The sequence below is a fragment of the Erigeron canadensis genome, chromosome 8, assembly GCF_010389155.1.
Source record: "Erigeron canadensis isolate Cc75 chromosome 8, C_canadensis_v1, whole genome shotgun sequence".
NCBI lineage: Eukaryota > Viridiplantae > Streptophyta > Magnoliopsida > Asterales > Asteraceae > Erigeron > Erigeron canadensis.
The window spans coordinates 33,109,860-33,181,948 of record NC_057768.1 but is presented as its reverse complement, the minus strand read 5'-3'; the positions used below and the strand labels follow the sequence as shown (position 1 = coordinate 33,181,948).

The window sequence follows — 72,089 nt, the reverse complement described above, 5'->3', positions numbered from 1 at the left end:
GATTTTCGTAACTTACACACCATCATCATCATCTACTACGATATACAAGACTTTTTGTAAAAACACTAAGACTTTCCAGCGACGGACCCACATCTAAATCATGTGTAAGTTAATTTACACATGATTTTCTGGTGGGCCCATTTCCGGAAAGTCTTAGTGTTTTTACAAAAAAGTCTTGTATATCATAGTAGATGATGATGGTGTACAAAAATCAATGGTCCTAGTTGGTCCTAAAATAAGAGGTGGTCTCAAAATATCTCACCCCTATATATATATATATATAATGGTCTAACAAAATGATATTATATGATTCTAGCCCTTTGATTATTAATTTAAACATGGTACTCGTGCAATGCAGTGTAATGGTGAAAGTGACTATTGGTGGTGAAAGCAGCGTCGAATGATATAGATAATTGATGTAAAAGTTTTTGATTTAAAATGTTAATGAAAATATTTAAAAGATAAATGAGTGATAATGTAATTTAATGGATATTTTAGACAAATCATTCCTCTCTAAATCTAAACATGTAACTTTTAATAAAGGTTGTTCAATCTACCAATAAACTAAAAGAGGATTGATGTGTTATTGAAACGATATGTGGCATAATTTTTTATTGACACGTGTCTTTTTAATATTTATCTATTTTATTAAATCAAATTTTACACTTGTATATGGCTTTAATATTCTTATTAGACTTAGAATAAAACTATAACTATTACCTTATAGATATAAAACAAATTATAATCTTATTTGATTGATCGTTTATCATAAATAAAATTGTCTCTTTTTCTTTCTCAATTTTTCAACTTCTATTACATATATTACTCATAATAAGTTAATAACATGAAGACTTTAAAAAATTGAGTTTACGATTCGAAATCACGATGTTATTTGCTGTTATCCTCTATGCTTACAATTTTCAATTTTGATGTGATTTTAAAAATTAAGGTAAATCCAAAACTTTAATTAAACATATATATTATACTTATCATTATTGTTTATTATAACTTAGTTTCGATCATCGGTTTACATTAACCACCATTCATTTTATATTCACAAATCTTGCATGAGGCACATATTCAAATTTCTTTATGATATAATTTATATAGTCACCGTATATCGTACAGGTATTAGTACTAGTAATATGAATTTATAAGGAATATTTGGTAACTCTCGGCTCCAATATATTAATGGTCTTTACCGAGTCTTGTACCAAAATTAGAGAATATATTATCAATTCAAGGCTTATTCTAGAGGGACCCGGCGCGTGGTATAGTAGATCGAATTTGGTTTTGAGAGTAGAATTTCTTGGATAAAAACACTACATCATCATATAAAAATTCTAGGGAGCTAGCTAGAGTGGAACCCGCAAGGTTTTACATTTGTCGACTATACATAAAAGAGATTCAAAATAAGAATAATCATCAAATAAATAACAGAAAGTTAGTATTTTGTTTTGATGAGACGTACGTGAATATATAGTTAAGAGCGCTATATGGATCGAAGCCCTATCTAATTCACCACATAAGAAAAAGAAAATATATATATAGAGGTGTTATGGTGAGAAGACTATTTAAGATCTGTTTAGTGTGGAACTCTTTCGTTGTGCGATTAGCACACATTATACGCGTCTGTGATAAAATTCACGTGTCAACAAAATATAACATTGAATAACAACAAACCCTAATTGAAACAAAATTAGAAACAGAAATGTGAAATGTTGAAATTAACTAATTAAGTAGATCATGAACAAACTGCCAGCAATTCACGTACGTGTAGTACCGGTTTCTCATATTTCTATTAACATATATATTTAACTAAAAACATATCTTAATTAAGCAACCTAAAACAATCTTATAGATCACAATTCACAAAACCAATTCTCACAAGTGTATAGCAGAAACTGATCGAATGATCACTATATATATAGTCTATATATATGTATTTAACTTTTCGTTAGTGAGAAATTATAATTCGTGTTGTCATCTATCTATTGACATCCTATATTAATAATATTAAGTCGTGAAATTAAAATAAGAGATTTGGAGCCCAATATACTTGGACATTACGTACCATTTATTGTATGAAAAGGATATATAATACGCACATTTTCTTTTTCTTGAATTTTGATTTCTTGGAAGAAGACTTGAAACACTATTTGATAATTAATTAGGGTTTAAGCACACAAAAAAAAATGAACCAAGAATAAAAAGAGCATCATCCATCCACGTACACAAGGAGCATATAATATGTTGTTTGCCCTAGCTAACAAACATTAATCGGACCGAGTCGCTTGATTCCCCGGAGTAAGAGACATTTAGAGATCGAGACTTGAGAAAGAGAGAGACCTTTGAAGATTTCTAACGTTTCTTCCTCGATCGATATGATCTCATCCTAATTCAAAATATATAGCATCTTGTTGCTGATGACAGGCCGGAGGGTTTTTGTTTTGGTTGGTGAATGATAAATAATAGACTGGGAGTGAAATGAATGATTATTGTTGAAAGTGTAAATTGTGGTGGTGGAGGAGGGAGGAGATATTGTGTGGAGATGGAGGAGTGGGAGGAAGAAGAAGTCATTATGAGTGTTGTTTGAAAGCACGACCATAATATTCGAATGTCTATAGCTTGGTCTCTTATCGTCTCTTTTTCTTTCTTTTATACTACTACTATACGTACATTTCATTTTAGTTTAATTGCAAAATTATAGGTTATGTCACTCGTATGTTAACACCGAGTTCGATAAAATTATTACGAGTAATATTTATGATTACGTAGAAGACAATATGAACTAAACAATGAATACTAATTAAGGTTTTGACTAAAAATGAATATCATATTGTAAAAATATATAACATATAACGCATTGTTGCATAAAAGTTATGATACGAGGTTCTGATCATTTGAAAACTAAAATTTTCGTAAAATCTAGAAAGCTGATAAAAAACACTGTGATTTAAACCTAACAAAATGTATTTGACCAATTTTCTGGTTTTCACGCGCTATCAACAATACATTGTGATTTGAAACTTAACACAATGTGTCTTAAAAACACATTATATTGTGTTAAAACACAATGTGTTAAATTCAGATCACAATGTATTTTGGTCAGTTTTTTAGTTTTTATTTAAATTTTAGTTTTTAAATAAACATTTCTCATGGTTCAAAGTTGTTTACAATTTTGCTTAGTTAAATTATTGATATAATCATCCAAAATATAATTTGTAAGTCATATTATTTCCTAATTATAATAATTTGGGTTAATGGTATATTTTAAGGCTTCACTAAATTTTAGTTTTCTAAACTTTTGCTTTCTACAATATTTTTGCCATCAAACATTTCTTTTAGGCTTTTATATTTTGGATACTAATAAATTTGGTATTCACTATTTGAATATTTTATTTTTTTACATAACCCTTTTAATTTCTTTATAATTACTCGTATTAGCTTTTTATCATTTATAGTAAAGCTAAAATTAAATTTATTTTTTTAGTGTCAAATTTTACAAGTTATTATATATGTCAACAACAAAACTTCTAACAAATTGACCAGCCTCATACTGACATCCTCTAATTTTCTACGGCGACGACAATGTTGTCGCGAATGACGTCACAACTTTTTTTTAAATGAGTTTTTACCCAAAATGGTGTAGTTTGAAAAAGTATTTACCAAAATGGTGTAGTTGTAAAAATATTTCCCTTTTAAGTGTAGTATCCTTATATTCTTCTTAAAAATTAAGAAGAAAACACATGTCAAAAGTCTTAAACCTACGTCTATCGGAAAAGAAGTAGACATAATACCACTTCTACCAACATTCACTTTTATGTTTTGATATTTCATTTAATAAAAATATATGATATCTACCAACTTAAATAAAAAGATCTAACTAAAACCCGCAATTTATAACCATTATTAGCAAACACTGTAACCCTATATTTCATCGGATCGAATGGAAAGTTTATTCCTCCCCATTAATGGCTTGATGATGTTGCTATCCAACACACTTCCCAATTCGTTCAACAAGGTTACGAAATGGAATGGACATTAAAGAAGGTAAAAATGCCAATCTTTGTGGAATTTGCAGAAAAAGTGGCCATAATAAAAAAACATGTCCTTCTATACCTAGGAGAATGGATACTAATCTCTAAAAAGTGCCAAGGTGATAAATTAGTTCTTTTGAGTATCTTTCTATTACTCCTTTATTATTCTTTTATAAATCGCTAAATGATTAGTTAGATGGCATGATGATGTTTTTTTATAAACCGAGTTTGATGGATTTTTAAATGTTTCAGATGTGCACTATATGTCTAGAATGAATCGAGGATTAAAAGAGCTTGGATTGATATTTTTTGACAGCTTAAGTGCTTGAATTCAATGCATTATATATCCTTTTGGTACCTTCAGGAAATATAAGTCAATATGGATATCATGTGCTTGCTCCAGTAACATGTTCCATTTGCTTTAAATTTTGTAAATGTTTATGTCAATGTTACATTTTGCTTGAATCAAGCAGCGTAATCCTCATTCATGGTTATATATATGTTGTGATCTATGAACACCTATTTGGTAATTACTTTTGAACACACAACTCTTGTTTGGTAAATACTTTTAGAACTACACCTATTTAGTAAATATTTTTTTAAAATATCACAGTATGGTAATTAACTCTTTTTAAATTTTTTCCGTTTTATTTTTCTTGGTCGTGGGTTCCACTTCCCGTCATCATGAAGGTCGTCGCCGAAAATTTTAGGAGACGAATAAACAGTGACACTTTTGACCTAGTAATCTTTTATTACTCATAATAAAATAATAGCTCCATTTGTTTTTTAAGTTCAAAGAAGTAAAAGAAGACTTCATACATCAAGTTTATTTCTTTTCCTTATAAAAAGGATAGAGCAAATCTTTTCTAAGATTCAAAGAACATGTTTTGGGTAACACCAAACAACAACCAAAGCCGAGTAAAACAAAAGTCTAGGCTTCATTTATCACTTTATGTCTCTTAGTCCATTGTCATATTTGCAAGTCTCGTACTCTTTTATTCCTTTTCTTTCAATTCTTTTGACTCATTTTCTGAAGGTATAATTAAAAAGGATGTCCCATAGGTGATGTACGTTGTGGCAACGACAGAGATAAGGTGCAAGGTGCAATCCCCGCCTCCTCTCTAGTGGTTTGTTAATTTATTTCAGGCTGTCGACCTTCTCTTTCGACCATGCACCTCGTTCCTCGCTAGCTTCATCTTTTTCTTTTTTTCCCTTTTCTAGGCTTTGACCAATCTTATTCAAGATTTTAATAGTTAACTTTTTTTTATGTAATCTTTTTCTTACGTGTCGCATCCATATCGCAGAGCTCTAGGAGCTTGACGCCTTATCTACACATAGCACTACCAAAAAAAATGCATTTATTCACACTTTTTCTAAAAAAGTGTGAAAAAATTTCTTAATTTATTCACGCTTAAAAATGTTTAAAAAGTATACACACATAAAAGTGTGAAAAATTTTAAAAATTTATAATTTTTCACACTTATGTATGTGTAAAGAAAAAATTCACACCTAAAAGTGTGAACAAATGTCAAATATATTCACACTTTAAAGTGTGAATTGAAAGTCAAATTGTAACACCTAATTTCTCCACACCTTCCTTGTGTGAAGAAATTTGGTGTTACAAATTATTCCTTACACTTCTAAATGTAAACAATTGATATAGTGTTACACACTTGGAAGTGTGAACTTTTTTTTCCTCACATATATAAGTGTAAAAAATTTATGATTTTTCAAATTTTTTCACACTTTTAAATATGAATACTTTTTAAACATTTTTAAGTGTGAACAAATTAATAAATTTCTTTACACTTTTTTAAAATAAGTGTAAATAAATGACATTTTTGTTGTAGTGATAGAAATAGATATACCTTCACTTTTAAAAATAAAAGAAATTCCATACTCGTGGAACTCGAACCTTAGAATCACACGATGTAATAAAATCTCATTGCCAAATTTACTAGCCTTAATTTTGTTAATTTGTTTCCTCTTCTAAATATATATATTAGAATAATAAATTGATACATAACATATTGCCACCGCCTCCACATATCTAGAACTAAAAAAGAATAATATAAATTTAATTTATCCTAAATTGTAAGACATTTATAAGATTTTTGTGTTACTATGAGCATAGTATCCGTATGTTGCAGCGCGCGGAATTTTATAACTACTTTTTGGATGAATACATTAGTTACAGGGTGTATCAAAAATTATATATAAGATCTTATTTTATATATATATATATATATATAACATCTTGTTACATCCTACCACTTCCATTCCATCATTTTGTAAGCAAAACATGTTATTATGTGTAAATAATCAAGATGATAGTTGTTGGTGGTCTTTTTATTGTTCTTTCTATAGTCGTCGTCTTTGTTACCATCTGATTCAAGTTATTACATGTTACATAAGATAAGATTGATTATCTAGAAAAAAGATATAGAGTGTATGTAAACACATAGAAGTGTGTACCCTCTCAAACAACTTTAATATATAAAAGAGTAAGATGGTTAAAATTATTTATAAATGTATACAAAACATGTAACTTATAATGTATTTTTTTTGGCTACTACTATTACTTTTAACGCATGAAGTGTAATCTAGTATAAATTATATAGAAAGAAAAGATGAGTACTTGTATGGATTGGAAGAGGGGAATACTGGAATAGTGTGTGATATAACTCTTTTCGAAGAATATGTAGAAAAAGTATAATATATAAAATTTAATTGGTTTGCGTAAAGTATATTTTTCAAATATTTAAATCTAGGATTTTCTTAATAGCCGACCTAAAGGATGTCCATATAAAACATATAAATAAAAACCCCATACCGTGAATTTAGTGTCAAAAGTTCTAACTTTTTATACGTATATTTATTAACTAGATTAAACTCATGCAACTTAAAAAATTGTTGTAAAAGTCTCTGAAAAATAAATAAATGTATCTTTCAAACTTAAAGTATTAATTATAATATAGAGGAAAATTATTTTTAGTACAAGGGTTTGAAAAAATACATAAAGTACAAGGTATTTGATAACGCTCAAATTATACATATTTATTTGAGCGTTTTCGTGCCATTTACGTATAAATATGACCCATTTGAATGTAAATTAATGTATTTTAGCTACTTATTACTTGCATAAGTGTTTTTGTAAGTTGCATTGGAAATTGATGGGGAAATGCACTAAAAAAGACAATAAAAATGTTGCTGAACTGTTTTGGCCATAAAATATTCATTCAGTCTCCGATTGAGATGATTCAACTTTCTACGGATTCAAAAGATTATTATTTACAAGTTTCATGTTGATCACTTTCGATGAATTAGCTACCATGATCACGTTTTAGAAGTTTGAAGCATAAAGATAAAACATGAAAGCGACATTATTCACCTCGACCTCATCTATTAAACATTTGCAGCCAATGAATTGAAGATTTCTTTTGAATTGGCACGTTTATGATATTATTTTGGCTCAGTAGTTTCCTATTCATGTACTATGGTTGCAGCCTATGTCCCTGCAATAATGATCGTAATTGACACTTTTGGCTATAAATGGGGATTGCAGGAGATCAATTGAGGGGTGCCTCCTAGTGAGAGCTACCATCTCACATATTACTTCAAAGTCACCAACACCAATTCAGTTCTCAAAACACTTATTCGTAGTTTGTAATAAATCATTTAGTTTTTAAGTTACTATTGTTGATCATAAAAGCTCTAATTACATTTAAATTACCATTGTCATTTAGAAAATCTTCTGTTACAATTTGTCTCCTAAGTTCTCGATTAATAAACTTTCAAATTAAGTTAGCACTTGAAATTATTCATAGTTACTAGTTCTGAAGTCTCTAAAAAGTTTGCTTTATTACTAGAATACTCTAGTTCTCAAATTGTCCATAAAACTTCGATGGCAATTTGCATAAAAATCTGTACGTCGAAATTTCGTTTTATAAGTCGTTACCAGTTACCGTTGTAGCTAGTTTAAGTGAGACGAAGTAGCTCCTTGGTGCAAACTCATTTGGTGTTCTTCCACTTTGAAGTCATCCTTTAGGTAAAAATAACGTTACATTCAAGTCTTATTACAATTGGAGGTTAAGTTTTCACATTGTTACTTTAATCGTTTAAGGTTAGTCATTTCCACTTATTAGTTTAATAATCGGATAGTGACAGTCCAATTATAAACTAGGGGTTGAAACAATTTCTGGTTACAAATATAAAGCAAACTCTTTTTCGTGAGAAATAGTTAAATAACTATTTTTCGGTCGTAACGACCTTAAAATTTATCTTTCGCTCCTCTTACGCCAAAAATTTACTTTTCAGTCATTTAAAAGTTTTCAAAAAGATCACTTGTAGTTTGTTAAGCGACGTGACAACTCGGTCACAACCCCCTAATTTTACACTTTCTTTTTAGATTAGATTTAATATTGTTATTAACAACTAAACTAATTCTCTTGGACGATCCTGGACTTACTACTAGCTATACTATACTCGACCGGGTACACTGCCCGTGTGTGTAATATAATTATTAGTATATCCTTGTTTTATAAATTTAAAACTTGGGTGATTTTTACGACCAAATGATTTAATAAAATATGCACTAAAATACACGCATCAGTATTTCCTCCTTCTTCTTCCTTCTTCCTTCCATCTCCGACCACCACCACCACCACCATGATCATCTCCGACCACCACCATGATCCTCCGGCGACGGCGACCATCTCCGGCGAGACTTACACATGTGTAAGTAACTTACACATGTGTAAGTACAACTTTTTTTAACATTTTAGGGTTTAAGATTTCTAGGTTTTTTCCTTCGCGAGACAACCACCAGCAGCCACCATCATCTCCGACCACCCCAATCACGGCGCCGAAGCCGGCATCAAGGGCTTCGCCTGTACCGTAGCAAACCGTCACCATCTCTTGGATCGCCGCCCATCAAATCCATACAACTCCCATATGCGTCCCTTGACGGTCAGCTTAGAATGAATGAGGGCCTCTGGCCCGTACCTTATCCACCCTAAAACGAACCTGATTCTCGTCGTAAAGTTAACTTATACATGTGTAAGTTGTACTTACACATGTACAAGTCTCACCGGAGATGGTCGCCGTTGCCGGAGGGTTATGGTGGTGGTCGGAGATAATCATGGTGGTGGTGGAGGTGGTCGGAGATGGAAGGAACAAGCATGTGTAAGTTAACTTACGCATGTACTTTTTGTACTTTTTTAAATGCTTGTACTATAAATAACCCACCTATATATATATATATATGTATAAGTTTTAGGTAATATAAAAAGTATTAAAGTAAAACAAATAAAACAATAGGTTTCTCTTTAATGAAAATCACCGTGCATCATAAAAATCATCGTGCATAAATTGTTTCATAAATCTTCGTCCATCAATTTAATCATGATCTAAAGGTCAAGATCTTGTCCTATTTGTTTTACTTTAATACTTGTTTTACAATACACAACCCTTATATATATATATATATATATATATATATATATTATCAAATGAGAACAAATGAGAACACTTCAAAATTACATTTTGATGCATTAAAAGTCTATAAAACTGACATAGTGCATAACTAATTATCATTATTTAAGTATTTAACAACACATTGATCCGTTAAAATCGAAAAAATCACGTTTTTTGTTGGATGCATCATTTTGATGAATATGCATCCAAGATGGGTGTACGAAACAAAAAGCGTGATTTTTTTGATTTTGACGAATCAATGTGTTGTTAAACACTTAAATAATGATAATTAGTTATGCACTATGTTAGTTTTATGGACTTTTAATGCATCAAAATGATGTTTTTAAGTGTTCTTACCGTTCTTATTTTAAAAATGTTCTCACCAGAGTGTTACCCTATATATATATATATATATATATATATAGTGAAAAATTAATTTGAGAACCCTTTTTTTGTGAGAACCTTTGAGAACTGTTCAAATCAAGCCCAACCGATTATTATTCTTTACATGAAAACTGTTTTTTGATTGTTTATAGAATAACTTATGTGTAATTTTGAAGTTTATAATTGTGTGGAGGCATGGATTATCATCCATTATACAATTATGTGGAGATTTGGATTCTTGATCACATGTGCACGAATATTGCTATGATTACATGTGATCGACTTGCATACATGTGATCATAGCAATATTCGTGCACTTGTGATCAAGAATGCAAATCTCCATATAATTGTATAACGGATGATAATCCATTATCCACACAATTATAAACTTCAAAATTACACATAAGTTATTCAGAAAACAATCAAAAAACAATTTTCATATAAAGAACAATCATCGGTTGGGCTTGATTTGAAAAGTTCTCAAAGGTTCTCGCAAAAAAAGAGGTTCTCAAAATAACTTTACCCTATATATATATATATATATATATATATATATATATATATATATATTTAAATTTATACCCCCTTCAAAATAATGTTCTGATCAGGAATCGGGTTTGCCCCTCTTTAGGCCTCCCAGACCAAAACGATTGATTGAATAATGTTGTATCATTTGTGGTACCGGGCTAGGTTCCCTCCATTATTTTTTTTAATTTTTTTTATCATTTCTAGTTTCTTGGTTGTGCAAATGTTATGTATACATTTGAAGATGGTTTTAGAAAACACATTCTCGTTCTATAAAAATCTAAACCCATATGATTCGTACCTGTGTACCAAACACCCCTAATTTTAGGTATTAACAACCATAGTGGTTCATGTAATGTAATGATTACAAGATAGAAAGTTTGGGGTTGACAAGGCCCTTTGCCCACCTCATCCTTTGCCTAGACCAAAAGCAACTAAATCACCTCATCACCCCTTTTGTTTTTGTAGGAAATCAACATTAGTTCCTTTCTTTCTATACACTTTATATCATGTTACAACCCAGATAAGGATTACATCTATGGGCCACTATATTTCTCTTTTATACATAATTCGAGTAAATTTTGGAATTTGTTTGCAAATCAAACTGTGTCAATTTTCAGTTCAGGTGTTACGCTTAACATATATGTCCGCTAAACGACAATAGTTCATTTAAACTCATGATAATTAATAATGTACTATTGGATAAAACATAGATTACTTAATGTTCCATCCCATGTAGGTAGATGCATGATGGCTTAAAAAACATGTAAATGGCAGATTTTCTCGATTTTAGTTACTCGAAGTAATTAATTAGTTAGTCACGTCTTTGACTAAGATATTGGGTCTAATTCAGGTATCTCAGGTCATCCTAAAACGTTTACCTAGTGAGGTTCAAACTGGACCATGAACTCTTATGAGAAAATCATGTCAAAGTACCCAGGGGCGGTTCTCTTTAGGGGCCCGTGGGGGCCTAGGCCATCACCGTTTTTTCGTTTAGTAATACTAATATATCTGTATTTCGTTAAAAATAATTTATATCTATTAAGTCACCCTCAAGAATTATTTTTTTAAAAACTTTTGATACGTTTAATAAATTTAGAGTTAATTGCAGGATTCGTCCCTGTGATTTACCAATTTTCGTGGTTTACATCCCTGTTAAGTTTTTTCAAACAAAATCGTCCAAACTTGTCATATTCTTTACAAGTTATGTCTCTGTGCCAAACGACGTTATTATTTGGGCGTTAAGTCGACGCACGTGAGGGCAGTTTTGTAATCTGCCACCCACAAACAACTTTGTAATTGCACAATTCGTCCCTGTGGTTTGTCCATTATAGTGCTTTACATCCCTAGTCAAGAATTTTTGTGGAATAGATCCAAAGTACGCAAATTTGTTGCATGTTACATCCATGTGGTTGATGTGGTCAATTTTTTTCCGTTAAATGGAATCATGTGCCACACATGTGAAGGTATTTTCGTACATTCTCCCCAATCCTACACCTATTCTTTTTCTTTTTCTTACTTCTTACGACTCCATCAAAATCAATTCGGTTTTTCTTTCCTTGTTATTTTCACCTATCTTTCACATATCATCAAATTCCTTTTTATTCAGTTTTCTTCTCATCCAATTATTTTTGAAATTAATTCTTGTGATATTTAGGTTGTTAAGGCTCGAACAAAAAGAAACTGCATATTAATACACATCCACGTATAAAGCCAAAAGGCCCATAATCCTATATATATATATAACATACAAAGTAGTTGTTGGGGTAATAGAGACGCATCAATCAGTGGCGGTCCACGATTGGGTTTCAAAACAACATGGTTTGTGGTTTGTATTGGTTAATGGTGAGAGCTTGGTGGTGGTTGGTTCCAACGGGGAAGCTCACCAATGCGGATTTTGCATTTTTAACCAACCCATCAACAGGTTTGCTTAGTTGTATACCCCAAACATTGTTTAATTCCACCGTCAAAAAATCAATGACGGTTTGCAAATTTTCGAAAAACTCATCAAACTTTTTATGGCACGTGATCCCATTTAATGTAAAAAATTTGACGACATCAACCACAGGGATGGAACATGCAACAAATTTGCGTACTTTGGATCTATTCCACAAAAATTATTGAGTAGGGATGTAAACCACTAAAATGGACAAACCACAGGGACGAATCGTGCAATTACAAAGTTGTTTGTGGGTGACAGATTACAAAACTGCCCTCACGTGCAGCTCACGTGCGTCGACTTCACGGCTAAATAATAACGTCGTTAGCCACAAGGACGTAACTTGAAAAGAATGACAAGTTTGGACGGATTTATTTAAAAAAACTTAACAGGGATGTAAACCACGGAAATGGGTAAACCACAGGGATGAATCCTGCAATTAACTCATAAATTTAATATTCCAATAAAAATTACCTTTTTGGTTTTTATAACCCACAATTAACTTAGTCCATTCATAATTCTATATTTTAGCCTACAATTCACAATCCACGTAACAAGGTCTTCCTCATTTTTGGAGTTTTAGGCTCCAGAAAAAAATAAAATTTATCTTTTTATTTTTTATAACCCACAATTCACTTAGTCCATTCAAAATTCTATGTTTTAGCTAACAATCCACAATCCACGTAACAAGGCATTTCTCCCACAATACATAATCCAACGCCTTTTCTCTAGGTATATTCATAATTCTTTGTAGTTTTTTGTTGGTTAGAAACTATGTATTGGTTATTTGAATGGAAAACTTAGATTATTAGTGTTATTTTTGTTTGACCCGACCCGATTAAGTGTATTGCATGACTATAATATAATACCCGGAACATAGCGATGGTGAAAAAATTTGACCCCTACCGTTAAAAATAAAAAAAATTTAAATCCGCCACTGAACGTACCCACGGTTTTTAAATTGTTTCTCTTTTCATTTCAAGACATTTAGGATTTTGAATCCAAAACCTCTTATGAGCTAATATGATGACTTACCATAGACCATTATGGTTGGCTTAAATAAACATGTGCCTTTGAGTATCCTAGTCCATTTAGAAAATATGTCACCTGTGGGCTTAATTATCATACAAGTTATGAAATAAAAAAATAATTATTTTATGTGCAAGGTCGTCTTAAAAAATAACAATAAAAAATTAGGCTCAAGGCAAAATGAGACATAGGCCCTCAAAATCATAGAATTTTAACTTGACCTTTATTGATTTATCAACTACATATTTTTTGTTGATCAAATTCTCACTTGTTGTGCTATTAAATTTTTATTTAGACTTAAAATGATAAAACATAATGTAACCTAAAATTACAAAACCTAATTTTTTGGCCCCTATGGATGTTGGCCCTAGGCTTGTGCCCTTCTTGCCCCATTCAAAGACGTCCCTACTTATGTGGCAAACGAATGAGAATGTTTTATGATTTACTGTATACAGATAACATTAAGAGACTCTACAGAAACTACAAAACAAAAGAGATAAAATATCATTAATTTGAAAGAAAAAGGGCAAGTTAAATCTGATTATATTAATTTATATAAACAAACATAACAACATATCGGGGGTGTAGCTCATATGGTAGAGCGCTCGCTTCGCATGCGAGAGGCACGGGGTTCGATTCCCCGCACCTCCAATTCTTTTTTATTTATCTAACAACTATTACAACATTATATTATTCGGGTAGTCAAAGTCAATCAGTAGTTCAGATCTTTGACAATTATGGAATGTTCAAAATAGTCCAAGCTGCTAAGGAGCAGACGATGTGGAAGTTCATCAGAGAGCTTAGGGGGTATACTCGTGTGTCAGCTTCACTCCAAACTGTCGATATCAATTTAAGTGTGTTCTTTCACTTTTGACCTTTGATGATATCACAAGTCAAATGTGGAACAGCAGTTTGTTTGGATCGAATTTGATTGTTTAATTGTTTTGAGTGTTGTTATAGCTGATTTGTGGCTCATCATATAGACTTGACATTTAACGATCTCGCCTCTTGACATAACTATTCTGCAGTAACATGGTTACATTATGGTTTTAAATCTTTGATTTGTCACTATTGAAGATTTGGGTGTGTTTCTTGAGAGAAATTATTATTATTATTTTTTTGGGTGTGGGTATTTGCAAGGATGATGATCAGAGGTGTTTGGATGTTGCAATGGTAGCAGGATGTCTTGAAAGGGTTTAAGCTTAAGGTATTTAAGAAAAGAATAAAATGGATACAAGGTTATTTTCTAATCGCTATAAATGGTGTCAAACGGTATGTTAGGGACAAAAGATTAGCATAATTTATGCGTAACTATAATATATATGACTATTTAAGGTGTAAAACCACTTTAAGGTTGTCTGTTGAATTGTAAATTTCATCTAGTTTTAGTTACTTGTGTTGATAATTTCAATCAAAAATGAGAAATAAAAAAAGGACACTTTAATGGACATTTATATATAAAATGGATCAGATAATCAATACAATTGTTTGGGTAAGAAAGCCCGGATCCTATTATGATCAGCAGGTAAGGCTAGCTATCCTATCAACTCCCGAGGATGGCCGTTTCTAGCCATCACTTCCTGGCCCTGCACTCTAAATTGTTTGAATCGGATCCATTTCCGCAACCTCTGAATACCATGATTTCCATGCATCCATGTAATGAACAAACAGGTCTCTCAAAGCTGCAATTCAACCAAAAATCAAAATGTCATTTATATGTAACTACAAACTATAAGTATTCAATTATGTTCATCTCAATGTATTGTTCCGATAAACAACAGAATGAATAATAAACCAACTAAATTTCAAAAGATACCTTGATTGTGATATTGTGGACGATAAGTTGAGGCTAGGCTTTCCCAATCACGGGGCCTATTAACTTTGTTACTCTCACCATGACAAGACTTTGTCACATTTTTAGGAGCTGAGCGACCAACTGGTTCAAGACCGTGAACTGAACCACATCTGTTAGTGTTGGATTTAACAAGCTGACATTCACCTAGACGGGGCAATGGTTTTGCATTCTGGGCTGCAGCCACGGGAATAGGTGAACCAGTCTTGCTTCTTTTGAAAGTAACATTTGTAAGATCAGTCCCAAACACCCTTTTCTTGGATTCGTTATGAACTACAACATTGGCAGTTCCTGTTTGACCAACTAATTGACTCATTTGACTAACTGTTTTACCGGCTGTTTGACTATCTGTTTGACCAACAGATTGACCTGCCATCCCCAACCACTTAAAGGCAGGCTTTCGGGTTTCTGGGTGTTGGATCTGCTCATCAGCAACATCATACAAATAAAAAGTCAAGGTCAAAATGAATGTAAGAAGATATATCTAATCATAACAAAACATCAGTTAATGGAGTTTACCTTCTCAATAAGGTTCATAGAAGACAAAACATTAGCAATATCATATAGCCGCCTGACTTTTGCTGCAGCAATATTTCCAAAATAAATTAGCTAGACATTTACATTATATTGTGATATAATACAAAGCAATGTCAAGAGTTGTTACTTCTTGTAAGTGACGGATTGTGTGCGTCGCCAAGGAATATTTTAGCAGCATCCTCAAGAGAGAGCATATCCGACTAAAAGAGTTTAAACAGATAATTAATGTGGACCTTGTCATTACAAACATCTTGCTAATCCAAACAGTATTAGAGAATGATAGAGAAACCCGGAAATTTCACTCACACTGGTGCATAAGAAAAGCTTGAGAAAGTTCTTTGTAAGAAGCCCCAGAGACTTTTCTTTCCGGTTATCTACTATACCTGTAGACAACCAAATGTCACCAACGTATGTCTAATAATTGTTCACCATAACATATATATATTTACTGGATAAGTAATCAAGGTTCAAATTTTACAAACGGAAAGTTTTCCATCGTACCTAGATACATACTAAAATTTGCAACTGGCAACATTGACCAGACACATAACTTAAGAGTCACAAGCAAATTGTTGTTTTTTATATACAACAGGACTATGTAACTAATTTCATTTTGAAAAATATAAACATGTTGCTAAAGAAATGAATTACATTATACAACTAATGGTTTAAGGTTAAGTGTGTAGAAATGTATGCATCGATAACACAAGATATACGTATCCAACTTACAATATAAACTTTCTACTCTAAATACCTACAATGCTAAAATACACATTAGACTAAAGCTAGATACATTCGCAAATAAAATTAATTGATAATCATCCAAAATCCCAAAATGGTAACATTAATTTTCTGTAACAAATACCTGATGAAATCGACCCAGAAGTTTTTTGAGAAGAATCTAAATCTACTTTGTTGTTCAAAGAAGCACTTGCATTGGAGCATCTTTCATCTTTGTCGTCATCATCGGAACCCTACAAAAAATTAAATGAAGGGGAACCTTAACTTCACTTTTCAAATCAAACATTTATATCGAAACAATGTAAAAAAGTAACAAATTAAACACATAAAAGCCTAAAACTCATATCTAAATTACCTTTCCAGATTTACCATCAACTGATTCATCATTATTCCTAAATCCTTCTTGCTGTTATACACCATTTTAAAAATTTTACAATAAGCAAACAAATTAAACACCTATAAGCCTAAAAACTTTTTAAAAAAAATAACAAATTATTTAATAAAACAGTAAATAATATCACCTTTAGCTGCTCTAAAGCTATAGGTATAGCTCCAAGTCCTTTCCAATAATAAGTATTTTTCGCCTTTCTTACGAGCACCTATTCATTTAAACAAAAACATAATTTCAGATCCAAAAAATAATCAAAAAAATCACATTAAAAACAAAAGGGCAAAACATACACCAACGCTCTCCAAAACATTTACGATATCGTAAATCCGCCGTCTCTCCACACCTAAAACACCAATTTTAACAATAAATAAATCAATTACAAAATATTGATATAGAAATTATCTCAAAATAAATTATTTCATAATGAATGTACCTAATCGTGACGCGGCATCATCTAATCCAACAGTTTCAATTCCGTCTCGATTATACAGGCCCAAAAAACTGTAAATCAATTCAAAAACATAATTAACAGCTAATCAAAAATAAAAAATATTTTTAAATACCACCCAGATGCTAAAACTGAAAAAAGATTATTACTTTGAGCATAAAAGGCCAAGAGATTTCTGTTTCCGGCAATAAGTTGTAGACCCAGAAGATGCCGAAATCGAAGGAGGGTATTGAGACATAGTTTATTTGATTGTTCACACAGTAAGTGTGGATCTGGAGTGTGTGTGAAAGAAAGATGTAATGTTGGTTGAGAATGGCGGTGAGGGGGGGGATTTAAAGATTTAACGTGTTTTTTGAAAAAATTTGAATTTTTTTAATAAGATTAAAAAGGGGGGTTTGGAGGGCTTTGGATTTCTGGTTTTGGCAGGCGGGAATTGTTTTAATTTCAGTTGTTTTTTGAATGTGTGTGGACGATTTTACCCTTGGGTCACATGCGTTGGTGATTGGATCACGTGTGATTTGGTAACGTATTTTGTGGGATTTTTTTTTATGATTGTCATTTAAAATTTTTGTAAAAAGTTTAAAAGATGTGTTTGGTGGTTAACGTGGGTTTAGTTTATTTGGTACAAATTTTATTAATGGGTTATTAGTTCATGGATTAATTAGTAGTATATAGGTAGTGTTTGATTAATGGATATGAATGGAAAAGAAAATCAATGATTATTATTTACTTTATTTTATTAAGATTTAAGACTAGACGGATGCCCGCATGATGCAGCGGCAATGGTGGTGACGACGACGGTGTGACGACAGCGGTAGTGGTAGCGGCGGCGGTGGTGAATGTAAATTAGTTGATGTAATAGGGGTTAATATAATTATTTAAAGGTTTGAGGATACATATTGTAAGTTATTTCATTAAATATATTATAGGTAAATAGGTAAAAAAATTTAAATTAGTGAATAACGAATAAGAGTATTATGGTCATTTCAATTTTTTAATTACTTAAAGAGAAGTGAGTAGTTTGCTTTACATAATAGTATAGATATAAATATAGAAGTATAGAAGTTTAAATGTAGCTATAGATATAGATATAGATGAGGAATAAATCAACTTTATAGGTATATACTAGATTTTAGACCCGTGTCCAACACTGAACACGGGGTTTACGATAATATATATCAATATTTGTTTTTCATACATTTAATTCATAAAAGCTTATAATTTTGAATATATATGGTTCTTAGGGTTATACCTTACAAGTTGTAGTACAATAATCATAGATTGTCACTGTCATTATTAGCTGAGACATATTGATGAAATTGTTTGTCATAGTCATTCCACAAGTCACATGATACAATAAATTATCTATTATAAATTTTTTGAAATCAATTATACTCATAATGTGATACTCCGTATTATTATGAAAGACAATTAAGAATTAAATATAAACATATTTGTGATCATGTACTTGACATTCAAGTATATATATATATATATATATATATATATTTGATCATGATGCGAGCCCATAACACAAATGAGTTTATTTTCAATCACATGTCCTGTGATAATTAGATAACAATTAAGATTATTTTCATATTCTTTGATAACAATTAGGACTCTTAATTTAAGTGACAATTGTAACTTTAAAAAATTAAATATAAATACTTTTTGTAACTTTCTAAAAAGTTCTCCTCAAGTTGATGGTTAAAAATAAATATAATTAAGTATTCAGGGCTAAAAAGTGAAAATTATTGATGAAAAATAAAAAAGTGTAAATTAATGAGATTTTTTCTACAAATTACTATAATGACTAATATAATAATGTATTTGGATAATGATTATTAAGATTTTTAATTTATAGTTAATCTAAATGATAACATAAGCGAGAGTCAATTTGATGAAATTGAACGATTTGATTGTTTAATAAGTCATTAGTTCAACCGTCTTATAGTATATATTAAGATTAGGATTTGAATTAATTTTAACTTTAAGTTAAAATTAATGGTCAAGATCTAAACTAAAAAATTTCTATCTTAACATTTAATTTTAATCTAAGATTATGATTGTTTCAACTTTAGTTATAAAGTTGATCAATTTTAGAAGGTTTATATCCATAACTTTATATACCAATACTCATACCTTATGTGTTTGATTGTTAACGTGAGGTTAATTTATTTTATAGGAGTTTTTGTTTTTGTGTGCTAGTTCAAAATTTACTCTAATTATCAGTATAGTCGTATAGGTAGCGTTTGATTAATGAATATGAATATGGATGGAAATGAGAAAATAAGTTTCATAATTGAGAGGTTATTCAAATTATTTTTTACATGATACTTAATCATATAATTAATAAAATAATACTCCGTAATATTGTAGATTTGTAGCAATGATTAGGCATGAACATGGATTTTTCTAATACTGTTTAGGTCCAATAACTGAACATATCGATCCTGAAAATCTCATAAACACGTACGATACCATTTTCAATAGAAGTCAAAATATACGTAAGCAATTGTTAATGACGTAAGCAAAGTCAAAATATATAATTATATATATAATTTCATTTTCATGCAAAGTCAAAATATACATAAGCAATTTTTAACGACACACGGTGATGTGGCATTTAACAGAGTGTTAACGTTAAAAACTAACGATATTTTATATATTGCGAAATTTTTAAAAATAAGATCATTTAAATATACGAAAACTAAATAGGTTTCCCTTATTAGAAATTTGGGGTAAAAATGTTACCTTGTTATGGATTTTTCCCTTTTATACTACATATATAATTTCAAACAATATTATTTTGTTATATAAAAATCTCAATCCGAGTACTTCCCGGGTTACTGAAAACTCATGACTTCTCACCTTGTCGAATCGATTCCAAGTTGTGAGTTTCCCAACGTTGTAAGTTCCTCATCAACCACTTTTAGGATGTACATAAATCATGCAAGGATATAATGATGTCCTGCTATAGGAACACCCCAATTCGTCATAAACACCAAACACTCATTATACAATAGTATACATTTTATACTTCCCGTATGGTACTTTGACTTTTCTGATCAAAGCGAGTATACTACTTTCCGTATAAGAACATATTGACGTATAATGGGTGTTTATGCCGAATTGGTAGGTGTGTACGTCATCTTGATTTAAACATTCGACCACCCATTTATGTTAAGTATCTATGAAAACTGATAATAAGTTATATATTTTATGGGTTTAAAATTAAAAAGTAGATTTTTACAATGAAATTAGTTTTTAGTTAAACGTAGTTGTTAGTTAGAATGACAATTAATAGATATGAAAGTTTCATTTTATAATTGCTCTAACGTTTATTCTGGCCTAAATGGAGTTGAGCAATACTTGGAGTAATAAGCGGATTCATGATGAATTTGATCAGCGACAAAATTTCCATGCACTCGTTTTTGGCATGACATTTGGGCTGGTAAGTATGCCTCCTAGATGAAGTTAATTACCCGCGCAGCTGATCCTGTTTGCCCTCGATCGATCAGCATTTGGAGGGCCATTTGCTACCAACTAATGGAACGTTCATTCGTGCAGTTAAGGGAGTTATAATATCTTCATATTTTAATTTCCATTTCTTTATATCGTCATTATTGTAAAAAATCGGTGCTTGACTAGGTGGGTGTCGTCACTCCCTTTGGCGTTTGCCCTTGTTAATTTTTATGATAAAGAATGAATTACCTGTCAAGTATTATAGAGACACGATTCTAGTAATTAGAAAGAATATATTACACAATGGAGCCATTGGGCTGGGACATGTTATGTTTCTTTATCTCGCATATATCATCAATGTTTTAGTTTGTTTAAATTTTCTTTCTGTATAATCATGTTATTTACCATTCTTTCTTTTTTGTGTATATGTGAGGGTATACTTGATATTGCTGCTTTAGTACATCTTAAAATATGTGCTTACTTGTTAATACTGGACTTGAGATTGATGAGCACATTACTAAAGGGGTTTGTTTAATCTAATTATTGTTTAAATGTATCTGTTAGTGGATGTTTGTCTATAGAGTATGATTTTAGTTTCTCATTAATCAATGTTCATAAGCTCAATTCTAAAAGCTTAGCTAGGACTATTTAAAAAGTGCCAAACCGGGTGAGTGGGTTGAAAGTCCCAAATAGTAATGCTATTTAAATATAAAGAGTAGAAACCTTAACAGAAATCAAACTACTAAATTTGTTTAAAGCTCCAAGTTACTCTGTTGTCTGATATGATACTTGGGCTCAAGGACTATTGGCATGATGCATTATTCAGACGACAAAATTCGAGTCATTGAGATTATTTTCATATTCATTCTTTTGCTTCAGATTTCTTCACCATCTCCTCCTATCTGCACCGACTCAAGTCTGACTCGATCTATCTCTATTATACGTGTTTGTTTTCATGTAAGTTGTTCTGTCTGTTCTTTAATGTTTGTTCTTGTTTTGGTGGATACAGGCCAGTCAAAACTCTCTTTCAATAACGTGACCAAGGACTCAAATGCAACCCAGCCTCCTAAGGGGATATGTTTGGAAAAAATTGGAAATAGTACCTACGTCCATATGGTTCCACATCCAGATGGGTCAAACCGAGTTTTTGTGTGTAACCAAAAAGGTAAGATATGGTTAGCTGTTGTTCCTGAAGTGGGTTCCTCACAAAGCTTGATGGTAGATGAATCTGACCCGTATCTTGATTTAAGTGATCAAGTGAAATTTGCAACAGAAATGGGTCTTATGAGTATGGCTGTCCATCCAAACTTTACAAGTAATGGAAGATTCTTTGTTGCTTTTAACTGTGATAAGTTTCAGCAGCCTGGATGTGAAGGCAGATGTTCGTGTAATACACATGTTGGTTGTGATCCTGCAAAACTTGAGTCTCTTCAAGAGAGTTATCCTTGCCAGTTTCACATTGTAATCTCAGAGTTTACTGCTAATGGCACAACAGCTTCTTCAAAACTTTCATGGGTAACTAAATATTAGTAATTCCTTTAAGTATCTAAACTTTGGTCAAATCACTAATCAAAAAATAGCATAAAAGTTTCTAAAACTTTGATTGAAGGTAATATATGTTCAAAATTTCTGTGTAAAAGACTCTATGTGGTTTACCTGGTCAAGCGATGATCGGGCTACCATGTTGATTTTTTTTTTATGTATTTTTCTACTGAAACATTAACAAAGCTGGTTATCTCTCTATGCAATTTCCCTTTCTTAGATATAGATGCTGATTCTCAAAGTCAAACGTAGTAATTGAATGGGTTTAGAATTAACATGATTTGGTTAAATTTGAACTACCAATATCTTCGGATTTATATAATTTTTGAAGAGGTTTGTTATATTTTGCATCCTAAAGTTGAAGAACTTAGACAGTTTGTTCTTGATCATATTGACAGAAGGGACATGCTAATTCAGTTGAAGTGAGGAGGATATTCACGATGGGGCTCCCGTTTGAAGCATATCATGCTGGCCAGATTATCTTTGGCCCTACTGATGGCTACTTGTACTTCATGATCGGAGACGCTTCACATGATGCCGATCTATATAACTTTGCACAAAACAAAAATTCACTGATTGGAAAGATATTAAGGCTCAACGTAGATATTATACCAAGTAAGAATCTTCACAAGAACTCATGGTGAAGTTTTGATCTTCTAAACTCTAAAGTACTTTTTAGCTTAAATAAGGCCATAGAAGCCAGCAGGAGTGGTACTCGACCCGTTAATTTGCAAATATGCTGATTTAAGCATTAGCTTGATAATAATGGGCCGAACATCGATAATGTATGAACTAACAAAAAAAAAGTCAATGCATAGCAGAACCTGACTAGTCTAAAGTTTTACCTGTTATCCAATCCCTCATTTTGCCACATATAGCAGGCCGCAGGGAGTAATGTATGATACTTACCATTTTCTTTTGTCATAAACTCAATTTAGGTGTAGAAGAAATAAGTAAGCTTGGTCTATGGGGAAACTATTCAATACCGAAAGACAATCCTTACACTGCAGATAAGGAACTTGAGCCTGAGATATGGGCTCTGGGTTTTAGTAATCCTTGGCGTTGCAGTTTTGACTCCGAAAAGCCTTCTCGCTTTGTATGTGGAGATTGTGGGAAGGTAAGTTAAACTCTACTACTCATGGGTCTACTCTGGATAATTGTGATTGGAGAATGCGAATTTGCTTGTAGCTAGAAAAGCATCGAAACTCTTTATTTTGCAAGAATAAACAGTTATCTATTCCTTGGGCATTTACATTGTTACAACTTGTCTACAATCAATATCTTGTAAGCTATATTGTTCTCTTGCATTTTCAGAAACATGATTGGCTTTCAACAAAAAGCCATGTATGCCGGAGGCGGGGGTGGATTGGGTAATAAGTCTAAACTAGAAGTTTTTCGGTATGGTTGAAATGGTTTGTGTGCTGTTGACATCCGTCATTTTTTTTCTTCGAGTTCACTCATATATGGTTCTTGTTGACACCAAAGAAAGCAATTATGGGTTATATATGTGCACTAAGATTACTCTTTGGTTTAAGAGTCTATTGACCCATTCAACCAGTTTCTTTTATTCATATTTTTTTAAGTTTCCTATTTGATCCGTTAAAAATAAAATATAACCTGATCATAACTTCTAACAAGTATGATTTTTTAAATATCAGTAGCTAGAAGAAAACATATGCACAAATGGAACCAACATTTTCCAAAAAATATACTCATATAATTTAGAAAGAATTTATTTACATCTAATTAGCTTAAAATTTCGTTTTACATTTATAGAATCGATACGAAGAGATTGATATAGTCAAGAAAGGAGGCAACTACGGGTGGCGTGTTTATGAAGGACCTTATCCCACTCATCCATTAAATGCTCCCGGAGGGTACACGCAGCCAACCTCTATAACTCCCATATTTCCTGTGACAGGATACAACCATGATATTGTTGATGCAAGCCAAGGCCCTGCCTCAGTGTCGGGTGGTTATTTTTACCGGGCTTCCACTGACCCATGCTTGTATGGCTGGTTAGTATACTAAGGGGCTAAATACTAAACATACAAACATGTTATCAATCATTTTCCACTTTGATGGAAAATGTTGTAGTTGACCAATTTAACAAATACTTGTCTTCAAATCCAAAAATTAATTAATAATCGCGTGAACAAATTTGCAGGTATGTATACACAGACTTGTATCTTTATGCCATATGGGCAGCTATTGAAACCACTGAAAACAACGGGAACTTCACTAGTTTCAGTGTCCCTTTCACATGTGCCCATGACTCACCAATGGATTGTAAATTCAAGCCAGGGGCTCACGGTGTTCCTGACCTGGGCTACGTATTGTCATTAAGTGAAGATAACAACAAGGATGTGTACTTATTAACAAGCAGTGGTGTGTATAGAGTTGCAGCCCCAAGCCGCTGCGGCTATCAGTGCTCTAAAGAAAACTATTCAAATTTGACTCGAGTTTCCTCATCACATGGAACCTTTTTGAAGGCCGCAGCTTTAGCAGCATGTTTAATCATCTCTTTTGTGACATCTGTTTTCCTTTGATTTCTTACAGAAACACTCTTTAATTTTTATAATGTGACATGTAAACTGTGTTAATAGCAAAGATCAAAGATGTAACGACTTAAGTAGTGGTCACCATGGCTTTGTGCATTTATCTTAACAAGTTAGAAGTTTTTTTTTTGTTTGGCATTTGACAATTCACATCCAGGACGATAATAATTGGTTATCCGATCTGTAATTTGCAGATTTACTATCCAGGATTAGGCTTCCAAGATGGTTGATTTCTGTTATAATGCCCTTTGCCTTTTTAGTATGAGCTTGTCGATTTGTAACAAAAAGCTCCATCATATATTCGAATTGACCTCTACTAGTTATAGTAGTGTCCCTTTTGGTTATGCCCATGACTAACCAATGGAATGTAGGTTTAAGCCAATGGGGTTTCACAATGTTCCTGACCTGGGCTAAGATAACAACAAGTATGTATGCTTATTGGCAAGCATACATACATTTTTACCAACTTAAATCATATTCAAATACTCAATAATTTATATGTACGTACTCACCCAAAATACAAAGGGCGTGAGACTTAAAAAGCATACTACAAATACTATAAATAATGGCGAACTTTGAATCATATATAAACAACGTACGGTCAACTAGCAATGTGCTAGAAGATCAATAGTACAATCAATCGTTGGAAAAATAATGATTCGTATTAATAAATATAATGAAAACATGATTAAGATTACTAACCTGAAGATCCTGAAGAACTTGTTAGTTGATTCAGCATTCTTGCCATTGAGATTGGTTCCCAAATTAAGGTGATTATGGGTTAGATGGGGAAGAAGAGAAAACACACACACAAATTAGAGAGGGGGGGGGGCGAAAATAATTATGTGATTAGTCACTAATGACTTAATTATGTTATATTTATATACATAACATTTATACTTAGCCCCCTTGGTGTTTTGTGTGATGTGAATTATAAGTCTCTTTAATTCTAATCACCTAATGGGAAACCCTATATTATGTCATTAATGGTAAATACGCCCATCGTATATTTACCGACATAAGGATTTCAATTATTTGTCAATTATCATATCGGACTGATATATGATCGGTGAAGGTCACAACTACGTGAGTCCAACATTCTCTCACTTGACCAAGCGATCATTTATCTATGAGTATCACAGTTAATCCGGCCGGGATAATACTCATTTTGTTTTAAACCGAAATCATAGCCAATAAGTACAGTCGTAGAGAAGAACGTCAACTCAGGACCCCCACTAGTCAAACTATGACTCAAAATTTAAAACTAAATAAGCAATGATCAATTGACTAAGACAAATTTTGTTACAATAATGTCTATACATCATTATGCATGCTGAATGTAAATAATAGACAAACAAAATCTGCATACAGAGGAAAATTTTATTAAATTTAATAATAATGACCATGACAAGTACAATATGCTATCAAATTAAATCTTTTGTAAGCCCCATCTTCGACACGTGCCCTATGAAGATATTAGGAGGAAGACCTTTGGTCATCGGATCCGCTAGCATATCATTTGTACTTATGTACTCAATACAAAGAACATTTTCCTCAACCCGTTCGCGTACAAATAGATACTTTGTATCGAGGTATAGTCCAGCGCCAGTCGAACTGCTACTGTTCAAGAAAGTTACGGCAGCTGAGTTATCACAGTAAAGCTTCAATGGTCTAGAAATAGAATTGACGATTTTAAGTCCACTGACAAGGTTCCTTAACAACATTCCATGACAAGTGGCATTGTAAACGGCAATATATTCAGCCATCATGGTGGACGTTGCAGTCAGTTTCTGTTTATGACTCCGCCAAGAGATAGGTCCACCAGCTAACATGAAAATATATCCAGAAGTAGATTTCTTATCTTCCTTGCTTTTAGCAAAATCGGAATCAGAATATCCTACTACTTCTAAGTCATCACTCCTTCTAAAAGTTAGTTTGTAGTCTTTGGTCCCTTGCAGATATCGTAGAACCTTTTTAGCCGCTTTCCAGTGTGCCAATCCAGGATTAGACAAATAACGTCCTAGCATACTGGCGATGTAAGCGATATCTGGTCGAGTGCAGACTTGAGCATACATAATGCTCCCAACTACAGATGCATAAGGTATCACCCTCATCTGCTCCTTTTCAATCTCAGTACTCGGGGTTTGGAAAGAACCGAATACGTCTCCTTTAACTACTGGAGCTACAATGGGCGAACAGTCCTGCATTTTATAGCGTTCCAGAATATGGTCAATATAGGCCCTTTGAGAAAGACCCAGAACACCATTACGCCTATCCCGATGTATTTCGATACCTATGACATAAGAGGCCTCACTGAGATCTTTCATGTCAAAATTCTGCGAAAGCATGCGCTTCGTTTCATGCAGCATATCCAAGTTGTTACTTGCAAGTAGGATGTCATCTACGTACAAAACGAGGATTATGAAGTTACTCCCACTGATCTTGAGATAGGTGGATTGATCCACTGGATTCTTTAAGAAATCTTGTCCTTTCATGACTTCATCGAACTTAAGGTACCATTGACGTGACGCTTGTTTCAACTTTCAACCCATATATGGACTTCTTCAACTTGCAGACCATGTGCTCTTTACCTTTTGGAATGAATCCTTCAGGCTGCTATATGTATACGTCTTCTTCCAAGTCTCCATTAAGAAAAGCGGTCTTGACATCCATCTGATGTAACTCAAGATCAAAATGAGCTACTAGTGCCATGACGATCCTTAGGGAATCTTTACGAGACACAGGAGAAAAGGTCTCTTGATAATCAATTCCAGCCTTTTGAGTATAGCCTTTTGCAACCAGTCTAGCCTTATAGCGTTCAACATTTCCATTCGGGTCTAGTTTGGTTTTGAAGACCCATTTACAACCTGTTGGTTTGGATCCTTCAGGAAGTTCAACCAAATCCCAAACGTCGTTATGTTTCATGGAATTAAGCTCCTCAATCATGGCGTCATTCCATTTAGAGGCTTGGTCACTATTAATGGCTTCTTGATAAGAGGTAGGATCAGTAAGCTTTCCAATGTCCTCATCTTCAGCTAAGAAGGTGACATAATCATCAAAATTTGTGGCCCTTCGTTGCCTGGATGATCTTCTAAGCTGAATTTCGGGTTCTGTAACGGAAGGTCCTTCATTATTCGCAGCATCAACATTATGATTAGGAGGAGGATTCTGATTAGGAGAAGGAGGATCATTGATATTAGCAGCATTGTGATTAGGAGAAGGTTGATCAGTGGTTTGAGCAGCGTTGGGTACAAGAGGAATTATCGGAGGACTAATAACCGACGAGTGGTTTCCCCCCTCATCTTGTACTTCATGCAAATCCAAGTTATGATTTGTCGTGCTCCAACTGATCTCCGAGTTCTCAAGAAAAGTAGCATGTTGCGTGTCAGTGATGGAAGTAGTATGGGTAGGACAGTAAAACCGATAACCTTTTGAGTTATCTGGATAACCAACAAAGAAACATGTAATGGTGTTAGGGTCCAATTTCTTTAGGTTTGGGTTATAGATTTTAGCTTCGGCAGGACAGCCCCATACTTTCATATATGCTAGACTTGGTTTCTTACCTGTCCAAATCTCATGAGGAGTTTTAGGGACAGATTTGGATGGAACCCTATTGAGTATATGAACGGCTGTTTTTAAGGCCTCAGTCCAAAGGAATTAGGTAAGTTGGTGTTGGCAAGCATACTTCTCACCATGTCCATTAAGGTTCGGTTTCTCTTTCAGCAACACCATTTTGTTGAGGAGAACCAGGCATGGTGTATTGGTTAATAATGCCATGGTCTTTGCAATAATTATGGAAAGGACCAGGAGCTTGACCAATGTCAGTATGTCTGCCATAATATTCACCTCCCCTATCTGATCTTACAACTTTTATTTTACGATCGAGTTGGTTTTCAACCATAGTTTTATAATCAATAAAAGTTTGTAAAGACTCAGATTTTTCCTTAATTAAATACAAGTGCATATAACGCGAATAATCGTCAATGAATGTAATAAATGATGTATGATCAATGATTGATGTGGAATAAGGGCCGGTAATGTCAGTGTGTATTATTTCCAACAAGTTGGAACTCCTAGTGGCTCCTTTCTTGTTTCCTTTAGCCATTTTGCCTTTAAGGCACTTAATACATGTTTCAAAATCACTGAAATCGAGAGAAGGTAAGATTCCATCTTTCACGAGTCGTTTCATGCGATCTTGTGAGATGTGGCCAAGACGTTTATGCCACAACATAGAGGAATTCTCCAATTTCTTAGGTGATTTTGTCTTTGTTTTAGTTACATCATCAACATTAAGAGACAACAAAGACTGGGAAAATTTATGATCTAGTTCTAATTTATACAGTAATCCATCCAAAAACCACGACCAAGCAATTCATTATTTAAAGTAATAGCAATCTTGCCGCTACCATGAATCATTACATAACCTTCAAGATCAAGTTTACCAATAGATACAAGATTCCGAGTAATTCTCGGTACATATAAGGTATCTACTAGTCTAATAGTCTTTCCAGTACTCATATGTAAAATTAAAGTTCCCATGGCTTCGACATCTAAGAGATCACCACTTCCAACTCTAAGCTTTCTTTGGCCTTTGGTAGCTTCTGGATTGTAAGGAATCCCTGCATTGAGTTGGTCACATGAACCATAGAACCAGAGTCACCCCACCATGTATTAATAGGTACATCAGTCATAAAAGAATCAAATATTGCATAAAGTACGTTACCTTTCTTAGCTAGCCATTCCTTGAATTTAGGGCAATTTTTCTGAGTGTGCCCATTTGCACGACATAATTTACAATGAAGTTTGCCACTCAAGGGATTAGAGCTAGAAACAACTGCACCAGGATTGGTCTTAGGGACTTTATTTGCATTCTTATTACCAGAATTACCAGATCTACCATTCCTTTTCTTAGAATTAGCAGTGGTGGTAAGATGAACAGACTCAGGCTGTGCCAGTTTGAGGCGTTCCTCCTCTTGCACACACATCGAAATTAGATCACTCGTTGACCACTTATCCTTCATAGCATTGTAATTCACTTTGAAGGTGTCAAAACGAGCAGGTAAGGATGTCATGATGAAGTGCACAAGAAAGTTATCCGACACTTCCATTTCAAGGCTCTTAAGCTTATTAGCCATGTCAGTCATCTTCATGATGTGTTCACGAACACCACTGCTACCATCATATTTCAGAGTAAGCATTTGCAACATCAAATTACTTGCCAGCCCCTTCGATGATCCCTTGAAATGATCCTCTACAGATTTGAGGTATTCCTTCACCTTGTCAGAATCAGGAATTGCTCCTCGGATGCTGAGGTGGATTGTATTCTTGACCAGCATAAGTGATAAGCGATTCGCCTTTTCCCATCTATCATAAGCCGCCTTCTGCTCCCTAGTGGATTGCTCAGTAATGGCAGCAGGTTCATCCTGGCGAAAGGCAAGGTCGTAATCTAACATGCCTAGAGTCAGCATTAGTTGATCCTTCCAAGAAGCATAGTTCGCGCCAGTGAGTAGCTCAATGCCAAAGTTAGGTACTGACAGTGGAGATAAAGAGGATATGAACTTACGATACGAGTTAAAGAAGGTTATTTATAGTGACGTAGTTAGCTGTGTAAAGCGGACTAAGTGAGGTCTCTTAGAGTAATGGAACTAAATTAAGTATGCCTAATGTTCCTAAAGTTATGAGACTGTGACCATTATATTAATGAAGCAAGTGATAAGTACGCTTATAGTAAACACCAAAACCATAAGCTAAAATTAGGCTCCACTTAGATGTTACATCACCTTTGGGCAGAAGTAACTAATATCTAAGCAAAAAAACATGAGCTTTAGGTTCGTGCAACACAACATTTATCTTTTGACCTTTGGGCACAAAATTAAGCATCGTGTATATTATGCATGAAAAGGAGTTCCTTTTGCCACACATAACATATTAAATCACCTTTGGGCAGAATTAATATGTTAAGTGTTTATTATGCAAAAAGAAAAGAAAACGCAACACGAGAATCATATTTGACCTTTGGGCACAAATGATGAAACCATTCTTGCATGTGATTAGTCACTAATGCCTTAATTATGTTATATTTATATACATAACATTTATACTTAGCCCCCTTGGTGTTTTGTGTGATGTGAATTATAAGTCTCTTTAATTCTAATCACCTAATGGGAAACCCTAAATGCAAGAATGGTCCCCGTGGTTTGACGCTTTTTGCAACGGTAGTCCCTCTCTTGATTTTTTAGCAACGGTGGTCCCTGAAGACATGTATCAGCTGCAACGGCAGTCCTTCTCTAACGGATCCGTTAATTAGTGCCGTTAAATTTTCCATGTAAGTAGCACGTGAGGGGTATCAATGTCCTTTTACCTACACAAACACAAGGTGTTCAAAAGTATTCGTATCCGACCTTGTAATCTAAAGATTTGATCTGAAAAGTCGGATATTCACACTTCGGATATCCCTAAATTTCAGATCCGGAAAATAATTTTTGAAAAACCTTGGGTATTCGAAAATATCCAAGAATATTCGAAAAGTTTGGATATTGAAATTCACTATGCGAAAGTTCGAATAGTTAAAAATAGGATAGTTGAAACTTGGATATCCTCCCAAAATTTCGAATAAAGGATTTCAATATCCGAACATAGTCAAAATTATATTCAAAGTTTTCGGATATCCGAAGTATCTGACTTTTAGAAAAAAATAAATATCATAGATATTTTCATATGGAGACTAAGTTTCAGATATTTTCGTAAAATTTAGCATATTTTCGGATATTGAAAATAATCTTTTTCCGATATTTTTTTACATTTTTGGATATTTCGGATATAAGAAAAAAAAATATTAAAATTCTTAAACTTTTTCAAAAGTCACTATCCGAATATAAGTCTGGAATAAAGGGTACCGACTATTCGAATAAAACAAGATCAGATTTTCGGATAACAGGTTCGGATATGCATGGATAATTTTAAATATCCCTATGTTTGTGTAGGTGGAAAGACATTAATACCCCTCACGTGCTACTCACATGGAAAACTTAACGACATTATTTGACGGTTCCGTTAGAATGGGACATCTGTTGCAACTGAAAAATGTCTTCAGGGACCATCGTTGCTAAAAAATCAAGAGAGGGACTACATTTGCAAAAACTTACAAACCACAGGGATCATTCTTGCATTTAACTCTTTTTTTTTTTACTTCTAACTTCCAAGATAATCTGGACTCCTTTTAAAACACAAAATTAAGGTGGAAGCATAAGCTAAAGCAAACCTGGTGTGTATTATATATGAAGCATAAGAATTTTTTGGGGGGCTAGAATCAATGCAAGTCAGATTCTCTTTATCATAATTAGTGCTAGTCCTTTAAAATATCGATTAAGACGAATGTAAGCTTTCTTTGTATTTGTTCCTTCTTACAAATATCTTGTCGTATTCAACCCCTAGTACGGCGACTGCAACTTTAATCCATAATGCAATTTCTAAAGCCTTCAATCAAACAAAAACTAAAATTGCAAAGGAATTTTTAAGGATGCCAATTTAATTTGAACTTAAAAAGAACAAATACAAAGAAAGCCCAAATTTCTAACTTTTAGGCTAATTGATTGAATACCTTTTAAACTTTAAACTAATTTATTTCAGTTTTATATATAACATAACACAAATTAATAAAATTCCACTACCTTCCCACATATCCAACATCCATTGTTGCGCTTTTGAGGCATAATTAACTTTCATACTCTACCTCCTCGTCAGTTGTGGCATCTTAATACTGCTGATATTCTGAAACCAAATCATTCATGTTGCATTTTGCCTCAGTAAACTCCATCTCGTCCATTCCTTTGCCACTGTACCAATGCAAGAAACCTTTAATTGCAAATAATTATATAAACCTTTGATTGCTTATTTGAAATTAAATATTTGCTTCTTTTTTATATTGGAAGAAAAAATCAGTAAAAAAGACCTAATGAATTGTAGTACCAATTTCGAATTCATGGGAAAAATGAGTTTTACAGAATAGAAAGAGATATGGTTTAAATTTTGATTTTGAAATCTTGATTGAAGTGAAGTGTATATCATCAAAGGTTCTTTCTCATTGGGAGTACGAAAGGAAATGAAGTTGGCAGACAAATAAAGGATATTTGGGTAATTTTGCAATTCTTTTTTTCAACAAGGGGCTATAATCATTATAAAGTAGTATAGAAATATAGATTATAAATTATAGAATACATATAGATAGATGTGTTTTTTTATTTGATTTGACCAAATTAGTAAATCATGCAAAGGATAATGATAAATCAACTTAACTTATGTGCCTAAACATCAATCTAATCATAAGATGATGACATATGGAAGAATCAAATGATAAAATTAGGAAAGATACTTGATGCATTTCACGTGTTCAATTCTAAAGGTTTTAGGTTGAATTTTAAACATATGATTATATTGATAATCATTTTTTTTATACAAAACATACAAGTATGCCAACTATTATTATTATTATTATTATTATTGTTATTATTATTGTTATTTTATTTTTTTTTATAATATACATCACTTCCATTAAAAACTAATAGAATTTATAAGAAATTAGTAGGAACCCGAGATATTATTTGGGCTCCTACTTCTCTAGCTATATACTATTATTATTATTATTATTATTATTATTATTATTAACATCTTTTAAAAGTTTTTTTTTTTTTTTATTTATCATGAGAAACTTATCACTAAGTTTACAAAGAATAGTTTGGAAAAATTAAGAAATAGAATGTCGATTAACACTTAATCTTAATTATTAATTATGAATTACTTTTTTTAAACATTTGATCATCAGTCCTATAGTAATCGATTTTCATTATTCATTGTTTTCATAAAATGATTGAATAAAAGTGCTTAATCAAATAAATTAAATATTTTATAGTTAAAAAAATATATTGATACATAAATATAAATTTTAACTATTTCACAACTAACTTATTTTTATATTATTTTTTACACATAATCATCATGTACAAAAGTACGTAATAAAGAAGTATACCACATGTATTAATAACGTTTTTTAAATCCCGTTGCAATGCACGGAAAAAATACTAATAGTTTTCTACTATTTTTTTTATTCCAACAAACACCAAAGATCGTTACATGTTGAATCATCAAAATCCAGTTAAACTCTATTTATTTTTCGTTCGAAGGGAATTAGAAACAAAAGGTTTTTACACCTATGCTGTGTTTGGCCCACCAACTCAAGAAACAAAAAAGGATCTTTAATGAAAACTAGAAGGTTTGGGCCCTGTTTTACAGGGCTTCAATGGTTGTGTTTAAACAGTTTCGTTAAATTGCATTGAACCTCTTTAAAAATCCAAAAGAGAAAACGTGTTAAAAAATCAATAATAACTTAAAAAAACAAAAAATATTTGTGCGAGAAAACTAAAAAAACTACATCAAAAAGTTGCAATATCAAATACATACATTTAGTTTGTGTAATGAAACGAAGAAAGCAAAAAGAAAGGAAAAAACAAAATGTTTGAGTAAAGTTTTCAATATGTTAGTTGAGAAGACAAAAGCAAAAAAACTATGAGAAAAACCAAGAAAAATCGAAAGAAAAAACCCCAAACGAGATCCGAAATGACAAAATCTAGATAGTGATACATGGCATAAGATGATCCAATTGAAGATAACACAAAAGCAAAAAAACTGTGCAAACCGAAAGAAAAAAACTTTAACAGAATCCAATATAGTAAAATCAGAATAGCAACCGAATAATAATGCAGGCGTAAGTGGACTAATGGAACAGTATTACGTGGCAGTGGCATTGTTCATTAGCGTCGAGCATAATGAAATTACAATTTTGAAACAAGTATTTAAGAGTTAACTGTCAAAAAAGTATTTAAGAGTTAATTTTAAAATCCTTCAAAAAGAAAAGAGTTAATTTAATCTACTTAAAAGTTTTTTTAAGCAAACTAAGTATTTAATTCAACTGTTAATATCTAATACCTCCTTATAAAGATGATAGGTTAAGATATTAAGTATATTTATTTTTCTCAAAATATTTTCACCTTATCTCTAAAGTTTTAAACTTACCCTTCTATACCCCTTATAATACAAACTACAAATCTATTTTTAGAAATTTAAACAATTTTTTCAATATTCTAAAAATACCCTAAAATACCTATCTATATCTATATCTATACTATTGTTATATTATTCGTTGCTAAATGTAGATCATTTTTTTATTCGTCTTTAATATTGTTCACTTTTTTTTAAATGTAGATCATTTACTTGCAACAGGGGATCTAGCTTACGTTGTCTTAACTGGGTCCGCGTAGAGAGCCCCATCACCCTCAGTACTTAGTAAGAGAAAAAAACCCCAACTAAACCGCCCGAAGGCATGAAATTTAATTGAGATAAAACCATACCCCATCTGCAAGACTCAAACCCGTTTTTATTTGTGAATTCCTTGAAATGTCTTTTTGCGAGACCTCCAGCATGTAAAACTGGTGTTCAACCACCTTTTTTCTTAACCATGAAAATTATAAAACATAAACAAGCACGTTACCTACGCAATGCAGCGGTGAACGTAGCGGCGACGATGTGGTGGTGGGGCTACTGTTTGTGGTAGATGAGACGTCAAGTGGTGTAAATAATTGATGTAAAAGTTAATGGATATATTTTAAAAGATAAATGATAAATAGTGTAATTTAATCATTAATGTTAATGGTTACTGTAGGTGAAAAAAATATTTTCAAGAGTGTTAAGTGAAAATATTACATATTTTTGAACACTTCTAAAAATAAAATGTTATTCTTTTTATAATATAGTATAAATAGTATAGAAGTATAGATAATTATTCTATTTCTAAAAATAACTTCAATATTACATTATTTATGGTTTTATTTCCAGCAACTTGCTTTCATTTAATAATGAGGTAAAATTTTAAAAGTAAGATGAAATCAACCATCAGGTTATAATTTAATTTTTTTTTTCTTGTGATTTAAAAAAAAAATAATTTAGGGGTTGTTTTACAATTATTGGTAGACACTAATCCCTTTATAGCATTTACCTATATCACTCAACATCGTCATTATCATCACCACATCGCCATCCATATTACATGAGCATCGTGATATACATATTGAAAATAACCAACTCAAATTGGTTTAGCCACCGTCTTTTTAGGTTTTAGGATATGCCAACTAAAAGTTGGACCATTAAAGGGTTTTCTTAAGACTTTAAATGTATATTTGTTAGTTAAAAAGTTTCTTTAACACGAACACATTAATGTATGGTATACGTTAAGGTCGTGTTTGGTTTATATAATTTAATGAAATCTAATGGAATTGAAATTAAACTTTATTCTTTAGTGTGTTGATTGTTCAAAGAAGGAAGAATCTTATTCCGTACAAATGTAAATATTTCATCATTTGATGGAATTTTCATTCATTGGGAATGGATGAATGATTTTCATTTCTTTGAACACTTGAATTTTTAAAAACTCAAAAACATTCCGTCACATTTTCATTTTTTTAAATTCTAATTCCTTTGATATATTTTATTTTTTTCAAAACATTATGTGAACCAAACGTGACTTATTCCCTTAACATTTACAAGTAGGTAATAGGTTATCTCCAATGTAGGTTGATACAAAACTATTTTTTTTTACAAGTTTTTAAGAAATTGATATCATTGGGTTCTAAAGTTTTTTTTTTTTTTTTTTTAAATTGACATGTTTCTTTGAGTTTTGTCTTGAAAAAAGTTTTAGAGAAAACTTTATTATTAAAATAAATAATTTTTTATAACTAATAATTAGGTGAAATAAAATACTTTTAAAAGTTTTTTTTCTCATTATTTAAATTTTTTTTATGAAGATTGAAGATAGACAAGCAATTCATAGGTAAAAAACTCACCAAAACCGCCACCTCACTCATATCACTCAACAATTTCAAAAAAACACACACACTTTCACACAAACACGCTGGGTGTAACAAAACAGTGGGAGCGATGGGTGTAACAAAAGAAACTTGCCGGAATGAACTCAGAGCTGCAATCCGTCAACTTACAGATCGCTGTCTCTATTCTTCATCCAAATGGTTTGCATTTTCTGACACCCTTTTTCTTCAATTTTAAAACCCTTTTACCAATTTTTTTAATTTCAACTCTAATATAATAATATATGTGTGTGTGGATTATATATATAATTAGGGCTGCAGAACAATTGGTGGGTATTGAACAAGATCCAGAAAAGTATCCACCTTCACAAACAAGATTATTGCAGCGTGATTGTTCAAGCATACGGCGTCGTTTTCGTGCCACCGATGAGGTTACTTGTACTCCGGTTGCTGGAACCTCTTACGTGTCTACTCCGTTGCTCGAGGAGGAAAATGAGGCTGTGGGGGAGAATGAGGCTGTCGATTTGGATATTTATTTACTTGCGAAATCGTATTTTGATTGCAGGGAGTATAGGAGGGCTGCTCATGTTTTGGGTGATCAAAAGGGGAAAAAAGCTTTGTTCTTGAGATGTTACGCTCTTTATTTGGTACGTTTTCTTGCTGAAACGTCTTTCAATCGATAGAATGTTTGTGTGTGTTTTTTTTATGTGTTGAAATGTTCTTTTTTTTTGCCCGCCAAGCGTTTGATGAAATGCTAGTAAGTAAGTCGATGCTAGGGGGTGATTTAGTTTAGAAGATGTAGTTGTGAATGTCTGAGTTAGTGTGCGGTACTTTAACAAACAGAGTTTTGTAGTTCAAATATATTATTAAAGGAAAATTGATTCGATTTGGATTTAACCAGGTTTGATTAACGCATAACAATAAAAGCGGTGTTTGGGGACACCCATAATTTGTTTTGGACTATGCTACCTTACAATACTCTGTTTCAGTATTGGTTTGTTAAGGTAAAATAGTCCACACTCGAGTAATTGTTTGTGTATGAATTAAAACAACAATACCCATATCCTGCAGATTTGTGTATGAATCAAAAGTTTTGTACAAATCACTTTGGCAAACATTTAAATCTGGGTCAGTAGCACAAAGCTGTGAGAAACAAGAAAAAATATGCTCAAGTTCACGATGGCATGTAGTTATTGATGCATATGGTAATCAAGATGTTGTGATTGATCATAATTATGAATGCAAAAATGAGTCATTCTAATGACTCTTGATCTCTTCCTGTTTCCTTGTTTTCCTTCTACCATTCCCATTGTCTTTTTATGCTTCACCGAGTACTAGGAGGTAGAGGCTGAAGACAATAGTGTCAACATGATGCGCAAAATCCATCGATAGTTCACTCCTTGGTTATTTAAGTTCTAGAAAGAAAAGCAGGTTTCTGTTCCATAGGTAATCAATCATATATATGTAAAAACGATGCTAATAAAAGGTAAACAAAGGTGTTTGTTGCTTCATTAGTTGACAATTAACATCATCTTTTATATTCATCTGGTGATCCTTATAAGTCATGAATGAACGGATGAACCTATTCTTTCTAGATCTTGTTACCGATCTTCATAACCTTTACTTGGCAACTGGCAAGTTATACAATTTATTCCATTTGCAACATATATAGTTATATCTGTTCTGCAATGTACATCATTAGCATTGAACAGGTCTTGTTCATACCATTTAATTTGTTTTATAATCATTCCATGACTCCAAAAATAAATTTATTTTATTATGTATCCATTTTTTTTAAGTATTCCCTATAATTACATCATTATAAATAGCTGCTAATATTAGTTGGTTCTTCTTTCCTTCTTTTCTGAAAGTTCAACAAAAGATCTTACGGAAGTGTATATGCTGAAGGAATACTGTTTTACTTATTTCTCGAGCCTAATATAACTATATCTCTATTAAGGTAAAGTGGCTTATATGTGTTGCTTATACTTGATTGTTGGTTCTTTCAGGCTGGTGAAAAACGAAAAGAAGAAGAAACCATCGAACTCGAGGGACCTTTGGGTAAGAGTGAGGCTGCGAATAGGGAACTGGCGTCCATAGAACGAGACTTATCTGCAGTTTTTAAAAATGGGACAATTGACCCTTTTGGCCTTTACTTATATGGTCTTGTTCTTAAAGAAAAAGGTAACGAGAATCTTGCTCGAACCGTACTTGTTGAGTCTGTTAACAGCTATCCATGGAACTGGAGTGCTTGGTTAGAGTTGCAATCCCTATGCACTACAATCGAGACACTTAACAGTCTTACACTTAATAATCATTGGATGAAAGACTTCTTTCTTGCAATCACGTATCATGAATTACGGATGTACAATGCGTCCTTACGTAAGTACCAGTACTTGCAAACAACTTTTAGGTTTAGTAACTACATTAAAGCCCAAATTGCTAAAGCCCAATACAATATGCGGGAGTTTGAACAGGTTGAGGCTATCTTTGAAGAACTTCTTAGAATCGACCCATATCGTGTTGACGACATGGACATGTACTCTAATGTGCTGTATGCAAAAGAATGCTGTTCGGGCTTAAGTTATCTTGCTCACCAAGTTTTTATGACGGATAAATACCGACCCGAGTCCTGTTGCATTATCGGGAATTACTACAGCTTAAAGGGACTTCATGAGAAATCAGTTATGTATTTTAGGAGGGCACTTAAGTTAAATAAAAGGTATTTATCTGCATGGACCTTGATGGGGCATGAGTATGTTGAGATGAAAAATACCCCAGCTGCTGTTGATGCTTACAGACGTGCTGTAGATATAAACTCGTGTGACTATCGCGCATGGTATGGGCTAGGACAAGCTTATGAGATGATGGGAATGCCCTATTATGCGCTTCATTATTTTAAGAAAGCAGTGTCTTTGCAGCCTAATGATTCTCGGTTGTGGATAGCTATGGCCCATTGCTATGAAACAGACCAACTTCGTATGCTTGAGGAGGCAATAAAGTGTTATAGAAGGGCGGCTGGCTGTAATGATAGAGAAGCGATTGCTCTTAATAAGCTAGCTCAGCTGCACAATGAGCTGGGGCAAATTGAAGAGGCTGCATTCTATTATAAGAAAGATTTGGAAAGAATGGAAGATGAAGAACGAGAAGGACCAAATATGGTTCAAGCTCTTCTGTTTCTTTCTAAGCATTACAGAGCTCAGAAAAGATATGAAGAAGCTGAAGTGTATTGCACTCGTATTCTTGATTATAATGGCCCTGTAAGTTTCATAATTTTTGCATTTGTTTTCTTAACCATTTTAACATACGTTCTTGATCTATTTGTTTATGGATATAAAAAGAACTAGTCTCTCCGGGCAATGCTGTTGGTCAAACTGATTAATTGGGCAAGTTCAAAATTGAAAAAAATAAATAAGAGAGGAGGTTCATAAAAGAAATTAGGTTAAAAGTTGCCCAAAAAGTTTTTCAGAGGGTTCAACAAGCTTTGAATCCTTTGTTCTAGAAGAATCTGTTATTGCTGAACATTATATACTGTTTGTAGTCATACTTACTAAATAATTTCTATGGAAAGCGTTATTCTTTTTGTAAAAAAACATTAAGCTGAAACCCCCTTTAACAAAATTTGGTAAACCCAATCCCCTAAAGGTGAAAGCTGTGTAAACTTATTTGACACATTTTAATTGTAATTGCAGGAGAAAGAAGAAGCAAAAGGTCTTCTTCAATCAATTAAACGTGCACAACGTGGTCTCCCTCCCGTGGACATTGGAAATTTCTCTTCATAATATACAGTTACTGCTCTTGTGTCTCTCTATTTAGGTATGCATCCTCCCTCTTTTCCATTTAGTGCATGAAATACGAAAATTTCTAGTAAAGATCTAACACAATTTTGTGTTTAGAAATAGGACCTGGAAAGATTCCTCATTCATTTTGTTTTAGTTAGTAGTTTGACTATCTTGTGTAATTTTTATTTTTACAATATATTCTAGTTGATAGCTTCATCCAGATATCAACTTGTATTCTTTCTGATTTTTAATTTTATGTTGATCTTTGTTGTGAGCAAAGGCTAGTGCATATTGCTTCAATTCTGAAGTTTTTTGTATAAAATTCAATACTTTTTAGTTTTGAGTTTCGAGTTTAGTTGTATACGACATCCATATAGACTTGTGTATATATCATTTATAAACATACAAGTACATGAAACGTGCCTTCTCACGTTAGAGCCCTTTTGAGCTGTTATTTTGCTAAATAGAATCAAATAACAAAATACAAAGTGGAAAAAGCTAATCACCCGGAATTTATTTTCTTACGCTAAAGTGTCAATGGAATTTAAACTCATGAATCGTATACACTATTTATGCTAAACACTCGTCACGGAAAACAGTTGTTTGAGTAGTTTCTTCTTTATCTGCCATCTGCTTCTTGGATGTTTGCCTCCATCTCCACCCCCACACTTGGTGATTTGTTTCCCGTCTCCAAATGTTAGTTCTTTCAATATTTTTTTCTTAATCTCCCATCGGTTTGCCGGAAGGTTGTCAAAAGAAGGTCCGCTAGTCTTATGACCGCATCCTCCAATGCCCATAGGTTGCTTTCCCAAGTTCCCCATCACCTAATTTCTTTCAAATTGTGTTTTAGTCTTGAAATGAACGTGATTGTGTAAGGTATGTGTGTTTCTGGTGATAAATGTATATGTGTTTATTGGTTAGAAATGAGAATTATACTATAAAAAATTGTGTATTGAATGTATATATAGAGAGTTCAGAGTTGGTAAAATGTGTTAATTACGCGTTAATATTGGATAACTTGGCGGCGTTTTGGGTTAGTTTCACCCTTTAGAAAAGTGTCTCCTTTAAGAAAGGCCTCCAATGGTAATGACTTGGTCATCACTCCTTTTTTTTTTTACATACTTGGTCATCACTCCTACTTTCACGGATTTGGTCTTATGGAAGGGAACAACTTAATATTTAAATAAACTAACTCAACGTTATATTAATCACTCAAGTTTTATCCTATAACTTATTACGGTGACTTTTGTATTAAAAACGGCAAACCATAATACTAATTAAAGCGCTTTTTTTTAAAGAATGACAAACTTATTTAGGTGCCTTTTTTTAATGACAAGAATATTACTATTAAATAGGACCGTCTAGCAAGATATTAGAGACCAAAAACATACGAAAATCTTTAAATAGAAAATACAAGACCAATTTCACTCGGAACTTTAAATTGTGAGTTTAATTCCCATATTTTAAAACAAAACATATCAATCAAACAATCCAAATGGTAATAAACCCATTCTTCCGTATCATGCCCATTAACCGAAACCCCTTTAGATAACACTCAAGTAACAGCTATAAATATATTGATTTTATTTTGTTGTAAAAGTTAAATAGTTATTATGAAAATATTCATCTTATAACAATTTATATCTACATCACTATAATCACTTCAAAAGCATATTTAAAATTCATTATCAAATTGGTTTATCCATTGAAAACAATGTGAAAGTTATCCACTGGACACTCTTAAGTTATACTCGTACAGTCGTACTTGAGTTACTAATAAAAAGGCCACCATTATAATTATTTTGTTATTATATAAAAATATTAAAGATATTATATTAGCAACTTGAACGTCACTAAAGAAATAGTATCAACAAAAGATCGAGGTTTAGATATTCCATCAGTTAAAGCTTCTAATTATTATTTTAGTGCGATTTTAAGTCACAAATTTGGCCATTGATCAAGTCAGCCACAAAGCCAGAAGAAAGAAAATATGCTAAGCTTCTAGACGGACTTAAACTTACGTGTCAACGGGCTTATGTTACACCGCGTCCGACTCGTAGACTTTTTTTAAACATTCAAAACAATTTGTTTTTACTAAGAACAAAATAAAAATATAAAGTTAAATTTTATTACCAAACATCACCATACTTTCATGTTGTTGCAGAATTATCATTCTATTTCTTCCTTATCTAGTGTATTTTAAAGGATCACAGTTCGTCAGTTCCTACTTCCTAGAAATGAAAAAAAAAAGACTTTGCAAAATTATGAATCAAATCCGAACAGTGGAACTCCTTTGGAAAATGATACTCCGTATATAATTAACCTAAAAGTCCTTCTAGATTAAGCTAAAATTCTTCCTAAAACTATAAAATTGTGGCATACAGATTCTACTAGTTTTAATGTTCTATTTCTTAATCTAACCCCTTGATTTTTCAACATGTCTTCGTCAGTTCGTCTAATAGTTACAAGAATTTTTAGGCTATTATTTTAAATGGATTTATCATTTCACCCTTTCCGAAACAACATTTGCATCATTTCCGTACTATTTGAAACTGTGCAAAAGCCAAAAACAAAGTAACACTAATGTAACTTAATTTTGTCAATTCTCCCAAATATGTCGCACAATGAATACCATGAAAGAAGAGTTTTCAAACTGTCAGCATTTCATTTTGTAACAAATACAAGCTGCGAACTACAAATTAAATTAAACTTTATATAAAATCAAAAGATTCAGCAATCATCCTCAATTACGCTTTGCGGATACGGTCACGCCACGAGCCTTGTTGCGCTGACCGAACCTATGGCAATAAAATCCACATCATTAGGCCCAATTTGGTAATAGGCAATATGTTAAACACATGTAAATTGAGTTATGAATCAAAACAGGTTCATATCAAAATACAAATGTTTTCAATACTAGTCAAAACGGGTTGGGCCAAGTTGGGCAGAACAACGACAAATGCTGTTTTAATATCTTTTTCTTTTTTTTTAGTTAGTGTTGGGATAGATTATTACGATTATAATCAATAATTTCTCAACTAAAACAATCTAGAAGGTTTTTAGGCATGTCAACATATTTCGAACCAATTTTCAACTAGTTTGACCCATCCCTTAATAATTTACATGTTTTTTTGGCTTTGCCCATTTGACTCATTTGAATTGAAATCAAACCACTTTTATATAGAGCAAACGAGTCGACTTGACCAAACATCTCATGACACGAGCTTCCTTAAGTTAAGAGTGAAGGACAGATAGTATTGCCACCTCTAAATTGAAGTACATATACTCACGCACCTGATCACTTATAAGACTTGCAACAGGGGCAGGCTCGGGACTTTCTCTTGCCTGGTCATTTCTTTCTGCTTCACTATCTGAATCAACAGGTGGTGCAAGTGATGAAGTTCCAAACATAGCCTCATCATGAGTAGCCTTAATCTTCTCCTCCCTTCTCGCCTTCATAATGTCCAAAACATACACTTTTTATTCAAAACATCTCTCGTTGACTATCAATGTGTTCATTTGAACAAAAAAATTGTAAAATGCATGTGTACCTCCACAGCAGAAAACCGAAAAGTTTGGCCAATGTGCTTCACTAAGGCTCCATCATCTTCTGCAGCTGAAAGATGCAAAATAGTAAAATTAGTACATACATCTAATACAGTAATACTTCCTCCTCAGTATAAAAATTTTGCTACTTCACCTTCCAAGATATCTCATTAAAATTGTTATGTTTTCATTGTTATAAATGATCCAAGTAAGAATCACCTGCTTTTTGTTAACACGATACAAGCTGGTGAGACAGAAAAGAACCAGCAAGATTCCTTTTATTTGATTTTTTCAAAAAAAGATACAGTATTGAAGGCTTAGACATCCGACAAAAAGTCAATATGATATTTTTATAAAGTGTCACACAGATGTGGTTATTTTGATAGGATGAGGTAGAGATGTTCATGGCGTTAAAATCATGATCATGTAATGAACAAAAGCAAATAAATAAATAATGTGCAAAACATATCTAGGCAAATATTCATAAAAATTAAACCTTCAATCTCTTCATCATCAAGTGGGGCATCTTTGTCAAAGTTAAACCTCTCCCATCCTGAGCCCATGCCAGTTGCTTCATCCTGTTTAGCTACAAACGACACAAAACATAAAGACTTGTTATCAACGATGCAAAAAAACACACAGACTGATACACACACACACAAAAATTTTAGGCAGATATATAATCGGGCAAAAAGTTTAGGATGTGACTAAGGGACTTTCACAAAGATAATGTTGTACCAACAATTTCATTTTATAAAGATGTTCCACAAGATTGGCGCATACATTTGATGAAAGAAAAAAAAAGATAAAGGAATCCTAATTACAAATCAATACCAATAGCTTAATGAACAAAACAAATACTTGGGTATAACTAAACATCATAAACGAACGTAATAAGAGGATTCCATTTACAGAAATGAAATGGAACAAAGTCTTCACCATATTGGCAGGAGTTAGTAAAATAAAGCAATAATCAGCTATATTCATGTACAGTTAACTTACCAGTTGAAGAAAGCTGAAGTTTCATCTTCGCTTTGACCCTTTCCGCTGGTGACTATATACAACACAACACAAGACACATTGGTAAGTCCCTTTAGACAGCAGAACAAATAACACCTGGCAGCAGCTAGCGACTATGGACAACTGAGTATAACTTCCATTAGCTTTCTTGGTTGATAACAAGCATAAACAATAAAAATATGACCATCTAATCAGGTAATTATTCCCTAAACGGCCAAACCTAAAGAATAATCAACTAAGATTTAAACGGCGAACAATCAATTATTCTAAAAGGAAGCTCAAGTGATTTTAGAAACGCAGCGTCAAGCATGTTGATCTTTGTTTTGCATTTATCTTTTCACAATTATGAATTATGTCCTTGCACAACAGAAATTCCATTATTTGATTTTTGAGAAAGCAAGCAAAACATATCAAAAATGTCAATTACTAGTGTTTTCCTTTTGCATATTCACAAAACTGGTTAAATAATAACAATAAGAACATCAAGCACCAAATATCCAAATGTCAACTACTAGTACTTTTCATTACATATCCACAAGATTGCTGGTAATTATATAACAAGAATGTGAACAACAAAGAGTAAAACGTCAACAACTACTGTTTTTCATCACATTCTAAAAAATAATAGTTGCTTCATACGCCCAAAAGTCCCAAGATGTGAACCATTATATGCCAGGATAATTGAGTAGAGTGAAACACACATAAACAATGCTATCAAGAATTCATAAATCGCAATGCACAAATATCATTTCGATTTCCATAAAAACAAACCTAAATTACACTAATTAAACTACAGTAGTAATCACAACTCAAAATCTTTAAAAGTTAGTATTTTACCATATGTTCATATCCATCTATCAATTTCGCATAATCGATTTTCCGGTCCCTTTTCTCCTTCCTATCGTCGTCCCTCCGGTTTCTTCGAGACGGCGATACACTTCTACTTCTACTCCTCTTCCTTCTTCCCCTCTCTCTATCTCTATCTCTATCCCTATCCCCATCCCTCTCTCTTCTCTCTCTATCTCTATATCTATCTCTATCTCTATCTCTATCTCTATTATCTCTGTCTAAATTTCTATATCTATTATCTGTATGGTGATCTGAAACCCTAGGTGGTTTTTTCTTAAGCTTATTCTGAATAGATTCAATTTGCACTTTTTTCGGAACATTATGAGATGAATTATCTGAAGCTTTAATAAAGCTGCTGAGAAAAGAAGATGATGACGAAGGAAGAGCGGAAGCTCGTTCCGGTACGACGTCGTTCCGGTTATCGTCTGAAAAGCCAAGGCCTTGTTTAAATCTAGCGGCGCCACTGCCTTTACGTGTTAGCTCATCGTAGTACGCTGCTGCTTTCTCTTCTTCCATTTTCTTTTTCTTTTTACTTTATTTTGAATTGAATTTTGATGTTAAGGATGAATAGAAGGTCGTGGATTGGAGACTGCACATAGAGAGCTAACTTATGCGCGACGATGATACGGATAAGTTACACTGATAAGTTACAAAGTGTAATAGCGTTCGGATTTAAAAATTCTATATCAAATGATATTGAAAGACCATGAAATTTTAAGAACACTCCTATAATTTTTATAATTTATTGACATATGGATTTTAAGATAAAAGATTTTAAATAAATTAGAAAATAAAATGATTTATGAAGAAGAGAGAAAAAAATAAGTGGTTAAAATTTAAGGGTATTATAGGTATACTAGGTAGAGATGTTTAAATTAGTGAATAAAAAAGAAACTAATTTAAATTGTTCAAATTATCTTTTAAGATTTTAAAAAGAGATAAAATGCTTTACAAGATAATATAAATCTGTAAGTTAAATAATTATGAGTATTTTATAATTTAATTTTTTTCGTTTTAAATGGGGTTTTCTTTTTATATATATTAGAAAAAAATTAAAAAAAAATGTAGAAGAAACATTAAAATCACTTTTCTTTTCATAGAATACCTTCTCAAACCCTTTCACATTCTAAACTTTTAATCATTTTCAACATCTAACATGTAATTGTTGGTTTTTGAGTAAAATATATTAAACAAAATTAAAATGTCACATTAACACTTAACAAACATATAACGTTAAAAATTAATAATGTTATTTTATTGATTATTATTTGAAAACATAGTCCATTTAATAATCAAAACATAAATATGTTGCCCTTTTTCGAAACTTTATAAAATATGTTATTTTTTTTTTCATTTAACCCTTTAATTTATATTCGCAATACGAAAGGGTACCCGCATGATCCGATGGGTGGTGGTGGCGGTGGCGGTGATGACGGTAACGATGTGGTTTATAATGTAACGTAATAGATGTAAAATAGGTATTGTAGTTATTTTAAAAGTTAAAAAATGTATGTTGTAAAAAATTTCATTAATAGTATTTTATGTATATTAAGTGAAAGGGATTAATCATAGTAATGTACTTTCTCTCTTGTACATGGTTGCCCAACAAATCCAAAATATAGATGTGTATTACTATTACCAACAAATTTTTCAAATTTGTACATGGCTGACCACTACCTTCAAAATTGCTTCTCTCTAATATACAAATATTCAAAACGACTTCTCTCTCTTAGAAAAAAACCCAGATTCCGGCAAAAAAAAAACCCATATTTTTTTTTAAAAAAAGACCAACAATTGATCAACCCTTTTCCATAATATAGTCAAATTTATAGAAAATTCCAACAAATTATAATCAACCTAATGAAAACGACTAATGAAACTTTTTTTTGCCGGAATACACATCTATACTTTGGGTTTGTTGGTATTACTTTTACATCTTTATTTTGAAAAGTTTTTTTAGTTTAATGAGTAACCATGTACAAGAAAAAAATACGTTATTCATCTAGTGATTTAAATTAGTGAATAAATAAGAAAAATAGTTTAGATGAGTAATTGTAATGTGTAGATCGAGAATGTGTTAATTTTTATATAAAAAGTTGAAAAGGGGGAGAGATACATGACTTAGATTAATTGAAAACCACATTCTTTTCAAAATCTTTTTTGGATAGTACGAAAGGAAAGAAAAACGAAAACAAAAGAACCCTTTTTGGTTCATCATTCCTTCGCTCAAAACGATAGCAATTAAAGCCTTTTTTTTTGTTTAGATCGACAGAAGCTAAAGAGCATGACTAAATTGTTTCTTTTACAATTTAAGAATTAAAGAGTAGGAGTTTTGCGACTTTGTCTAATTAACTAGACCAAAGAAAAGCTAGGAGTTTCTGACTTTTTGTGATCGTAAGATATCTAGCAATCTCAAGGGTGGTCAATTACTTTTCGTGAATCCATTAATCGAAACCATATCTTGATCATGGTTTCTGAATGCAGAATTAATTATCGAGTGGTGAATATGAGAGCTCAACGATGTGCTTTTTGTCCAGATAGACTTAGCGCCCTCCCCCATCCCATAATCGAAAACATCCTATGTCTTGTACCTATTGAAGATGCAGTACTGACGAGTATCCTCTCGAGGAGCTGGAGGAACACTTGGACCAACATTCCGAATCTTGCCTTCAATATTGGTGATGATCAAAAGCAGTACTTGTCCCATCCGGAGAGAATTGACCGTCGTATGAAAAAGAGAAAATCGGGTCAATGTTGCTCGACTATATTCTAAGTCTGCTTACGACGACACCAGGGTCAACCAATCGATGAGTTTTATCTTTCCATGAATGACGTCAATCAAACCTGTGTTGAGCTTGACCAAATCATACTTCATTTGTCAAAATCAAACAATAATACCCTTGAGAAAGTTACGCATTGCTTATGTGATGAGTACCGTGGCGATTATTGGTATAGGTTACTGTTTGTACACCAAACCGAGATTAGGTTTAGAAAAGGGGATGATGGGTGTTTTTGGTTGTTTGTGGGCGATTCCCCGAAGGTATAGTGAATCTCTTTACGCCAATCAATTATGATTGATATATATCGGATGGTGTTGGACTATGTTGATCAAAACGTATTCCAAATGAATGAATGAGTGATGTCGTGAAGTCTTTGAGCCTAATCCTTCCTCCTTATTAATCCTCTAATTTTTTAATATTTATTTAATATAATATAACTAAAAGAGGGGGTTGGGGTACACTTGGCACCCCTAATTCCCCTTGTTGAGCCTAATCGTTTCTCCTTGTTAATCCTCTAATTTTTTAATATTTATTTAATAAAAAACAATTGGCCGACCTTATATTTATCCTTAAGTCTCCCAAAAATTATTATTATTATTATTATTATTATTATTATTATTATTATATATAACTTACAAAAAACCCCACATATTCTAAACTCAAACAAAAACCAACGACCAAAAGGCTTTTTTTGACTCTATACATTGTTTGTTCATATATTTAATCATTATTATATATATTATTATACTATAATTATTTAACATTAAATTCTTGTGTTATTGTTTTGAAATCCATTATAGGTTAATCATGGTTTCTTCTTCAACAACAAAATAAGACCAAATTAACAACACATGTTAATCATCATCTACAATTCCGTGTTGTGCATGTAAGGATTGTTTTGGAGTGGAACAACCCGAAAAAAATCAAAACGTTCGAGATGGTCTTTGTTAATAAATTGGTATGTATTTTTCATATTATATATTTTTCTTTAGTTTTCATAATTATAGTATAAAATTATTGTTTGTATTTTTCTTAAGTTTAGATATAACAAGCTAAATAATTTTTTTCTTAACTAAAGTTGAAAAAAAAAGGTTAATTAGAATAAATATTATATGAAGTTAATTTTCATATGTTTTCTTCTTTAATTTCGTAATTATAGTCTAAAAGTGTTGTTTGTGTTTGTCTTAAGTTTAGATATTACAAACTATAAATTTCTATTTAATGAAAGTTGAAAAAAAAAAGGTTAACTAGATTCAATATCTTGATTATGGTTTGTAAGGATTATTTAGTTTTTTAGGTATATTGTTATAAAATTTGGTTCATCACATTGTGGTTTCTTTGGGTAACTATATGATCGACTGCATTTTGTTACTGCAACTATAATTTTTGTATATATGTATTCCAATTTTTTAGTTTTGTTTAATATATTTTGAGAATATCCGTCATTGGACGAGCTTGAGCACTAGTATATATTATATTTATAACTTATAATTTTATTATTTGCATCATATCAGTAGTAAATTGACTATTTTTTTATATTATTATAAATTATGAATAATAATTTAGTTATTAATTAATTTTAGTTTATGTTCTAAATCAGCCCCACACAACATGTGGATTTAATCTACTTATATATAGATAGATAGATAACCTAGCTCATAACTCAAATTAATTGAAAACCAAATGTATATTGTTTTAAAAAAAACTTTTTTTTTTCGGATCGTACGAAAGGAAGAAAAACCAAAACAAAAGAACCCTTTTTGGTGCATCGTTATTCGTTCGCATGCACGAAAAAATAACAGGTAATTAGCTTCTTTTTTTTTTTTTTTTTTTTTGGGTTTAGCTAGATCGACAGAAACAAAAGAGCTAGCAAGATTGAAAACTCAATCTTCCAAGTGTTGCTACGACGACACCAGGGTCAACCAATCGATGAGTAGTTTTCTCTTTCCATGAACGACGACGTCAATCAAACCTGTGTTGAGCTTGACCAAATCAAACAACAGGACCCTTGAGAAATTCACGCTTTGCTTATGTGAGAACTGTAGTGAAGATTCGTGGTATATGTTACGTACCCTCTTCAATTCTTTCTTTTGTTTGAATCAGTTAACACACCTATCTCTCCGTTGGTGTCATCTGCATTCAAAGGATTAATTTGGTAGCCTTACTACACTTTACCTGGAAAATGTAACTTGCACCTGCAGAAACACATGCACTTCTACGCTTCGTGTCCAGTTGTCCATTAATTAAAACAACATTCACTCGGTCTGGTAATTCTTACTACCTACATGCAACATTTTTCATAATTATATATTTTTACGAGACGCTTAATTAATAATTATTGTATCTTTACTGTTGTAGCTTGCAGATGGAAATTATCATATTGATGATGCCAACCTTAATTGCTAAGCTATCGGATTGTTTACATTAATTTGATTGAACATCTGTGTGTTAATTGATCAGGTGGCTATTGAGGTACGTACATACGTATTGTAATAAATATTTATCCACAAAGTATATATAATATATCAAAGTTTTTATCAACTTGAAATAAGGAATAAAAAGATAGCCTAGCCTTCGATCTTTTAATTTGCTAATCGATCTTCTTTTTGGTTATGATTCCAATTAAGTTATTTGCTTCAGACGATGGAGTTCCACGGAAGCGCTTCCTACCGCTTTTGTCCACCTCAAATCCTTCTGTTTTGAACAGATCACATGCTTCTTGGACGTATTTGCGTTACCATTTGTCAGTCTTGTAATCAAAAGCTCTCCGAACTTGGAGGCTATATATTAATGGAAATAAACAACATGAATCTATCTATCTTGTTTGTTTGTTTGTTTAATTGTTTTCTTCTTCTTCTCTAGCTGTTTATTACACTAGCATAATGAGGAATACCTAGTACTGACTAGTTAAGTTATATGATTTAGATGGTTGAAGATGAAGAGAAGATCCATCATCTCCTGACCAAATCGAGAGGGAGCCTAGCTAGCTAGTAATGTGGAAAGAATTGGAGATGATTTTGTTATCTTGGAGCATGAATTGGAGTTTGTGAAACTTATCTTACCCAATTAAGTCACCCGTGTTAAAGAAGGTAACCATATTCCTCAAAGTCGAGGTTACTACGGATGAAGAGATTTTGGTTTTAAGAACTCTGTTATGCTCTGCACGGGCATCACCTCACGTAAAAATCTTTGTTGGGACTTGGGAGTCGTCCCCGATGATGAATATAATCAAGTTGCATGAACATAGATGTCTAAAATGATGTTCGAATGCAATATATCGACATATAGTTTAGAAAAATATGTATGTTAGTTATGACTTAATTAGAATCGAATTGAGTATGCAAAATGCAATGGAAAGGAATTCTATTTGTACGTAGTAAACATTGACAAACCCCAAATGATATCGTATTATTGTATTTCAAGGTTATTAAATAATTCTTTTACTTCGAGTTCCATTAGGGGCAAGGGTGTAGTTGGCAAAAACCGTTGGCAAGTTTTGGTAAATTGGCAAGGCTATAACATGTGAATTGACAATTTTAATTGACAAGTTTGGCAAGTGACGTCGGCAGGTTTTGGCCGATTGTAGCAAGGATTGGCAAGCTTTGGCAAGGAGTAAAGATTCTATTTTTTTTGTTTTTACTTGCTTTGTCTTTTTTTGACAAGTTTTGACAAGAAAATGACATTATACCCTCAACATTGACATAGATTGGTAAGTTTTTGGCTAAATCCATGTGTAAAGCTCCTATCGGTTAGTTTTTTTTTTAAAACTTATCAAATTGTCAAAGATTTGGCACTACATCCTTGCCCTTTATGTAACACTTTTGATATATGGGGATATATTCCCTACACATCATGTAGCCAGTTTCCTGCATTAACTTCTTTAAACATTAAAACATTATTATATTAATAAATTTTCTATGCTTTCTTTAGTTTCGGTAAAATATGTTTGACTTTTTCCTCTTTTCGTATGTTATATTTTTTGTTTTTTCTTTCTCTCGTCGCTAACTGGATTACCCATGTACACATAATTATGATAGCCTATGTTGGCCACAAAGACACCACTAGTTTTTATAAAAAAAATCAAACATCCATCTTTTACAATGAAAAGACACTGTATATTATAACATGAAATAAATCAAATAGACACAAATGAATATTTACAATGAACCAGAATTCCTGAGATACAATCTAGTGACACAAAGACAACATGAGCTCTTCACATTGCATCAACTTATGCTACACAAATTATAGAACTTTAGAACTTAAAGTGTAAAAACTTAAATCACGAGCATATGGAAACGAATAAAATATCTTAATTTCACCATTAGATACGTTAAATTTGTTATTTTGGAAATTAAATTTGTTTTTACCAAAAATTGGCGGAACATGTTTGGCGGAAAAAAAAAATTTAGAAACACAATTCTAGTTTATAATTTGGCAGTATTATTTGTTATTGATGGAAATATTTTTTCTTTATATAATAAAGATTCCAGTTTCTAAATCATAGCCTCAATAAAGTATTAAACAACTATGTTAGACAAAAAAAACTCAGTGGTTTTAAAATAATAATAAGATTTTAAAGAGACTAATGTAGAGAATTGGCTACATGAAGTTGTAGGGAATATATCCCCTTGATATATATATATATTTCGTGTTAAATACAATAGGAAGACAACGCATGCGCAACTCCTTATATTTTACGTTTTATTCGAATTCATACTACTCAAAAAGTAAAAAAAAAAAAGGTAAATTAATCTTATACTACTATAGACATTTAAATTACATGGCAACTTATATATACACAATTTTAACATCTAAAGTACGCGCGCTACTGCCTACTATAATAACGCGATACAAGAGCTAAAAGAAATATGATACACAATTGAAATCTCATTTCTGTAAAAGTGATAAATATAACAAAATAAAAGGCAAGAAAATCTTGAATAAAGTGAGAATAAAATGATTGTGTCTAAATACACAGGAATTTTTGGTATATTTTGATGACATGTCTACGTTACGGACCACCAAAAGATGTGTTGTCTCCATTCAAATTAATATGATGATGCTTATGCATCAACCATCATTTCTTCTAATTTGGACTAAATATGTTCTTCCCACTCCTTTTGAAGAGAATAATTTTTTTTTCCCTATGTTTCTTAAAGAGAACATATATATTGACTTTACCAGTGCTTTTCTTTTGTGTAATGTCAATATCTTATATATATTCATTCAAAGTGCAACGAATTACTACAAAGATTAACTGAATATAAACAAAGCATGATGCATGCTTTTAATCAAGAATAATCCTTTTGGTAGGAATGTAGGATCTACGTACATAACAAACTACAATATCATGTCTAGCTACGTCCCAAAAGATATGACCGGCTATCTTACTCCGAATACCAGGCTCTCTACATCCCGATGAATATTGCTAAAATTAACATACTATTCTCCTTGTTGGGCCAAAATATACGATTAATTCTAGACTTCTAGGTTAAAATACATGCCCACATGATATTACAAGTAACTTAGGCCTCTCTCAATAACAGTCATTTTATCACCTCTTTTTTACTGTTACATCAGTTTTTAATTTCTCTTAGACACTTCCAAAAATCACTCACTCACAATAAGGTTTGTTTACCACATCTTCCTCCATACACAGACATGATAAAAAAAAATTAAAAAAAATTATATATACACAACACACAGATCTCATCCACCCTATTCCTAAAATGGAAGAGTCACGAAGAAGTGAGAAGAGCTCGAGGAAGAGCTTGCTAGCCGTAGAGGAAGAGGTTGAAGAGAAGGAGGAAGAGTCACGAAAAGCAGGCCTTATAAATCTTTTTCAAGTTTTATCAAAACTCAAAACAAAAACAGTAAATATATATCTTTTTCGGTTAAATAAAATTTAGATTGACTTAAACATTTTTGACCCTGAGTGTCTTTTTGAGTTTTTTACACTTGGTATTCTTCACTATATAATTTAGACAACTTCTCAAGCACAATGAGATCGGTAAAACCGTAAAATCACAAACATTTCTATCTCCAAAATTCCCTTCAATGAACTTGCGAGTTTTGTAGGTATAGATATGATTTGAGCTTTAATAAACAAAACTTCATACTATTTTTTTATTTATTTTTTTGAAACATATGTTGTTAGCATGCATCAAAGAATTCACCAATATATTTTTTCTAACGCTAAATAAAGACTCTCGGATAAGAGCATGTACAATGTCTTAATTAGAGTATAAGAAAAAATAACGACACTTACTATTTGTCATTTCAAGAAAATAAAAAAATAACATCATTCTAACCCGAAACATAATTAATGGTTTGCTTCAGAAATCAAAATTGATAAGGCCTCTCCTTATAGGAGGCGCTTCTTCCTCACTTCTTACCCACTTCTTCCACTATTCATTAGGTTTCTCTCTCTAAGAACACCCTAAAAACACATCCCTCCTTATAATACCCACTTCTTCACTATTCATTCACTATCTTATTATTTCATTTTTTTTACACAAAATTAAAAACAAAACATATTTTATTAATACAAAAACACACATTACATTACTTAAAATTAAAGACAATACAATTTTAAAAAATACAATACTGGAAAAAAAAATACATAATGATACGGTTACTCTTCATCTTTGATTGACATTTTTCCTATTCCACGGTGAGCCATTTCATTGGCCCACCACAGGTTGTGTTCTGGGCATTTCACTTCCCACGTTGATTTGCCTTCTCCGCAGTTGTCGTGGTACGATTCTGCCCAAGTGCATTGGTCGGTCAACGTGTGACCGGCCTTAAAAACGTGATTGATCGCCCTCTTCACCCTTTTGTTCTCATCCTGCAGAAAATAAAAATATGTCTCTTCGTGTTTCGAGACCCTGCGGCCTGGTGCTTCTATTTCCTGAATGTGTTGGTTGCATTGGTGTCTCTTCTTCCGTAGGTAAAGCAGTTCCCCAGAGAGTTCATTTTGAAGGAGGGTGTCCTCCTTGACATCTTCCGTGATTTGTGCTTTCATCTCGTCTTCGGTGATACGAGGTCGGTGAACGATCATATTTGATGATGATGAAGCCATTTGGAATGCTAAGTGAGTTAGCAGATGAAACAAGTTTGGAGATTGATAATGTAGATAGCAGTAATAATGTGATGAAACTGGTTAAATGCTATGGGTTGGTATTTATACATAAAACAAGTAAGGTAGCCGTTAAGGGACTCTAAATGTAAATTTTTGAATTTTTGAGGGACTTCAGTTGTAAAAGTTTTGAACTGAACGTTGGAGGGACTGTAAATGTAAATTTTTTGAATTTTAAACGTTGGAGGAGCGTCTTTGACTTCAGCTATAAATAATTAATGACTCCTTACCAGATATTTTATTTAAAAACTCAACCTTTTACATATCTGCAATGAATTCTTCATCAAATGCCCCTTACCAAAAACGTCCAATGACTGTCGATCAAGTGAATGACAGTATCATGGCTAATATCCTCGACCACGAAATGTGCAAAGACAAGCTTGTTAAAATTGGTCTAAAACTTCAAGTGAAAAAGAAATGGTGTCAAGAGCAAATCAAGTATATACAAACGGGGCATTGCACTGAGCTTGAGTGTCAATACTTTACTTATTTGCAGGGGAAGTTTGACAAGATTAAAGCAGCTGTGGAAGAAATTGCTTGTGCGGTTATCACCTGGAATGAGTTCATCAACACTGTCAGAGCAGTTTATGCCCAAAAGAATAAGTAGCCTCTTTTAATATTATGTTGTATGTTTTTCTTTATTAAGTTTGTAATGTTATCAAAATTATGAATAGACTTATTTTTATTAAAGTAGACTTATTTTATTAAAGTACTTAAGAACATTACAATAGTAAAAGACAACACACAATTCAAATTGCTAAAACACACTTAAAAACAAGTAAAAAGTCTATTTCAGAATCTAGAACAACTAAAAAGGAAAAAAGATTAGCTGCCTGAAGCAGTGCTCGTATCTGAATCCCCTCCCATGCCTCTCCTGTTTATGGAATGGTTTGAGAAAGATAAAATGGTTTGGAAGTGATAGAAATAGATGGTTGTTTTTTAAAATGGTGGTGTGAAAGTGGTATTAATAGAAAAAGGAAAAAAAAAATTTCAAACTAAAATAGCCGTTGTATTTGAAAAAAAAAATTTCAATTTTTTTTTTTATTGGATCAAACGTGCAAGTCAGGCCCCACAACCACTCAAGCCGCGCGTCTGGAAATAGAAGAAACGAACGAGACACAACAAATGACGTGAACGTGCTATTAACGTCCTCCGGGTGCCGCGCGGCGGACGCCGGAGGAAGTCCCTATAAGGACCGGCCTAAGAGGTCATCTCAATTCACAATCTCGTTTAGGTGTTTTAGCATTGTTTATCTAATTTTTTGATATTTCACCTATCCGGCCTTGAATTTTTAAGAATCTCCAAACTACTAACCACCACTTATTATCTGATTCTTTATCGTTACAATCATATTTGCCTTATTTTGAAAAGCGGTTGTACTAGGCAATCCCAAACACATCGATCGATCACTTTTGAAATCCATTTAACATCTGAATTCGGCTGTAAACTTAATAAATTCAAAGCTCCATCATCTTATACATCTACAGGGGTGCCTTTGTATGAACCTAACCCATATATCAGGTTGGTTTACCAAGACCATATACAGGGGAGGAACCAGTATTTCGCCCTCACTTTCAATATTCCTCGAGTTATTTCATGATCAAAATCACCAAAGTTTAGACATAAATCGGGGGTCCAAATACAAATTATAAAATTCATTTTATATTATATTAGAATTATGGAGAAAGATTACAATCGGGGGTCCAAATATATTTATCTTTATGATCCCCTCCATCCCTTTGGCCTCAGAGGCGTAGGTTGATAATTTATATCATATTTTATAATAGTTATTATTTGCTAAAATAACTTTAAGTCGATATGCTATGTCGATATGCAACAAGTTGGATGGTCACATAGAATTGGTAGTGGAGGTGGTTAGATTGGAAAAGGAAAATAACATCTTTTATTTATTTCACACTAACTACTCATGAGGTTAGAATGTTATACTTATGATATCAAGATCTTCAATTTGATTTGGTCTTTAAAAAAGGATTTAATGATAGAAAAATAATGATATTCTTTTATCAAAGTTTAAAATGACTATTTTGATCGATTTGGACATGATGCATTGATCGTATTAGTGTAAAACTTGAACCAGTTGTCGTCGATGAGGGTTTTTCTTATGTATTGGTACGTATAACCGTAATTAGCATGAGTTTTTCACTCATTTTTCCGTTTTAGTAGTTAAATTCACGGGAAGAATCTAGTCTATGTGTCGTGTTGTGTTTCTATATCATGTGTAATTTGACCTCTTGTATCTTGTTTGATGATTGTTTATATATTAATAATATGTTTTATCATTTAAAGAAAAAAAAAAATTAGAACTGGTAACGTTTGTGTATGGTTGTGGGTTAAGATCAATTACTATTTTGAGAAAATAACTTAAGTGACCCAAAATGATTCAAAGTATATGATTTTGAAAAAATAACTTGGGTTGAGATCAATTATTATTTTGAGAATATAACTTGACAAAATAAGAGTGAAATGACAACGATATTTTACAATCACAATATTGTAATTTGCTTGTTAGATATTTGATTTCTATTTATAAATAATAACTAGTTGGGGAGGATGAGACTAAACATGATGTATGATCAATGTGATTAAAGTCTCATAAAGTTAAATCGTCTTGTGTATTTGGTAATCGTCATTGACCATTGTATCTCATAAGCATGTGGTTGTCCGTGATAGCCCTGATACAAATCTAATGAGCAATTTGGTTTTTAAGCTTAAATAACTTATTATCAATTTATAGGACTATAAGGTTTCTTTCTGTTTTCCATCTTTTAAGCATGAGTTTCAATATATGATATTTGTAAAGTAGTAAATATAGTCTAAATAGGATACTTAGAGGCAAAAGCGTTAGCAATTCTTTTCATAGACATTTTTAATCGGTTCAATTTGACACTTTGGTTCCCTTACACATTTTCTTTTACCACAAAGTGATAAGGTCTCCATTGGTTCCCTTCCTTTTAGTTTTTGTCTTTTGGCAAACCAGTTTTCTTACATCCTTACGATTTGGCTCTATTTAGTCGATTATAGGAGGTGTCACAATTGAAAGCTCATTGGTTGCAGAAATTTGTCAAAACTTGTCATAAGGTAATTCTTTTGCACTATCAATTGCCTCTTATTATTCAAATAAATATAATGTATCAATCAAAGAATATTTAAATCATGTTAATATATATATATATATATATTTATTGTGATTTTGATTAATTTCATTGGTAGATTTATGTAATGTAATTAATTATGTAAAGCAACCAATCGCGTGCAAGAGAAAATAAACAAATGGAGTAATTCGATTGTGTAAATGATCATGTAGCAAGCAAAAAGTGAAATTAAAATACATCAGTACTCGTATCACATAACTTGAAGTCATTCCAAAAGCGTATGACTAAATAAAGAAAAAAAATACTTTCAAGTAGTTTACAAAGAGACAAGTGGGATCATGATTTGTAGATTTGGCAAAGATTTCTAAGATCTATGCTTTTAGTCTTTTTGCTTGTTTAAAGTAGATTTTGCCCCCCGTCCCCCACAACCACCCTATAAATGCTCAATTTTTCTCTCAACTAACTCATATATCAAACCAACAACATTTTCCATTTTGGTGTGTATTTTTCTTCATGTCCCACTAAAGATTCTACAAAATCTCCCTCAATTTTCCAATTCAACTAATTATTTGCCAAAATGGAGACCATCAATTTTTGCTGTGACGATCCCAATACAAAATCTGTTGAACACAAAGAGTTGCATGTTCTTGCCGTCGATGATAGTAATATTGATCGCAAAGTCATCGAAAAGCTTCTCAAAGTATCCTCCTTCAAAGGTACGTCTAGTTGAATTTTAATTCCTACTTTTTATCTTTAAATTTTTTTACCTTTTCTACATACATATACATATTTTTTCAAAGTTGTACGTTTAGGAGTATTAAATTCATTGAGATTTTGCAGTTACGGTTGTAGAAAGCGGATGTCGAGCTTTACAATATTTAGGACTAGATGAAGAGGACAAGGACTCTACTACTAGATTCAATGTAAATTTGCAGCATTAACTTTTTAAGCATATAATTTATTTATTTCCAAATAATAATAATAATAATAAATAAATATATGTACATGTTCCAATGTAACGAATTTGATTGGTTTTTCATACCAGGATTTGAAGGTGAATCTAATAATAACAGATTATTCGATGCCTGGAATGACAGGATTTGAACTCCTTAAGAAAATCAAGGTTTGTGTATCAATTGTGCAGTGTCATTTTATCCATTTATTTGATGATCGATATTCTTGTTTGTGTATCATCATGTGAACAAGGATGTTAATTTTTTATTTTTAACAGAATTCTACGACATTAAGAGAGATACCAGTGGTGATCATGTCATCCGAAAACAGTCTAACACGTATCGATCGGTATGATTACAATCTCTAGTGTCAACTATTCATCTGTTTGTCAATTATCTTTTGACAAGTCTTCTGTCTTCCTACTTTTGATTTATATTTAAAGATATGCAAATGAATTGGTAATTATACTTGATAATAAATCGAGAGTAGTCTTTTGACCTACTAGTTGTACGAGAGTTGATACAAGTATCCAACAACAATTAATCAATAGGTCACGAGTTTGATATAGGTTGTGACGAATATGAATATATGTATTTCAAAAAGTATTCATAAACTTGATATGAGGTATATATAAATCTAAAATATCGATATATTCAAAGTTAACATAGTGAACGAAAGGAGTTTTAATATACTTACTGGACGTTTTAATTAAATTTATAAAGCTATAAAATATGCATGTAATTTTTGTTATTAATTATAAATCGAGATAGAGATGATGAATTGAAAAACATAATAATTATAAAAAAAATTTCTTTGTTTGTAATAAAAGATTAGGAACTTTAAATAAGTATTTAGTGAGCTATTTTTAATTAAAAATATTGTAAATCATTTAAGACATCATAATTAAAATAAAAACCTTTATAAAAAAAATGTAGATTTGCCACATCACAATTTTTCTAAAAATATTTTTAAAAGACAATTGTCTTTTATTTAGTATAGAGAAGATTAATTACGACAAGGGATAATAATAAATCAACTTAATTGGTGTGCTTATTTGTAAGATGATGACATGTAGAAAAAATCAGGGGCAAGATTAGGAAAAAGAATTAGTAGAATCCATATGTCAAATTCTTAAAGTTTTAGGCATATCTTTAGGCACACCAATTAGGTTGATTAATCATTTTCCTTACGATAATGATAATAAGATTTGATTGTGGATCTTTGTTACTCTTAATTATTTTCATAGAACTATCAAGGGCCGTAGGCAATTTTTAAGAGCTGATCCATTCATTAGTGAATTAGAAAGGCTTTTAGCATTAGAAATAAAAAAAAAATCTATATTATTGTTATAGTAGATGGTCATGTCACAATCCATTAGATCAATTTACATATAACTTTAGCAAAAGAAATCTAAAAAGCACAATTAAGAATTAAAATACACAGCTAAACATCATGCGTTAGGATATATGTGTTGGTACCGTTCTTAACTTTTGGTTTCTCACTTTTGTCAAATATAGGTGTTTAGAAGAAGGAGCCAAGGAATACCTCTTAAAACCGGTGAAGCTTTCCGATGTTAAACGCTTAAAAGACTCCATTCTTGAATCTAGTGTCGAGAAATTTGACCAGATTCGAACCCAAAAGAGAAAACATAAACTCGATCCAACATCGATGGATTGCCAGGACTTAACACTGTCTTCAGCACCTTCACCTCAACAATCGCTAGCAAAACGGGCTAGATTGTAGTAGTAGAAATATCTTTAAATAATTCTTTTGATTTTGTTCATATTTAACTAATGTCCTTTATTACTATCATAGATTCATTCTAATTAACGTAAGCCAATGTTGAAGCTACAGGAATTATGTACATGGTACTTTTATAGCCTTGACATAGCTTGACCCGATCATTCTATGACAATGGACAAGTATCTATAAATAAAAATAATAATAAACGTGATTAATTTTGTTTGTATGACTAAAGTTGACACATGAAAAATAAAAGATTAAGAATAAAATAAAATAGAAAATAAATGTGATTATAGCCTTTTTCGGCTTGATTGGTGTAATATTAGGCTATTGTAAATCTTTTTACATATATAATATAACTTTGGTGTAATTTTAAGCTATTGTAAATCTTTTTACATATATAATATAACTTTGGTATTTTGCCAGGACGAGTATTAATAGAAATTCATTTTTTAAAAAATAAATAAAATTAAAGTAATTAAGTTATCACAACTTTAAAATAGCAAAATTATCTATAGAACATCTTCCTTTTTCATATTTTATAACAAGACAAAAATCTTTATAAAAAAGGTAAATATTTTTCTTAGGCCAAAATTCAAAAAAGTACTTGGTATTTAGAAATTTTCCACTTTAGGTGATTTATTTATTTTTAATAAAAAAAAGTAAGTAAGTAACTCCCAATGCCGTCTTTCACGGGTTTTGGGTCCCAATACCGTCTTTGACGGTGTATGGGGGAGGTTGGTAGAAAATGACCTCCAGCCTTGCTGGGAATGAGGATTGAACCCATGAACTCTTTCAGAGGCATGAGCTCCAACCACTGATCCAACCCAGTTGGTTTATTTATTTATTTTTAATACTTGATTTATTATGTGAGTCTAAAAAGACCTTTTATCCATTTAAATAGGTGGCCAAAATCAAGATCATCGGATTATCGCCATCATATTTTGTAGAACTGTGGCAACCTCAATCCACAGTCAATGCCTTCTTGTAGCAATGGTTTGGTCAAAAAGTCAAGTGACATATATAAAATGGTCTAGTGATCAGACGTCAAGTTTAATAACAAGAAAAAATTTGTGGATACATCGATTATATTACATAACATCTGATTAAAAAAAATTGGCTCATCTCAAAATACCTGAGCGTAAATAACTATATTATCATAAGTCAAGTACCAACAAGAGGAAGCCTTGCAACAACGAAGCAAAGACCTATGGTTTTCAGAAGTACATTGCATTTTTGTGAAAGTACTCGTACATGTTATTTTCTTTCTTCTATTTTTGAAAACCAATTGCAGTGTTTAATTGTGTAGAATGTAAAAAAGAAGTAATTAAGTGATTGAACGTGTGGTGTTGGAGTCATAAAGAATCTTTGACAACAAAAGATATCCAATGAGGCCCCTACCAAGGAGATATGTCGAGGTCAAGTCTCCATAGGATTTATCAAATCTAATCGGGTCCCTCACTAACAGACTTGTCAAACTACATATTTAAAAGTGTGTAACCTCCGAATTAATTTCCAAGTAATTGTGAGACGCCTGTGTTGAATTTTTTTAACAAAATCTACAAAACAGATTTTGTTTTTAATGTTCTTTCAATATGTTTGAATTTTTCTTTTAATTTTAAGCAAGAGTTTTGAACTTGAATATAAGGAATGATAAATAACTTGTCAGGGATTCATGGATCTAAGTAACAATAATTATCCAAATTTAATCCAAAAAATGAGGGTTCGATATTCATTAAGCCCATTAAGGGAGGCATATAGTGGTTTTTTTTGACGCCACTTGGTGTTGAATGTAGTGGAATCCGGTTAATATAACCAACTATTCTGTCCGAACAATGTTTTAAGTTGTATGTGTGTGGTACTTGTACCGGTATTACCGGTACGATTAGTTTTTTTTTAATTTTATTTTATAAAAATGTTACAAAACTTGTTATAATTTGATAAAAATAGTCAAAATATAATTATAATTTACTCAAAAATAATACAAAATAAGTATTTCATAACATTAAAATATCATAATAAAAAGAAAATTCAAAAAATAAAAATAAAAAAACCGGTTTTACAATACCGGGAAAACCGTAAAATACTGACAATGATGAATGATGTAAATACCAGAAAAAAATACTGGGTTAGTCGTATCAGACGACCAACAGGGACCGATACGTACCAATATTCAAATCACTGGGTCCGAGTGCGTTTCATTGTGGGATGATAGTGTGATGTTAATTCTATTTGACAATTGTCATTAGAAAAAAAGAAAAAAAAAAAGAAGAAGAAGAAAGAAGCATAAATAACTTAATCAAAAGCTCTAAATGTAAGCCTAAACATTAGAGTGATATATGTTCCAAGTTTTGAATTTCATGTAATTTTTAATAGGATATAATAATTGTTATTAAAATTGAAAAGGGAATTGCAAAATTAAAAGCGATGATCTAAAATTCCACATTCGAAAACTTGTATGAAATTTCGTTAATACCGTTCTTTAAAGAAATATATGAATACTAGAGTGAAGACCCGTGCGTTGCACGGTGAGATAAACGGTTGGGTTTTACGTCTATTTTCGAGTGTCGTGGTATGCTGGCATCTGGCAAGAAAGTACGTGAATTAGTGTTTTTTTTTCATTTGTGGACCAGAATTGACAATAAAGGTGGGCAAATTTTGTTTGGTTTGTTAGGCTACTGTTGCTTGGATGGAGCACATCTACTCTAAAGGCCCAAAGTTTGGTTTTGGTTATCTTCTTTAAAACCAATCTTTTGATTCATTTAGGCCATTTAAAACCTCAAGTCGTGCACTTATAGTTTTCTTAAACATAACATAGTAATAACACATGGATATAACTCATGACCGTTTTAAGCCTTTACATCCAACACTTTATTTACTCCAGAACATGAAAAGACTCGTGATTAACACACCTCATCAATGAAAATAAATACCTCAAATTATACAAATATTAGTACAAAACGAAACATTCAATCATTGATAATTCATTCATTCATCACGTTGTCCTTAAAAGTTGTTTAATAAAATAATCAGAATCATATAATATATACATAACTATTTGAAAAACTGTAGCTTATTCATCATGCATTCAACCATATAGCTTATTTTGATATGCATAAGAATATTGTTATAAGTAAGACTAATAACTACAGCTTATTTGAATCGTAAAATGTTGAACCCGTGCTTTCTTAAAAAAAGAAAACAAAGCCTTATAACGTCGCCAAACAAACGTTTCAAACAATGAAATCCGAAAACGTCCATGCCATAACTTTCATAGCAAAAGGTCATAACGTCAACATATAAAATAGAAGCATGATGGATTCACTTGCGATTTTAATTGAAGTAGATTATTAACACATAAAGAAAAAAAAGGAAAAACCATGCTTTACTGTTAATTGTTGATTTATAAGTCAAACACAAAATTCAATTTGAATTTTAAGCAATTCAGTAAATTAAATCAAACAACCGGAGATCGTAAACTATTTCGAAGATGAATTATCGAAAATTGTCACCAAAAATACATATAATACAAAAAATTCATAATAAAATTTGTATCACAACATTGAAATTAAGAGGGGAGATTCATACTAAATTGATTTGAATATGTAGGTTGAGATCCATGTCGTCACCTGTGGTCTCCAACCTTGATCTTAATTTGCAAAAAACCAATCAATATAAGGATTTCGGTGAATCAATAAGATCTAAAAGAGAAGGAGAAACCTTATAGGCTTAGCGATATTACTTCAATTCTAAGTTTTATTTGTGGGCGGAAAATTAAAAGAAAAAAAATCTAATAGTACACAAATATATATACAAACTTGTATGATAGTTACAAATTTAAAGAACACATGATAAGCATGATCAACTAATCAGAATTGCTACATGATTGGATGCCTTATAAAATGAAAAAAAGGAATAGATACAAATACATGTATCTATCTATCGTAAAGAGATTGAGGCAGAGAGAAGAGAATAATAGAAACAGGAGCATGCAATTTGACAATCTTATGGATATGGAAGATGAATGAAACTTTAAATTAAAAAAGAAGATAGAATACCAAGCTATCAAAACTGGTTACCTTAAATGCATAGAAGGCAAGTCTTTATTAAAGCAGGAAGCCAAAAGATTTCACAATTAAATATAGATACTCCGATATAAGTCTATTAACATAAATAAGATATAATTCATGATGGATGATAATAATTGCTTTCTAATAAACTCATTCATCCTAAAAACATCGGTCTGTATATTACATTACAATTACAATATACAAACATCTAATAATCTCAAATCATCAAGAAGAGCATGACCCTTCTGTCCCTTCACATTCACATGTACATTTGAAGATCATGCATTTACACACACATATATAAATTTTCGGGTAATCATTTATGAACTACTATGATCCCAACATGAATGCAAAATAAAATTGAGAATGCATCATTCATCCATCCATTAATTCGGTGACTCATTGATGCATTAACATTAACACATACAGATATCATTTGCACATTAAATATTCTAAAGGAACCTAATTACATCAAATAAGTACCAATCGATAAATCGTCAATAATACGTCAATTTTTCCACTTGCTTGATAGAACTTTTAGATATATATAGATATAAATAAAATATTATTATCATCATAACATTACGGTAAATTTACATTGCAACTTCCCAAACCGAGTCTTAGTTCAGTTGTGTACTTGTGTCAAGTCATCGTGACCGACTACAGAAAAGGAAAGTCCATGGAAGTCTACAAGAATGAGGAGCAACTCGAGGAGGGTGTGAAAGGAGACAGCACCGTAAGTCTAAATAAACATTTAGGAGTTTAAATATTGAAATGGAAAGTTTGATTTAGGCCCACTAATATGGTCCAAAACTAACATTGCTAAGAAGTTGCACATTGTTTAACAAAATTTACAAGTCATTCGAAAATTTTAAATTAGTCTGATCAGGACATGTTTGGCAAGAAAAGAAAAAAAAATATAAAAAAAAAAGGTGGAGCAATGGTTATGGCTGGGGTTCGACTTGAGGTTAAAGCTAGAACATGAGGTTTTTTTAACCTTCATTTCACTAAATTTTATTTTAGACAGGCGTTTAGCAAGGTTTAGGAGCTTATTGGGCTGGACTTTTTATATCAATACCATATCAAACAGACCAATCTATACTACTATATAAAGCAAATTGTCATTCTCCTTTAAGTAATTAAGAACCTGAAATGACCATATTACTCTTCTTATTTATTTACTAATTTAAACATCTTTACCTATGTACCTATAATACCCTTAATTAAATAAACTACAACATAGATTCTCCAATCCTTAAATAACCATATTAACCCTTACCGCAGCACATCATCGCCACAATTGCCGCAACCACACCTTTGTCGTTACCACCATCACCGCTGCATCGCGTGGGCACCCCGTCTCGTAATTAAATAAAGACTTCCTTTTAAGAGCTTTTAGTTTTAAACTGATAAAAACTCCTTGGTAAACAGTTACTTAGATGGTTGTGAACCAAACCAATTAATAACCGCTTAAAAACAATCTTGAATCCAGAACCAAAAATAATATAATCGGTTTAATACGCTTTTAAGTTGTATAGATTAATAAATATAGCAAGTGGCCGGTTAAGTAGCTATAATTTTCTTTCTTATTCATTTGGGTTGCTTGCTATTAGATAATCTGCTTGATGAGATGATGAGATATATCATATATTGCATGTTATAGCCAATGTAATGAGCTTAGAGCTCATAAGGCTTATTCGATGAAGCGTTTTACTTGGCAACTCTTCAAGTGACCAAATATGGAGTCGACACTAAAAGGGTTCGGTTTGGTGCTTGGGTTGCCATGGAAAAAGTGTACCAAGCCATGTGATCTACAACTTTGATTCAATTTTTCCTGCTTCTAATCATTCTTATACCAACTTCTCTTATGGCTTTTTCAACTTTTATTATTAAACTTTTAGTGTTATACAAGAATTCCAAGTTTATAAAAATCAAAACTCACGGTAATTGATTCATTCGAACCGAAGAGGTAACTCGCAAGAAGTCAATTTACTAAATGTGTAATTAATTTATAATTGATTGTTGTAGTTTACTTTGATTAAGTGTGGGCATCAATTTTAACACAACTACAAGTCTACAAGTTGGGTATTAATCTCCAAACCAAGACTACCAGATTAATACTAACAAAATACTATAGTGATTAAGTACATATTTTGAATATAGAAAAATGATAGGTGGTGTTAGCAGTACTTAGACGCTTCTATTGGTAAATAAGACAGATTATATGTGTTTCTATTGATGTTGGAACGAGTGGATCGAAAATATAAATTTATTTAACGAATTTGTCTTGATAGCACCTAGGAAGCATGTTATAAGGGGCAAGGGTGTAGTCGACACTTTGTATTAGCTCATTTTGTTTGCAGAATCGGCTCCTTGGCTCCATTGCATCCTATCCATCGGCGAGTATCGACAACTTGCATCGGCTATATATATCAGCTATATTTGGCCGATCCTTCTGAACATTTGGAGCGTGCAAAATGACACCGTTTTTTTGTTGTTGTTGTAGTGCCAATTTTGTCATTCTACTGAACACCTAACTTTTAATTGAGGTTTTTTTATTTCGAGGCTAATATTACCGTTTTCTTGGCTTGTATTGCCAGAATCGATGCCGGAACGACTTGCCGATGCTCTTAGCGTACTACTTTTTTTTATTCCGAAGAGATCTGAAACCTCTTTTTGGGGTTTTTTTTTCATCGTCGATCATGGTGGTTAACTTTTCTGGCAATCCCTTTTTTGAGGATTTCTATTATTGTTGCTGCTGATTTTTCGAAGGCTCCTTTTTGGGATTTCTGGTTATTGTTGTTGTTGCATGTTATTCCGGCGACCCTTTTTGGAGTTTCTAGCTAGTATGCTTCGGTTTTTTGACGACCCTTTATTGGGGTTTTTGGTTACTGCTGCTTCAGTTTTCCGACGAGCCCTTTTTAGGTTTTCCGGTTAACTGCTGTTGCTTTTATGATTATGATTATGATTATGTTTATGCACGTTCGGGAAAAAAATGATTATGCTTAATGTATATATATTTATAATATTGTCGTCAATCGCATGTTTATGATTAGCTTGGTTGTTTTAATTTTCCGGTCATTGGCATTTTGACAAGAGTTGGTTTACTACACCCTTTGTTTTGGCGCATTTTTGTCAAGTTTTGGCAAAAAAAACCCAACAAACCACGTGGCGCATTTTTATTGGACGTTGAACTTGTCAATGTGTCAAAATTTGGCACTGTACCCTTGTCCCTAAGGTTCATGATAAGTTTCATAAGAATATTTAAATATAATTTAATCATTAATTAAATATACTAATTAAAGATTTTAAAATTTTTAGTAATCAAATGTATAAAAAAAAAAAGACATATCAAGTTGCGCAAAGTCGTATTAGAAAGTTTCATGTGAATATATAATAAGGGAATATGAAAACAAGACCAAAAGTTTGTGTCATAATAAGTCGTACAGTATCACCGATAAAGGGATGGATTCAGCCACTACAGCTTCATTGGCACATGTATATACCTTCATCCAATAAGAAAGCTACATGTGTCACTATCATCGCGTTACAAGCTCGAACAAAATAAAACTGTATCTTAAGTATTAGGGGTGACTGGTGAGTATGGTGTATTTTCTATTCAGAAACTTAGAAGAAGTTGGAAAGCAGGGAGGTGTGACGCACCAACCCTGTGGTGCGTTGCATATCGGGCAACTTTAAATTTGGTAACAAGGCCAGGTGCGCCGCACCTGAAGCTTGGTGCGTCGCACCTGTAGGTCGGTTTGTGAAAACCTCTTGCAAACTCTATAAATACAAGGCCATAACCCTCCTATTCGATACACAATCACTTCTAGTCGACTTTAGGGTTCTTTGGGGGTATTCTTACCAGCTTTTTCGTCCATCAAGGTCTAAGGGTTGTTCGTGATCTCCAAGGCATTCGGTTGTCGATTTTTTTAGCGTTTACTTGTTTTCTACACATTGGTACAATATGTTCTTCTATATTTTTACTCTTTGTGCTTTGTTTTTGATTATGAGTAGCTAAATAATTCGTCATCCACTGAGATGAAGTGATACATTGAATAATGGTTGCATAAATCTTTTGAATTCAAGTTGATTTGATTTAACGTTGTGTCGTAATCTTAGCTTATTAATTCTTTGTTATTTAACTTTCAATTGCGGATAGTTTTTGCATAACTTCAATGGTAACTAGGTTGTGTAGAAGTTATTTTGATTGCTTGGTTAGAAGCAATTGTTTCTATGACGGATACGGTAGGAAGTAATTGATAATTAATAAGGGTTAATGGGTTAATGGTTGGGTACAATCAATAGACACAATTGTTATCTAAATAACCAAAACAATTAATTGGCTAGGAAAGTTATGAAAGGCGTCTTGGGGTACCGGTCTTAGTAATGGAACTAGTTAATTAAGGGAATTTAATAAAGTAACGAACTTGACGGGTACGGGGTGAGTCTTTGTTAGTTCTCGGTTATAAAATCAACATATTTGAATTGGTACTTTAAATATGTGCAACCTAAATAATGTGTATCATGGATTCGAAGTGGATGATCTTCTCATTTTATTTGATTTAAAACAATTTTCTTTTCGATAAATTTTACGAAATTTCTAACTCTTTCAATCTAACTAACTTTCAAATTAAAATCAATATGACGTGGTGTCTTTAAAAACCAAACTCTTTCTAAATTACTTAAAACTCGCTAACTCTTATTAGTCTCCGTGGAACGAACCTCTACTTACTTTAATCTATATTACATACGAACGGGTCCACTGCCCGGTTGTGTGGTAAACAATTCGGAGTATTTATAGAATTTTAATTTAACTAGATCTTCACACATCAAGTTTTTGGCGCCGCTGCCGGGGACTGTTTTCAGGAGTTTAGTTTGAGATTTTGTAGTTTGACCCTTTCTTGTATTTATTTACGAGAAAGTTACTTGCTTTATTAGTTTAACATAGTTTAGTTTTAATTTTTATTTTAGTTTTATTTAGTTATTTTGTTTACCATCTTGGCTTTTCACGGGTATAGCTAGTGTTTGTTTTACAGGCTTAGTATTATCTATGGGAACCGTATGGGATGAAGATGGATTGGAGGACACGCTTAAAATCATATGGGATGAAAAGGTAGTAACCACTCCGACTATGGGGACCAAGCTTGTGTCGACTATAAAGAAAGTATCACCGGACGTTCAAGTACAAGATAGCAAGAAGTGGAAGCTAGAGGGACCACAATTGTCTCATTCACATTCAAATCTTGGTGACTTTAGTATGGAAGAACTTTTGAAGGAATTTATGGAGCCGGGCGATATTCTAAGTAAGATAATAACGCAAGAGGCTCAAGAGGCTGAATTACTTTCATTGTCCATGATGAAAGTTGATTCAAAAGAAGATGATTTTATGGATTTTCATCATTATCTGAAGTCTATAGGTGTGGTTCATCAAGACGTGTCTCCGACTATTCAAACTAATGTCGCTTTCCATTTTTGGTTAGGTATTTTATTGTTTGGAGGTACGTATCACTACTTTTACCCCCACTTTAACTTAAGTGTGGGGGAATTTACTCTTATTTTTAGTAAATAACGTTGGAGTCAAGCTAATGACTCGAAAAAAAATTAGCGCTTCCGGGAAGCAACCCGTGGTTAGGTAATTTTATTTTTAATTTCTTTTGTCTAGTTTAAGTGTCATTTAAATTTTATAAATTTTAAAAAAATCCAAAAAATCCAAAAACATTTGAAAAACATTAAAAAATCCAAAAAGATTTTAATTTTTAGTTTAGTTTGTTTATTTTTCGTATTTAGAATTTTTAGTAATATTTTTAGTTTTTTTTAGTTTTTCTTTTACTTTTATTTTGGTATGTTTGATGTGTTTGTTGAGTGTGTGCTAGAGATATAAGAACGGAGTTAAACGCGGTTGAAATAAAGTTTATAGCTTATCTTTGGAATCAACCGAACATTTGGAGCACGCATTAAACTCGGGAAGTTTCTAAGTTTTTTTAATCTTTTATTTACTTTTTTCTATTTCTCATAGTTTTTAATTAGTTTATTGTACATTGAGGGCAATGTACAACTCAAGTATGGGGGGTAGGTAAATAGGAAAAAGCCGGGTGAAATTGAGACTCTTTTTGATAAGATTGAATAGGTTTTTAACTTTTGATTGTTTGTCCTATAGTTTAATTACTTTTGTCATATAGGTTAATCATATTAGTAAGTAATTGAACTATATTCCCTTTGGTAAAAATTTTAAATTGTGAAATGTGTTTTGAATGATCATTAAGGCAAATCTATTTGGGATTGATTACAT

At 32.2% G+C, this 72,089-nt stretch overlaps 5 protein-coding genes and 1 non-coding gene across 6 annotated transcripts; 4 read left to right on the top strand and 2 right to left on the bottom strand.

Moving 5' to 3' along the window:
- The first annotated feature begins 13,970 nt into the window (after window positions 1–13,970).
- TRNAA-CGC lies at window positions 13,971–14,043 on the top strand. Its single transcript has one exon. It is a non-coding gene; the product is annotated as a tRNA-Ala (tRNA).
- A 774-nt stretch (window positions 14,044–14,817) lies between these two features.
- LOC122580076 (E2F transcription factor-like E2FE) lies at window positions 14,818–17,637 on the bottom strand. Its single transcript, XM_043752345.1, has 11 exons — window positions 17,511–17,637; window positions 17,347–17,414; window positions 17,204–17,256; window positions 17,044–17,121; window positions 16,878–16,928; window positions 16,647–16,755; window positions 16,088–16,164; window positions 15,909–15,981; window positions 15,764–15,825; window positions 15,209–15,665; window positions 14,818–15,074 (listed from the first exon to the last, which is right to left on the bottom strand). The coding sequence occupies exons 1-11, from the start codon at window positions 17,597–17,599 to the stop codon at window positions 14,986–14,988; spliced, it is 1,206 nt and encodes a 401-aa protein (XP_043608280.1). The 5' UTR covers window positions 17,600–17,637; the 3' UTR covers window positions 14,818–14,985.
- Window positions 17,638–20,716: 3,079 nt separating this feature from the next.
- On the top strand, window positions 20,717–24,917 carry LOC122610664 (HIPL1 protein-like). Its single transcript, XM_043783635.1, has 7 exons — window positions 20,717–20,815; window positions 21,706–21,742; window positions 21,836–22,341; window positions 22,767–22,983; window positions 23,307–23,485; window positions 24,145–24,386; window positions 24,536–24,917. The coding sequence occupies exons 1-7, from the start codon at window positions 20,717–20,719 to the stop codon at window positions 24,915–24,917; spliced, it is 1,662 nt and encodes a 553-aa protein (XP_043639570.1).
- Window positions 24,918–36,855: 11,938 nt separating this feature from the next.
- Window positions 36,856–40,803, top strand: LOC122579580 (anaphase-promoting complex subunit 8). Its single transcript, XM_043751767.1, has 4 exons — window positions 36,856–37,000; window positions 37,113–37,446; window positions 38,809–40,059; window positions 40,492–40,803. The coding sequence occupies exons 1-4, from the start codon at window positions 36,912–36,914 to the stop codon at window positions 40,579–40,581; spliced, it is 1,764 nt and encodes a 587-aa protein (XP_043607702.1). The 5' UTR covers window positions 36,856–36,911; the 3' UTR covers window positions 40,582–40,803.
- Window positions 40,804–43,156: 2,353 nt separating this feature from the next.
- LOC122579153 (zinc finger CCCH domain-containing protein 13) lies at window positions 43,157–46,624 on the bottom strand. Its single transcript, XM_043751265.1, has 6 exons — window positions 45,985–46,624; window positions 45,130–45,181; window positions 44,624–44,713; window positions 44,133–44,197; window positions 43,876–44,034; window positions 43,157–43,379 (listed from the first exon to the last, which is right to left on the bottom strand). Exons 1-6 carry the CDS (start codon window positions 46,510–46,512, stop codon window positions 43,329–43,331), a joined length of 945 nt encoding a protein of 314 aa, XP_043607200.1. The 5' UTR covers window positions 46,513–46,624; the 3' UTR covers window positions 43,157–43,328.
- Window positions 46,625–59,492: 12,868 nt separating this feature from the next.
- Window positions 59,493–61,835, top strand: LOC122578342 (two-component response regulator ARR5-like). Its single transcript, XM_043750287.1, has 5 exons — window positions 59,493–59,746; window positions 59,871–59,953; window positions 60,076–60,153; window positions 60,262–60,332; window positions 61,502–61,835. The coding sequence occupies exons 1-5, from the start codon at window positions 59,608–59,610 to the stop codon at window positions 61,725–61,727; spliced, it is 597 nt and encodes a 198-aa protein (XP_043606222.1). The 5' UTR covers window positions 59,493–59,607; the 3' UTR covers window positions 61,728–61,835.
- The last annotated feature ends 10,254 nt before the right edge of the window (window positions 61,836–72,089 follow it).

What these genes read in the sequence shown, in the direction of transcription:
- LOC122579580 (XM_043751767.1), top strand. Translation starts at nt 36,912, where the DNA reads ATGGGTGTAACAAAAGAAACTTGCCGGAATGAACTCAGAGCTGCAATC. An exon ending in CTCTATTCTTCATCCAAATG is followed by an intron (nt 37,001 to 37,112) that starts GTTTGCATTTTC and finishes ATATATAATTAG; the next exon opens with GGCTGCAGAACAATTGGTGG. An exon ending in GATGTTACGCTCTTTATTTG is followed by an intron (nt 37,447 to 38,808) that starts GTACGTTTTCTT and finishes TGGTTCTTTCAG; the next exon opens with GCTGGTGAAAAACGAAAAGA.
- LOC122579153 (XM_043751265.1), bottom strand. Translation starts at nt 46,512, where the DNA reads ATGGAAGAAGAGAAAGCAGCAGCGTACTACGATGAGCTAACACGTAAA. An exon ending in TAGATGGATATGAACATATG is followed by an intron (nt 45,182 to 45,984) that starts GTAAAATACTAA and finishes TGTTGTATATAG; the next exon opens with TCACCAGCGGAAAGGGTCAA. An exon ending in CAAGTCTTATAAGTGATCAG is followed by an intron (nt 43,380 to 43,875) that starts GTGCGTGAGTAT and finishes TTATTGCCATAG; the next exon opens with GTTCGGTCAGCGCAACAAGG.
- LOC122580076 (XM_043752345.1), bottom strand. Translation starts at nt 17,599, where the DNA reads ATGTCTCAATACCCTCCTTCGATTTCGGCATCTTCTGGGTCTACAACT. An exon ending in CTTGGCCTTTTATGCTCAAA is followed by an intron (nt 17,415 to 17,510) that starts GTAATAATCTTT and finishes ATTGATTTACAG; the next exon opens with TTTTTTGGGCCTGTATAATC. An exon ending in TGATGCCGCGTCACGATTAG is followed by an intron (nt 17,257 to 17,346) that starts GTACATTCATTA and finishes TTGGTGTTTTAG; the next exon opens with GTGTGGAGAGACGGCGGATT.
- LOC122578342 (XM_043750287.1), top strand. Translation starts at nt 59,608, where the DNA reads ATGGAGACCATCAATTTTTGCTGTGACGATCCCAATACAAAATCTGTT. An exon ending in CAAAGTATCCTCCTTCAAAG is followed by an intron (nt 59,747 to 59,870) that starts GTACGTCTAGTT and finishes GAGATTTTGCAG; the next exon opens with TTACGGTTGTAGAAAGCGGA. An exon ending in AACTCCTTAAGAAAATCAAG is followed by an intron (nt 60,154 to 60,261) that starts GTTTGTGTATCA and finishes TATTTTTAACAG; the next exon opens with AATTCTACGACATTAAGAGA.
- LOC122610664 (XM_043783635.1), top strand. Translation starts at nt 20,717, where the DNA reads ATGGAGTTGAGCAATACTTGGAGTAATAAGCGGATTCATGATGAATTT. An exon ending in CAACGTAGATATTATACCAA is followed by an intron (nt 22,984 to 23,306) that starts GTAAGAATCTTC and finishes AACTCAATTTAG; the next exon opens with GTGTAGAAGAAATAAGTAAG. An exon ending in TATGTGGAGATTGTGGGAAG is followed by an intron (nt 23,486 to 24,144) that starts GTAAGTTAAACT and finishes TTACATTTATAG; the next exon opens with AATCGATACGAAGAGATTGA.